This window comes from Lepidochelys kempii, chromosome 21 (genome assembly GCF_965140285.1).
Source record: "Lepidochelys kempii isolate rLepKem1 chromosome 21, rLepKem1.hap1, whole genome shotgun sequence".
Taxonomy (NCBI): domain Eukaryota; kingdom Metazoa; phylum Chordata; order Testudines; family Cheloniidae; genus Lepidochelys; species Lepidochelys kempii.
This window is the reverse complement of record NC_136400.1, coordinates 9,153,670-9,222,500: the sequence shown is the minus strand read 5'-3', so window position 1 is coordinate 9,222,500 and position 68,831 is coordinate 9,153,670. Positions and strand designations below refer to the sequence as shown.

The following is a 68,831-nucleotide window of genomic DNA, read 5'->3' as shown; positions in this document are numbered from 1 at the left end:
TTTCTTGTGTGGACTTAGGCAAGTCACTTATGCCAAAATTTGCAAACGTGTGTCTATAAAGTAGGCCTCCTAAATAAGGGGCCTAGTTTTCAGAGGTATGAGCACCTGCAGCTTCCACTGGCTTCAGTATGATTAATTGGTGCATTTTTGTGGGATCCGTCTTCACTGCAGACTTAACTCAGATCTTACTTAGGTGTTATCCTGAGCCCCCTTCTGATCCACCCACACAACCCTCTGATCTAAGTGGTGTTTTCTACCCCAGCTAGCTGGCCCGGCTGGGACTATAGATCTACCGTGCCAAGTGATCTCTCAGTCGGGCTGGTAACCCACCCAGGATGAAGGCTAAATCACTCAAGTACTCAGAAGGACAGAGAGTTTCTCCCACAATTCACTGGGAAAGAATCCTAAACCGGCTCAGCTTACTACAGCACAAAGGACCACGCGATGTGCCTCCAGAAATCCTAGCAACACACACTGCGGAGCATAGTATCAGGGAGGACAAACTAACTCAGGCCGGACTGTGCAGTGTGGCAGGCTAAGATCTGGATGATGGTCACCCCAAGTTAATTCTGAAGTGAAGACAAATCCCTGGAAAATCCCACTGCTTACGTAGGCATCCAAGTATGGATGTAGGTGTCTAACATTACTCACCCCAGATTGCAAATTTTCTTTCACATCTTTGCCCTTTAATTTCCCCACCTATAAAATGAGGATGATAATCACCTGCCTCAGTTGCCAACAGTCCCTTATTTCTTCATCTCTGTACAACAAGATCAGGTATTGCTGAGTGCCGCAAAAAGCAGCAACAGAAACTCCTGGCGAATGTAGGTGAGTGCTGCTTATTATTAATAATAATAATAAATAATATCAGGAGGAGGGGTGGGGCAGAGGTGCTAAGAAAACAGTCCTTTATTTTTGAAATACAATGTTGGCATCCCAACGTAGTAAGGCGTGGCAAGGTTTGGTTTGTTAATAGTTGGGAAAGTGCTTTGAGATCCTTGTGTAATATACTTGACAAGTGGGTTACCCATCCTGCTCTGTACCTGCTCCACACAGCATGGCCGCCTGCCACAATTGCCAGCTAATGCACTGAGGCCTTATTTCAACATGGCTGCAGCTACGTTCTGCTCCTAGAGGGACAGGCCCTCCAGAGTCTATGGAACGTGCAAAACTGCCATAAAGGAACGTCTCAAGTTTTCCTCTGTATTAAAGAGGCGCAGGACCAATATTCACCCTCTGTGGTGCCTGTCTCAAGTGTCTGGGACTTTTAAACCCCTCCCAGTAGTATCGGAACAGGTGTCCGTGTGGTTACCAGAGCCCTCCATGCCTGTACCGCTGTAAATAGCTCGTGCGTCGGACGTGCACCTGTCGATGGCGCTTGAGAACATGTGGCCTTGGCCCTGGATTTTGTAGGACCTGTAAAGTTTGTTGTTGCTGGTGCTGCAGATGGCTTCCTTTGTGGCGCCCGTAAGACTCCTCACAAAACCAGCAGGTGCATTGGCACTGATTCGCTCCGCTCCGCAGGCAGCGAAAAACACCCCAAGCAGCAAGTGCAAGCTCCATGTGGCAGTAGGTGCCTCTCTCTCTGAACAGGCCACCGCCGAAGAAGTTGTGTTAAGACCAAGAAGTGGGTGTCTGATCAAGTCGTTACTGACAGGTGTCCAACACACACACACACAATCCTCTCAGCTATCAGGGGGAGATGATTTAAATTAATCTACTCTGACTTCCATCTTTAAGGCCTTTATTTGTGGGTGTGTCATGTAATTGGCCGAATTAGTTTGTGGTTGACAGGTTTCAGAGTAGCAGCCGTGTTAGTCTGTATTGGCAAAAAGAAAAGGAGGACTTGTGGCCCCTTAGAGACTAACCAATTTATTTGAGCATGAGCTTTCGTGAGCTACAGCTCACTTCATCGGATGCATACTGTGGAAACTGCAGAAGATTTGTGCTGGAAATGGCCCAACTTGATGAATACTTTAGATAAGCTATTACCAGCAGGAGAGTGGGGTGGGAGGAGGTATTGTTTCATGGTCTCTGTGTATATAATGTCTTCTGCAGTTTCCACGGTATGCATCCGATGAAGTGAGCTGTAGCTCACGAAAGCTTATGCTCAAATAAATTGGTTAGTCTCTAAGGTGCCACAAGTCCTCCTTTTCTTTTTGTGGTTGATACTGTGTTTTATTTTAACTTTATTTTATTTTGAATAAGGGAAGATAGAACCATAGCCACTGAGAAGAGAAGATCCTGACCCTAGTCATGGGCTGTAACCCTAATCCATGCCAGGCGACTACAGCCAGGAAACCAAATGTAGGTTTCCAGCATTCCCGTGTGTCACTGCTTTGTTACAGGTTTTGGTGTTGAGAAGGAAACAACCTCAAAGTATCTACTTGGATTTCTTAAGAAAATTCTTAAATGTTAGCGATTAGAGCGGGTTTTCAAAAATGAAATTAGTTCTGTGAAAATTCTGGAGATCGTTTTAGTTCTCCATTTTCTATATGGAGCTGATTTTCTTTTTCTTTTTGTTATTGTTTAAGAAATTCTGTGACATGTTTTTAATGGATTTTGAAATCTAATTTTGTTTTTGTTTTGAAAATATTCAGTTCTGAGCCCACCCCTGCCCCATTTGACTAAATCTACCAATCAAAATGAATAGTTGAGTAGGGAGGAGGGATCTACCAAAAAAAAGGAGGGTAAAAAGAAGCCTGGTAAATTAAAACTGAAAATGACCAGCAGAAATTTTCATTGAATAACATCGAAAAGTTTTCAAGAAAATTTTCATTTTTGAAAAAAAAAAAAAACACCTTTTAATTAGAAAAATTTCAATCCACCTATTCGACGTAGGAAAGAAATGGTAACAAATGAGCCAGCTAAATTATCTAACTGGCTTCCATATGCTCTTTTTAGTTGCTCTTCTTAATCCAGATTCATCAGGTGCAGGCTAGAACATGGTTTGCAACAATGCTATTGCCTTTCCCTCTTCTCAGAAACTTCTAGCTTATACGAACAGACCAAACATCTGGTACTGTCATTAACACGCATGTAAGGTACTCAGATAATTAACCCTCTAGCTGCTGGGGTAAAACAGGAAGCCTGGGTCACACCATGTTGGCTGCACATGTTGCGGCAGGTAGTTTTGGGAAGTGATAGCCGCTTCCAGGGAATGATAATAATACAGGCATTCAAGTGTAGTCTACTAACGCTCGACTGTCACTTTTTGCTCTAATAGCCTGGCTTAGGGTGTTAACGAGAGGCCCCTGTTAAGCTGCATGTATGTGCTGGCTGTGTTTTCCCTCCTGCTGCTGATTGTAATGAAGATAGAGAAGAAAGCTTTGACTCCAGATGCCTGTGGGCAAATACTTGGAGAAGCGTGGGTGGGAGGAGGGCGTTAGGTAGGGTCTAAGACAGCGCAGAGGGTGCAGAGTGGGCTCTGGTGTGGACCATAGGAAACAAATCTGACTTTGGCGTTTACCAGCCCTGGCTCGCTCTGCTCCACCCCTAGAGCTGGGATCGTCCGCCTGAATGAGCAGTTTGTCTACGGAGGGGGGCGACTTGTACAGAGCAGAGCAGCTGGTGTGGGGAGCTCAACCCTGGCCGTGGTGTGAGGCAACTCCGGGCATTGCTGGGTGGCCTGTCTCATTCCTTGTGTGTCTTACTGTATCCACTATCCATCCCACCCTTATTATTTATTTCTATTACAGCAGCATCTAGAGGCCCCAGCTGAGATCAGGGCCCCATTGTGCTTGGGGCTGTACATTCATAGTGAGACAGCTCCTACCCTAAAGCGCTTACAGCCTAAATAAATAAGGCAGACAACGGGTGCGAGGGAAACTGTGGCACAGAGCAGGGAAGCCCAAATCTCTTGATTCCCTGTCCATAGCTCTATCCCCCGGACCACTCTCCCTGCCACAGCCCCAGCACTTTCCCACCCATATGCAGCCGTTTTCCTTTTGGTGACGGATTTATTCGTTTCCTCTCAATGAGTGCCTCTGCTTTGATGTGGCAGAATGATTTCCAGCCGCCTCGCAGGGACGTCTTTTACTCTGGGAAACCCCCTGAAAATGTCAGGGCTGGGGTGAGGTGGCTGCTTCCCGGGTTGGGTTTCCATTGCAGGTGGGGTGTAGGGGAGAAAAGCATCGCTTTCCAGAACCTTGCTCTGAGCCCCGGGCTCTACACACTGGAGCTGGGAAGCTGGGATGCCCTGAAAATTCCTCCCTGCCCTCCTTCCCACAAAGCCAGATCATCAGCTGTGTGAGGTTATGGGCCAGGCCATCCCTTTGTCTGTTCCTGCTCCAGTCCTTTTCTCTGTGCTTTCCCAAGCCTCTGTGACTTGTTCTGGATGTGCCCCTAGGGGCACAGGGAATGTGTTGGGCTTCCTGCTGGAGTTTAGAGCAGCCTTTAGATCAGATACCAGGATGACAGGTGTCTTTGATTAAGTTAGATGGAATGAGGGTGGAAAGGGGAAAGCTGCTTTAAACATGTTTCGTAGGAGCAAATCCTGCCCTAAACTACACCTTTGTATCCCCATTAAATCGAACCAGGATTGCTGGGAGAAAATCAGGAGAGAAATCATTTGGAGTCAGTGAGAAAAACCATCGGAAAATCAATGGAGAAATCATTTGAGATCAAGGGAGAGGAATCACTGGGAAACTGGGGGGTAGCTTAGATGTGGCCTGTGATGTTTTTTAAGCCCTAAGAAAATTAGTTTTAGTTCTTTTTCTCATGGCAGTGCAAACGGCAAAGGATCAATAGGGAGCTGCTATCCGCAGAGGGTAGGCCACTCGTGGGTTCAAGGCAGATGCTCAACAGAGTAGCTTTCAGGATAATATTTATTCCCCTAGTCTAACAAAGTTTCTGGTTCAGTTTTTGAAGAAAACATCTTTCTGATGGGTTTTTTTTTTTTTTTTTTTACCGCTCCTATGACCCCTCTGTAATACTGTCTTACATTTACATAGCACCTTTCATCCCAAAGGGTCCTGGAGCATTGGAGCTTATACACCGTGTTCGAGGATCACTTCACCACCGCTGCAGGCATGCAGGTAGCCTGGGTCCTGTGAGATAGGACAGGATATGAGAAATGCAGTTCCCATTGAACGGATGACCAAGGAGGAGATTTTCAAAGTCTCTGCAAGGTAAGTTCTAGATTGAACGATAATGAAATTGTGATTCCATTTCAATGTCCCCTCCAGTTATTCAGAGGGCTGCATCATGAGACTGAGCTTTCTGCTGGGAAGGAAATGCTGCTCTTAAAGAACTGAGAAATGGTTGGAATGGAGGACGTGGTGTCCGGACTCTCAGCGAGTGTTCCAGCAGGACGCCTGGGTTCTTTCCCCACCTTTTGGGGAAAGAGTGGGGTTCGCTAATTAAAGCAGAGACCTGGGAGTCAGGAGCTGGAGGTTCTGTTCCCAGTTCGGGAAGGTGTGTTGTCTGATGTTTGGAGCAAAAGAATAGGAGTCAGGTCTCCTGAGTCCTATTCCCAGCCCTGCCACTGATCTGCTGCGTGACCTTGGAGAGCCGGGTTAACCTGTCGGTGCTTCAGTTTATCCATCTGTGAAACAGGGATAATAACACTTACCCACCTCACAGGAGGGCTGTGTGGGCTTAATGAATGGTTATCAAGTGCTCAGATGAAAGGTGCTGGATAGCTGCAAGGTATCATTATAAAGACGCCGAGCGCACCCAGATTCGTCTTGGCAGAAATAAAGAACTGTCAGGGCCAAAGGAAAAAACCCAGTGGATTCGCCTGCTTGTCAGCATGAATCTTACAAGCGGACGAAAATGCAGCGCTGACGTTTCAACATCAAAGTGTCGGCCTTCGTTCTCATGGACCTGGGCCACTTCCTATCTGTAGCTACCAGGAAGCAGGAGGGTGGAGTGAGGGTCCCATATATCCCCCCAGGAATGGACGTGGTAAAGGGGGAGCTCGTGCTCTGATGTCGGTTATGAAGCCCCCTGCCCCAGCAGAAACAGGAGGAAAGCAGTGGATGTTAAGACATGGGGGCACAGATAAGCAAACAGGAATGTGCTCCTGCCAAAGCACAGGGCTGACCTGTACCTAGGGTGATTCAGAGGCATACTGCCTCCTAGTCAGGAAATCCAAGGCACACCCACTGAGACATGCTCAGACGTCCCAGCTCCCTGGGTGTCACAACTCACGAGCGAGGCCAGCTCCTCTGTTGTAGCTGTTTGAAACGAACCCTCGTGGAAAACTGGCTGGGTCTTTATGGTGAGTGCAGCGGCTGGCCGGAGTGGTGTCAGGTCAGAGGAATAACACGGCCACTGTTTCAAACACCAGGAGTTTCTTAGCTCGGATAATTATTTTTCTCTTATCAGGCTTGTCTGTTTAGATTGTAAACTCTTCAGGGCACGCTGTCTCCCACACTCTGTGTTTGTACAGCACCTCGCACAACGGGGCACAGCCCTAGCTGGTGTTTTGGGTGCTCCTGCAATACCAATGGTAAAGCAGTGCTCTCCATTTAGGATAGATCACTAAAGAGTGATCAACTTTTGCTAGGTTTTTTTATGCACCACCTTGTAGAATTGAATAGAGTATTCTAACGCCATGAAGGACCATTTAAAAAACCTCCATAGAGAGGGTTTCGTTCTCTATTAGATCCTGTTAGATTTTACAGCAATTTCATACCGCTGTTTAATTTCTATACATCTTGGCTGGAATTTTCACAGACGCCTCAGTGAATGAGTTGCCTTTCAAAACCCCAGCCTCCATCCTTGCTAACTTCTTTACTATTCTCGCCCTTTTTCCTTTAGATGCTTGCTTCCTCAAGGGCACCTCTGACTTTTCTTCCACCAGGATCGCTCTCCCGTGGATTGTGTGTCTGAATTAGATCTTATAAAGAGCTCCAATCCAAACACTCTGTGCTGGTTGCTCTTTGGGCAGGACCATAGCCTGTGTATATGGTACTGGGCACAGAAGATAGTAGCAGTCATATTTCAGCAATGGCTAGAGGTGCTAACAGCAACGGGACCCCCTTGTGCTAGGTGTGGTATATACACATAGAGAAACAGCCCTTGCCCCCAAAGAGCTTACAGACTAAATACACAAGAGAAAGGGTGGGAAGGGAAAGAGGGACATACAGAGGAGACATGACTCACCCATGGTAACAGCAGGGCAGTGGCTGAGGTCCTGAATCCAGGCCAGCACTTTATTCACTGAACCACACTGATGGCTCTCTCTAAATTATAAATCTATGCTAGCCACTACATGGAAATGACACCCACGCCTATTCACACTTACTGACACTGCATCAATTCTGATTTCATTGGCACTGGTTTAAATCCAGAATAACTCCACTGATGTCACGGGGGTTACTCCAGATTTACACCAGTGGAGAATCTGGCCTATTTAATAAACTTGGAAATATTGGATTGTCAGGTTCGAGGAAAAAGCCATCGGTGTAAAAAGCAGTCTTAAAAAAAAAGTGGCAGTAGATATTTTATCTAAAAATGTTACAAAGTCAGTTCCCCTAAAGCAAGATATAAAGTAATATCGCGAGTGAGTGTGGAAATAGTGACTCCAAATGTAAACTGCCCTTGTAATTAAAATATTACACTAGAAAAGAGAATTTGTGACTTGACTTCATTCTGTCACTTTAAACAGTAATACTGATAAGTCTAATCATATGTTGCCCTCCATCTGAGTATCTCAAAGTCAGTGAGTTAAACCACAAAACCCAATATTGTCCTCATTTTGTAGCTGGGGAAACTGAAGCACAAAGAGGGGAAAGTGACTTGTCCAAGGATGGACGGTGAGTTAGTAGCAGAGTCAGGAAGAAAATTGGTCTCTCCTAACTTCTGGCCATGTGTCCTAGTTCCATGACAATCCTTCACACAGGAATATGTAGTCGTACTGTAAGTATATTGGGCCACAACTACATCGGTATTTGGGAGCATTAGTGCTGGAGGAGACAGGCGTTCACGCAACGCAAGGGAGGTTTTGATGATTTCTCAGTTTTGGCTCGCTATCCCTTTTCGCTCCTTTGCTGCTGTTTGAAAATTGATCTTTTGAGTTTAAAGAAAAACAAATTTGGATTAAAAACGTGGAGCTCAAAGACTTGAGCATTGGCAGAGGGATATAGTAAGTCCATGCTTGTCCCACATATCCCTCTCCCCACACCATACTTTGACTGCTTAGCTCCACTCCCACAAAAAAGAAATCAACTTTTTTTTCATTCCTTTTTAAAGTGGCTTTGTGGATTGTTGTGTCTGTTTGTTTGTTCTCACTGCTTTTTATAAATCGTAGTGCCAACCAGCTTATTATAGGCTGCATGAACTCCAAATATCTCCAGCATGAAGGAAACTGGGTAATCAGCCCTGAATGCAATTTCCTGTGTGAGAGACGGGAGGCAGAGCTTACAGTCTGGAGATAGACTGCACAAACTTGTCCAGTTGTAACCTAACACTGCCCTGAAGAAAGAGCTGCACAGATAAAGAGAAGTGAAGTGTCTTCTTTATTTGAAATTGCAGGACATTCCTGGCAGGGACAAGGCACCAAGCAGGACACTTTGAAGGAATATGTAAAGACAAAGGAAGGAAGGAAGGAAGACAAGTTGAAGAAATCTAGCTGAAGAGGGCTGGAGGAGTAGGGTGTTTGGAGAAGGGAGCAGCTGCAGAGACCTGAAGGAGACCTTCACATGGAGAGGACAATAGGATGATACCCCACTTGTGGGAGTTCCATTAAAGTGTAAACAAAAAAAGTGAGTTTCTCCAATGTGTCTCTGTATTCTTGGGGGAGTGGGGGGGGAAATTGGCCGATCACAGGATTCCTCAATGCAGCTGGGACTGAAATGTGTCTGGAGGGAAGCTTATGCAGAGCTGGAGTTTCCTGCAGCTGAACAATCAAGCAAACTATTGTGCATGTGGATGCGGCAGTTGGGGAGAGGTGTCCTGCCGGGGTGAGTTAGAAATCCCTTCTTGGGGTTGTGTGGTTTCCTTCTTGTCTCTCCACCTAACGTCTTCATGCTGATTCATTCCATGTGAGAGTTCCTCATGGCTGGGTTGTTTAGCAATCTTCAGTGAGCTTCTCTCTCTCACTCTCTTTCTCTGCATGTGGTGTGTCTGGCAGGTCCCAGTCAGATGTCCCAGGTGAGAAGTGATCTCTCAAGCCGTTCTGACTCACTCAATGGAGACCCCGTGCCGGATCAGACACCCTTCCTGCCCACTAGTGCAGGTAAGCACAAGGGGCTTTTGTCTCTCTCACTTTAAATTTACAGGGACTTGTCTCTCTCTGGCCACTGGCAGGAGCCCTAGGCTTCCCTGTTCTTTTTATTTGTTAAGTATAAGTCTTTGTCCAACTTTCTGGATTAGAAAGAGAATGGTAGTTCTTTGTGGCTGAGCACAATGTGAGCTAGATCCGCAGCTGGTGGAAATCAGCATGGCTCCTCTGGGCTTAAAATAGCTAGGCTGCTTTACACCAGCCGCCGTGTGCATACGTCCACCACACAATGGGGATCATCAGAACCCCAGCTGGTGAAATCCATTAAGGCTAATGGAGCCACACCAGCTGATGATCTGTGGGTGTGTGGAGGGGGACGGTGCCACTCGGACAAGGAACGTTCCTGGAAAGTTTCTGCAACTTTCCCATTTCCAATGGGACTTCACCAAGAGCCAGGATCGGTGGGAGCAAGGGCGCTGGGAATTAAAGGTGCTTGCTGAGCTGTTTTCCCGGCGGGCTCGTGGAGGGGAGAGGATGTTGGCTCTGCTGGAGCCAAAAGGGTTAAAGAGCAGGCAGACTAAATGTTGCAGAGACTTATTGGCGAGGGGCTCACCGCCAGGCTTAAAGCCCACTACTTCCTTTCCCATTTTCTCTCTCTCTCTCTCCAAAGACACTATTGTGCTCTCGCACGGCTGGCTGTGTGGGATGGAACCTCTCCGGAGGGGGGAAAAGGGAGCTTGGGTTTCTTTCTGCTGCCTCCTGTCTGTGTTGCAGACCATGCAGCAGGAGCCCTGATGCAGCTGCACTGGGGCTTTGGCTTCTCACAAGAACTTTTGTGTCTATTCAGCCGCCGTGTATTCTTGGGCTCGGGCCAGCTCCTTGCGAGATGCGGCTTCCCCCCTCCCTCACTCTGGGCCCTGATCCTATTAAATTTAATAACATTCTCTCGCCCCTGCTCCCTACCCAGAGAAAGCTGTCTCCTTTATTCCTTCCCCAGATCGGGCGTCAAGCCCCACAATCGGAAGGTGGGGAGGCTCTGTGTTGCTGTATGTAGGGGGCTCCATCCAATACTCATGGACTGGCCAAAGATCAGAGAAGATCAGTGCTCCGGTGGCAAACCATTGGGAGACCATGGGGCGGATCAGAGCCTGATCCTGCCACCCTTGCTCATGGCACGTGGCGCTGAGTCCCATTGATGCCTGTAAGATCGCTCAGTAAATGCTACTCACAAGGGGCCAGGGCTGCAGAATCAGGCCCTAAATAAGTGGGTTCCCTGGATCCCCGATTGCCTCCATCTCCTCCTCCCACCTGGAGCAAATCCAGTGAAATTCCACTCCCCGTGAGAGCCCTGATCTGGTTCCATGCATCGTGCTGTGTTAGCTGCAATGTGCTGGCTCTGCGAAAGCCTCCTCTTGGAGCGTAGCTATTGTGTGTGCGGAGGGGAATCGATTGGACCAGACGAGCTTTCCAGGCTACTAAATGATGACTCTCCCCCAGCTGACTCTGAACGAGTTGTTGTAGACGTAATAAGCGTTCCTGCAATGCACTAAGACCGGCTCTAGATCTCGAACTCTACGGGAATGTTATCCTGTTGTCGTTATTATGGCAACACCGTAACGCCTTCATTTGCATTTGCCGTAATGAGAACGCTGATCGGGCCGGGGTCTTTGGCTTTTTCCGGGAGAGGGGGGTGTCACGCACAGTTGGAGGACCTCCATCGTCAGCGCAATCGGCTTCTGCAGATATTTACATGGAGAAACTAGACTGAAGGGCTGAGAGAGAGGAATGGATCAGAGCAGGAAACTGACCACTAAAGGTGAAACACAGCCTACCGTGTGTGCTGTCAGAATGAGACACAAAAGAGGCCAAATTTATTCCTGGTGTAACTCCACTGATGGACTTATCCTGCAATGTGCCAGGGCCCAGATTTCAGAGAATACATTCCCTTGTTATGTTCCCCCAACACTTCCAACCGGATACTGTGTTCCCCGCTTCCTGTCCCACACTCTTGTGTGCTGCCGCTGTTTGCTGTTCAGCGGCTGACATGTTCCACCCCAGAGGTGGCTTCATTTCAATGGTGGGTGAGCAGTCCATAACAACCGCTGCGGGGCTGGGTGGGTTTTACTTGGGAAGTTAGCCCGAGCCTCCGCTGGTACTTGAATCCAAGTCTTCAAAGTCCCATGCTAGCACCTTCACCACTGGGCTACATCTCTTCACAGCCTGCTCTTGGGGCATGGGACTTTGGCCTAGCTCTAGGTTGCTACATAGAAGAGGTTTGACAGGGCAAGAGTTCTCAGCTTTCAAAACACCAGAAGCTCCTACCCCTGTTTGCAAAGGCACCAAGTGCCATTGCTTACCAGGAGACGCTCACTGGTCCATGCAGACCCAGAGTTCCACCAAGAAGAGTCCATTCCTGCTCTTTGCTGAGGACTGAGGTGACATGTTTGTTGTTGTTTTTTATCCATCAGGGTAAGAACAGCTGCTCCTTGCGGCCTCTCACTCTGCAGGATTTTCATCCTTGTTTGCAGGGCACTCCGGGGATGGCATCCAGTTTGTCCACACAGTGTTATTTGCTGACAGTTCCGTGCAGAAGCCTTGTCTCTTGGGAAGTTTCATCCGGCGATTCTGCCTCCCTGTTCCTACATCTAGGATTTGGTCATGGGGATTTGAACCCAATAACCCTTTCAAATATAATTAAGGAAGCCAAATTAACTTGGTGAGATTGAGTTGATAAAATAGGTGGGGAAACTGAGGTGCAGGGAGGCTCAAGGCGAGCGAACACGTGGCAGAGCTGGGGACAGAATCCAGGTCTCCCCACTCTTAGTCCCATTCCTGACCACGGAACCATGTGGTTTCTACCTTGTGAAAAATGACGTGACCTGGATATTTCTTCTGGGATCTGTGTCCCCTCTCTTAGTGGCCGTCTCTGAAGATGGATCCCAGGTTATCACAACCTTCTTCTCACCGCAAGGAGAGCTGGACCAAGCTCCCTCTAGGTACCATCAAAGCAACCCCTTTGAATTACCAGAGGGCAGCTCTAGAGAAAGATGAGAATGCTCTGGTTTCATGTCCAGCAGTGAACGAGTGAACACAGGCAGCCCATACACAGTCAGATGCCACCTTCGTATGGCAGCATGTTGGCTCGTACGGGCCAGTCTTTCTATGACCTTACTTTACCATGAATACCATACAGACTTCTCTTTCTTCCTCACTTCCCTAGAGCTGGTTGGAAAACATCAATTATTTTCTCATGTGGCATTTAGGGGCAAAGAAAATCTGGGGTGGGTTAGGGTTTTCTTTTTGGTTTTTGAAGAGAACTTTAAAACAATGTATTGTTTCACCCCCAAAAAATCTCCAGTTTCTTGATTTTTCATTTCCCTCCCCCTTTTCCAAAATAGAACAAATGGAGGAGACAGCTGACACAAAGATTGGGAAGGGTTGAAGAAAAAATGAAAATTGTAGAAAAGAAACGAATATTTGAGCAGGGTTTTTTTTGGGGGGGAGGGGGAGCCATTTTCCATCAAAAAATTGGTTTTGATGGAAAAATTTCGACAAGTTCTACGCTCCTCCTCTCTCTCTTTCCCCTGCCCTCTTTCTCCTGGGTACACACAAAACCTTTCCTCCCCTCTTTGTCCTGTGCACCCCGGATAGTCTCTCTGGCCACTCCACACGCAGCATAATCATCTCAGACCCAGTGAGCTCGACTCTGCTCCTGTCAGAGGCATGCCCAGCTGCCGGTGACTCCCCAGCACAACTGGGAGCAGGTCTTGGCCCAGGGTGTTTCGTTTCTTGGCTCCCCTTTGACTTCCACTCCCCGGCTTGGCTACAGCAGCCAGCAATTCTGTGGCTTCTTCAGTCTGAGCTGGGGAAGGGGGAGTGTACTTACCATGCGAGTGTGCGCACACAGTGGTTTTTTTGATCATTCACAATGAGTTTGCCCTGAGGTATAACACGGGGCTGAAAGCAGTTCTGTCTCGAGGCCCCAGCCCAGCCCCCCTGTACTGCAGGCCCAGCCCCTGTGACAGGCCCAGACAATGCCTCTTTCATAGAGGGTGCAGCAGACGCCTCCCTCGGAGTGAAGCTTATCTGGAAATGGGAGCTCTGCTGAGCTGGGTTTGCTGGGGCGCAAACCACAGGTTGCCCTTCCCAGTCCGTTGTCCTGCCCATGCCACAGTCAGGATCAATGGAGGAGGCACTGGGACTGGAGGCCTTGTCCACACGGGGGAGTTTTTCCAGTATACGTTTTTCCACTACAGCTCTACTGGTGTAACTATGCCAAGAGACTGCGTCCACACTGCTTTGTGTACGCCGGCTTAAGCTGCTTCTCTTGTGAGTCATGCAGCTCTGTGCTTTTTCAAAATAACTGCACTCTTGGCAGGTCTCCCTTGGTGTCCTATTCCACCACTGCATTCTCTGCCTTCAGGGATTTTTCTCGTGTTCCACGGTCAGGTACCTTCTGGAACCTGCTGGCATCCTGGGACTTGGGGACAAACTAACAACTCCCATGATGCCTTTCCAGAATCATTTGGTTTTAGCAAGCCAGCACCACTTTCAAACTGCTGTCAGGCCGTATGGGGAAAGCCCTTCTGCTTGGCACGATCCTGACAGTCGGGGATACAAACAGTATTGGGGACTGAGGGGTGGGGACTTTTGTTGTTTTGGTGGTCTCAGTCCACCTACCCTTCTGTCAGATGGGCTGCCAACTTGTCCTCACTGCTAAATTCGTACTTAAGACTCACCTACCTGCTGAGTTGCACCAGTTTAACGCCAGGTGCTGCTTGAAACCAATTTAGGTTCTGTCTACACGGCGGTTGGCAGTGTAATTTCCAGATCGGGTAGCTATACCCACGCCCACATGGATTGAGCTCACGTGCTAGAAATAGCAGCATCACTGCAGCTGTACAGGTGGCGGGACAGCTAGCCACCCCAAGTACATCCCTGTCTGAAAGCTTAGGTACGTCTTCACACGGCTGGCCCATCGCACGGCCCATGCTGCCACGGCTACACTGCTATTGTGTACTAGCTTGATCAGAGCTAGCACTGGGCAGACTCATGGGTTCCAAGACCAGAAGGGGCAATTATGATCATCTTGTTTACCGTCCTGTATAACACAGGCCACAGAACTTCCCCGAAATATTTCCTAGAGCAGAGTTTTGAGAAAAACATCCAGTCTTGTCTTGATTTAGAAATTGCCAGTGATGGAGAATCCACCACAACACTTGGCAAATTGTTCCAGTGGTTAACTACACTAACCATTAGACATTTATGCCTTATTTCCAGTCTGAATTTGTCTAGCTTCAACTTTCAGCCATTGAATTGTGTTCGACCTTTCTCTGCTAGACTGAAGAGCATATAATTAAATCTGTGTTGCCCATGTAGATACTTACCGGCTATAATCAAGTCACCCCTTAACATTCTCTTTGTTAAGCCAAATAGATTGAGCTCTTTCAGTCTATCAGGCAGGTTTTCTAATCCTTTAATCAATCCTTGTGGCTGTTCTCTGACCCTCTCCAATTTATCAACCTCCTCCTTGAATTGTGGGCACCAGAACTGGACACACTATTCCAGCCCTGGTTGTACCAGTGCCAAATACAGAGGTCAAATAACCTCTGTACTCCTACTTGAGATTCCCATGGATACATCCCAAGATCACATTCGCTCTTTTGGCCACAGTGTCACACTGGCAGCTCATGGCCAGCTCATTATCCACCCTAACTCCCCACATCTTTTTTCAGAGTTGCTGCTTCCCAGGAGAGAGTCCCCTATTGTGTAAGTATGGCCGACGTTCTTTGTTCCTAGATGTACACATTTACATTTAGCTGTATTTCAGTTCATATTGTTAGCATGTGCCCAGTTTGCCGAACCATCCAGATCGCTCTGAATCAATGACCTGTTCTCTTCATCGTTTACCACTCCTCTGATTTTTGTTTCATGTGTAAACATCGTCAGTGATGATTTGATGTTTTCTTCCAGGTCATAGATAAAAATGTTAAAATGCGTAGGGCTAAGAACTGATCCCAGCAGGACCCACCTAGAAACACATCTGCTTGATGACGATTCCCCATTTACAATTCCACTTTGAGACCTATCAGTTAGCCAGTTTTTAATCCATTTAATGTGTGACTCATTAAATATATATCACTCTAGTTTTTTAATCAAAATGTTGTGCAATACCAAGTGACCTCCAGTTCTAGTGTAGACCTACCCTTAATTAAACTTGTGCAAGCCCATGTATGGATGCTCTTACTTTGATTTAGTTTAAATTGCTTATGTTGGAGGACTATGTAGGACTGTATATAAGGAGTGAAACTAGAGAAGGAGGGCCAGATTTCAGGCGGGACCTAGTTTTGTGTGACATTCGGAACTTAGGACTGCAAACCAGTGGCCAGTCCTCTCAGTATCCAGAGTAGCAGCCGTGTTAGTCTGTATTCGCAAAAAGAAAAGGAGGACTTGTGGCACCTTTGTTAGGCTCTAAGGTGCCACAAGTACTCCTTTTCTTTGTCCTCTCAGTGTGTAACCTTGGCCTCTCTGCATGCACAGTGAAGGTCTCTTTGTACAGCTCTGCCTGCCTGCCATGTTACTTATTGAACAGATCAGAAACAGGTTTAAACTAAATGAAAATAAATCTTTTTTAAACTGAATTAAGAGAGTTGGCACACTAGAGTTGGCAACAGTTTAAGTAACTTGATTGCAAAATGCATGTGTAAACAGCCTCTTTAAAAAAAAAAAATTAGAAACGACCAACCAGTTTTTTTTTTATTTTGCCCCCCCAAGAAACAACAAAAAGCTTTCCGCGCCAAACATCTATATTTTGTTTCTCCAAGTTTCGTTGCAATTAGTGAAACTGCTGCATTTGTTTAAAATTTCAAAAAAAACAAACAAACAAAAGATGCTTTTTGGCATTTTCAAAGATTACAGTTTCAAAACAAAACAATCCCTCAACTGGGATCTGCTGTTTGCCCCGAGAGTGCCACGTTCTTCCTCCAGCTTCTAATTGAATTTCCTTTGAAATCGCCTGCCGAGATTCCGAGAGTTGCAGAAACCGGATAACACCCCTTTTGCTTTTTCTGGAGTTTTTCATATTTTCCCAGTAGCGTAACAAGGTGTGCATGGCAGTTGTGATCTCTCCATCTGTGTGCCCCATAGCCTGATCCCTCCTTGGGGGATTTTGTGTCAGGGCCTGGGTTCAACATGGGCCCTATGTATGGGACATCGTTCGTCTCTTTCACCGGCTTTGTGCTTGGGTTGTCCTGTCCTTGGCTTCTCAATGCCAGGCTGCATGGGAGGGTGGTGGAGATGCCGTGATCAAACATGGTCTTCTGGTTGAAGTGCTACTGTGCAACTCGGTAGCTCTTGGTTCAGTAGCTCACATTGCCACACGGTGCCCCAAGGCAAGTCACAGCTGCCAACATTTTCCAAAAGTGGCTAGTCTTTTGGGGTGCCTCCATTTCTGGGGCGCCCTATTTAGAGACATCTTAAAGGGGCCTGATTCCTGGCTGAGCCAAGCACCCGATCTCTGAAAATCAGGTCCCTTTAAAGGTGTCTCTAGCTGGAAACCCAAAATCATTCATCATTTTTGCAAAGTCTTGGCCTACTTTAGTGTGTGTGTGTGTTCCCCGTCTGTAAAATGGGGGTGACAATACTCCCTTCTTCTCACTTTTTGCCTTTCTTATCTATTTAGATTGTGAGCATTTTGGGGTGGAGACTTTCCCTTACGTGTAGTCTACACTGCAAAACAAACAAGCAGGGCAGTGCAGATGTTCTTACTGAAACCTAGTAACGGGAAGGGTCTCGGAGCCTAGACTCTAGCCCAAGCCCAAACATCTACCCTGATATTTTTGGCCCTGCAGCGCAAGCCCCATGAGCCTGAGTCAATTCACCTGGGCTCTGAGACTTACTGCTGTGGGGTTAGTTTTTTGTGCAGTATAGATGTAGCCTGTGAATACAGATAGCACCTAGCACAGTGGGCCTTGTTCTTGGTTGGGGTAGGTCTAACACGAAGAAGAAGAAGAAGAAAAGGAGAAACACTCTCTCTCTCATCCTCCCCAAACCTTTGCTGGGGTTCTGAAATGTTCTGATACTTGTCAGTGTTTGTGGCTTTTTATGGTCACTTCTGATTTTCAGCGAGGTCTTGTGAAAGTCCTGAACCCAAGCCCTGAACCCAGGCTTCAAACTTGCAGAGCTCATGGCTAGTCAGATCTGTGGTTTGTTTCCATTTGGAGAGCTAGGGCCAGATCCTCAGCGGGTGGCAACCATCATAGTGCCACTGACTTCAACAGAGCTGTACTGATTGACACCCGCTGAGGCTCTGGATGATAGATGAATCCAGAAGGAGATGCAGATTCCAAACACCTTGAAGTCCAAACCCCGTGTTTTGGCTCAGGCCCATTTCAGGTGACAGGAAACATGCATGCCCAAAAGAACATGAGCAAAGCGTTCACTGGGATGTCTCCAACCAGCAGCAGAGAAATCTGGTGAGAACTAAGCTTCTCTCATCCCTACAAGGAAGGGAGAGATAAAGGGGCCTCTGCTTGACCTTTGGCCAGTGCTTTGTAGGTTTCATCTAATCCCTCAAACTCTGCATAAGGCATCTTAACACCCGATCATTTTGGAATGTTTATTGCCCTCTCACCCAGGAATACACTCTGTCTTGTACATTCCAAGTTTGGCTGTAATGTCTCCTTCCCTGGATAAGGAGGTTGAAGATTAAAGAGAACGCGGTATCTGTAGAGGTCACGGGCTGCAGCGTCTGATGTAGGACAATAGTTTCTTGTGCTGAGCTATGGACTTTTGTGCCCAAATTGACCACTGTTTACTGTTGGCTTTGCTGAGGGGCACTCTTGGACCAGCATGTTAGGTACTGTTTCAGCTGCAGGATAAATAATATGATTGAAAGAGGAATGCAGAGACCAGGACTGGGTGGATTAGGGAATTAGCAATGGGGGCTGGAACTTCTCACCTCTTGGGCTAACTCTAGCCCTGCTTGGGAATGACAGAAAGATGACTGTTTGGTGTTCTCTATGTATGGCTGGGCTCGGTTCCTAGTGGGCTGGGGCCCTCATCATGAAATAGCCGTCCCAAGTGGCACTGACAGGCATTGCTGGAGACTGAACTGCTCTTTCCTCACTATACGTGGCCGCTCCAGGTCAGGACTCAGGCATGTTGGCAGGGTGGGGAAATCTGGCCCTGTTGCTTCCCGTGCTGTACCTGTTTTGTGGATAAACAGGTGACTTCAGGCTGCACAGCTGTCAGTCCAGCCTGTCTCGCAACCGTTGTCAATTCAGATGCACCAAGCAGGATTGTGTTCACCCAGTCTGGCAACTCTCAATTCCAAGGCTAAGAACCCAGTGCAACGTGTTCTCAGGAGCCAATGCAAATTTGCATGGAAAGCAAGTTGGGCAATTTAAGGTCTTCATGAGAAATGACTTGCTCCACCCAAATGGCATAATCATTGGACTGCTTTGCAGTCATTAGATCAACAGCTATGTAATCTGTGGCCCGTAAAGCTTTGTGCTGCTTTTTTAAAAGGAGTTTATTTCCATATCGCCCTGACCCAGTTGAGGTAAGTGTTATGATCCCAGGCCCAGATTGGTCTGTCTATACTCAGTACCACCCCAGAAATTCTGGATTCTCTTCCCTCTTCTAGAAGGGGCGTGTTGTCTACTGCTTAGAGCAGAGGGGAAGCTGGGATTAAGGACTGCAAAATTCTGTTAGCTCTGCTGCTATGTTGCCTTGGATGGACACCTCTCTGGCTTCCCCTTCACCTCCTTGGTTGAGTGGGAGTAGTAATAACTCTCTGTTTCACAGGGTTGTTGAGGTGAGATTGTATGAATGTAAAATGCACTGAGATCAGGTACTGTAAAGATGGGCCCTTGTACAAAACCCTAAGATGGCTAGCTGCATCTTAGAATGAAAGGTGCTCGATAGGTGCAAATTATTGTTCTTGTTAATAATGATGTGCATTTTGGCCTGCCTGAGTTCAGGGAACTGGACTTGATGACCTCTTGAAGTCCCTTTCAGCCCTACATTTCTATGGTTCTATGATCTTGGGTCCCTTGGTTTTATCACAACCCTCAGTCTTGCTGACACATGTACTGATCCAGCAAAGCCCTTAGGGACCATTCACAAGCTGGACATGTGCACAAATGTTTTGCTGAATCGGAACCTTACTGCATTTCAGCATCTCAAGATGTTTTGTAAGCTCCTCCATGGAGAACCCCTCTCTTGTCTGTTTAGATTGTATGCTCGGCAGGGCTGGGACTGTCTCTTTGTGCATATACAGCAGTTAGCTTGCTGAAGTCTCTAAGCATTGCTCTCATACAAATAAATAGTAATAAGGCTGCATTCTGATCTCCTGTAAGAAATATTCTTTGAATAGGAATTTCCCCATGACTTTCCACAGTAAAAGAATTCAGCTCACTTCTCTGCTACTACATCATCCTCTCTAATTCCCCACCAAACCTTCTCGCCTTGGGGGCCCGGGTCTCCAGTCGTGCACAGGCGGCTTTGTTGCTTCAAATGTACATTGGGAAACTATTATTTTTGTTCATTTCTGGCTCGCTGTTCATCACAAGGAGACTTATTCTTGTATCAATGGCTGTCTTCATTGCAAATGAAGGTGTGTTTTTACCTCAAGAAAGGTAGGGGAGATAGGTTTGATCTCAACTAGCTAAATCAAGAGACAAACTACCTGTGCCTTGTTGCCAGGTGGATTTTGCACTAAGATAGCTCTCTCCATGTAAAGACACACTTTGTTTTCGAAGTGAAGACATAGCCACTGACAGTGTTGAAAACCAGGAGGAATTGCACTGAAGTCAATGGGGTTTTAGCTGTTGTAGATAGCGGAAGAATGAAGTGTCTCATACGGGAGTTTATTTCCAGTTTTTAACCTGTCCTGAAATATGTTGTATTGTGTTGTTCAAACAGCTGGTGTTTTAGCTATGTGCATCTGCATTTAGCTGTGCTGGTTTCACTTTACTTCTCTTTAATTTGAGGGGGGAGGTCTGCTCCGAGACACACAAATGTTCTCTCCCTCTAATACCGCTGCTGAGTCTTCTCCCTCTCCTACTTCTCCATGATGAGACTTCTGCCATGTCCCGAACTGTGAGCGCTTCCTTGGTAAAAGGGTTTCCTTGTACCATGCTGGGAGTGGGACATGGTTTGGGTCAAGTCACCTGAATGGTTTAACCTTGACTGTTTGTTTGTATCACAGCAGTGCCTAGAGGCTGCTACTCAGCTCAGGGCTTTATGGGTGCTCTGTATATAGCCAGTGAGAGACCCTCCCTGTTCCAAAAAGCATACAGTCTGAAGGTGGGATTTTCAAGGAGCCAAAGGGAGGAAAGTGGCCAGATTCTATTTTATACTTCATGGGAGTTGAATGCCCTTGAAAAGCCCAACCTCAGTTCACAAGGGGGTGGGATAGGTTGTTTTAATATCCCATTTCACAGATGGGGAGCTGCGGCCCATAACGGATTACAAAATTGTCCATGAGAGGAGTTCTTGCAGTGATTCTGAAGCAGCTGGCACTGGCCATTGTCAGAGAGGGGCCCGTGGGCCGACCAGTCTGGCTGTTCCTATGCCTTTATGTCTCTACCCACCAGAGCACTATAAATAACAAATAATAATAACCCTGGTGTGGAGCTGGCGAGTTATTTGTGTTTTTGCTGAGGAAGTAACTTTTCATAGAAACAAACATTTGTGACCAAACGCCTCGTGGTCCAGAAGGCAAAATGTTTTATAAACCATCACCCAAGCGTGCCGAGAAACACTAGGGCAAACGCCACCAGTGTAACCAGCGAGGTATGGAAATCAGTGAAAGCAAAGCTGTGTTTGAAGTGTCAGGAGCTCACTGATTAGCTTGCGCTGTGCTGAGGTTTTCTGGGCATTTCTCTTCCCCTCTCCCCCTCCTTTCTCTGAATATCTTTGAATCTGAAAGGCTTTAGTGCATTAATTTCAGACTGAATGTAAATAAGCCATTTGGATTTCTCCCAGTCGAGCAAACTTTCAAAACAGAGTTTTGTTTTCTCTCTCTCTCTCTCCCCCCCCCCGCTTCTCCAATCTGGCACATGGGATTGGAGGATTTTTCTCTGCACTCCCTCCACCATATTCTAAATCGCTTAATCAAGTTCTAAAATAGTCATTTGGGGAGGTCAGTAAACCACCTGGATGGATTAGGCAGTATACGTGGGAAAAGCAAGAGAGATCACTCAATCATTTTATCTGAAAAAAAAACAGATTAGAAAGCTCCCAAACCGTATATTGTTTCACAGTAGCATGTTGATAATGGCAAGTACCTCAGTAGAGTATATCTTTGTTTATCTCTCCACCCACCATCATCTTTCCTCTGACTAGTCATCCCTGAGAGATTAAAGGAAAGAGAAAGATGAAGACAAAAATGGCAAGAGAATCCATGCCTTCATTCATATGAAAAAGGGACTCTAGCCAACACGCCAGATACAGATGCTCTTCAAGTTTGGAAGGGCATAAGTCTGGATCAAACCATGGTAACTCCCCCTCCCTGTCCTCTTTGGAATGGGTCAAACCAATGTTCTAGGTCCAAACACCCCAAGTTTTGCAAAAAGAAGAGGTTTGCTTCTGACCTTGGCAATCAAAATACATCTCTAACTTCAGGGCACAAGGCAACCTCTAGCTCAGAGAATTAGGGAGAAACTTTCCCTCTTTAATTGTATATAGTTTCTTGTACCGCTCTCATCACCAAAGCCTGAGCACGTTCCGGTAACGTATAAACAGACATAACTAGCCTCTGACATGTCAGGAAGTTATTCTTGAATTGTCCACTAGGCAATTTCTTGCCCCTTCCTCTGTAGCAGGTGGTACCACTAGCCATTAGAGATGGGACATTGGTCTAGCTCCACCACAGCTGTGGTCTAGTAAGGTCGTTCCTATGTTGTATTTACGACATGCTTGGGGCAACTAAGTAATTAGCGATGGGAAGACCTCTAAAGGTTCAGCTAAGTACCCACAAGTTTTAGTACTCCAGGATTATGTATATGTACACCATTGCTGACAAACACCTGTCAGGGATGGTCTAGGTCTTGTTCCTGCCTCAGTGTGGGGAGATGGATTAGATGATCTCTTGAGGTATCTTATAGCTATACATTTCTGCGATTCCTCTAACCCTTAGCCAAACCTCTTAGAGCTTTTCAATTGGGGTGTTGGCAATAACAGTCTTTCTTGGACACTTCCTCTATTGTGGTCCACAAGAACAAAAGAAAATGAAGAGGAATCTAAGAAAGTATGCCAGTCGTCCTTGTGACCCTTGACTTGTATGAAATCTGAGGTCATTCTAACTTCCCTCTGAAGTCAGAGCAAGGTTTAACCTGGGTTAGCTGAACTTGTGCTGACTATAGCTTGTCCCTTGTTTATACTCGAAACTAAACTGAATTCCGTCCTGGTTCAACTAACCTTGACTACTGATCATCAATTGCTGACGGTGCAATTTCCAATTGTTTGCAAAAGAGTTTTATGACATGTTGACTAGATCATGATAGCTAAACATAATCTAACTCCCCCCACCCCCCCTACACACACACACACACCCCTTTTTATCCTACTCAAGAGCAGGCCCAAATGTTGGCCCATAAGTTTCAGAGCTCCACTGGGAATGTAGTACCACAAAAATAAATCCATCCAATGAATGGAATGCCCTTCTACTTGTAGCAGGTGTTATTTTTGCACACCTTATATTGAATGAATGGTACAAGGTGCCCAATTAAATAGGTGAAGATACATGGCTGACACATTACTCAGTGTCACCAACTCTGTTTTTCCTGCAAATCCTGGGTTTTTTCTTAAAGTCCCAGCTTCTGGAGTCTAATGATGCCATGAACATTTCAGCTTTCCTTTTTTCTTAAGTAAGTTTCTAGTCCTTGTGGTTGAAGGAAAAAAATCCTGAAAATAGGATCCAAATGCATCCTAAAGGCTCAGAAACCAGAAGGCAATTGAAAAGAACATTTTTTTAAAATAATCTCTCACTCTTTAAGCCAATCTCATGATTGATGCCTGATTCATGATTTTTGAATGCTTATTGCATCCTTTTGTTTCTGTGCTTATAAACAAAAATGGTTTCCTATGCCCAGTTGGCATTCATTTTCTTCCCCTCCAATATATTTTAAAAATATTATGCAGAAGTTATGTTGTTTGCTTCGTTAATGATGCACTACGGCTCCATTTTGTTATCTAAGCAGGACTCAGGCATGTACTTGTAAAATGGAAGGGGAAATCCATTAAACTGCATGAAGCCAATTGCCAGCGTGCTATCCTGGTTAAGCAACGGGCTCTCTGATCTTGGGCCTGATTGAGGCGCAGACGGTATCAGCGTTTGTATAAAAGTGTAATTGAGGAAGATGCAGAAATGAGATTTTAGTCAGCAGAGTAACCCAGTGATTAGGCCAAGGGGCTGGACCTCAGGACCCCTGGGTGCTATGCTCTGCCTCAGTTTCCCCACTTGTAAAATGAGGATAATAGTTGTCCTATTGGGTGCTGAGGCTTGAATGAAAGGTGATATCAAGATGCCCCATGTGGTAAAGGGAGGCTGGTGGGATGCAGCAGCTATATGGCATATACATATCAGTATGTAACTAGGAAATGAGAAAGGTTAGGATCAGGCAATCCCCAATCCCAAAATGCCTGATGTTTTGTTAGCACTTAATGCATCAACCCCTAGTTGCTAGCATCTAGTCAGTGTCTGCTCACAGCTGTTTGTCTGGGGTCAGGGGTGACTCTGGATTCTGCTACAGGGGCTCAGCAGCTTCCCGGGGAGATCACTCGGAACCCCAGAAGATTTCAGGGCAGCCTCAGTCTGGTGTCTGCTTCTAGTGCCATGAACAGCTCTCTCCCTGGAGGTCAATGGAATGTCTGGCTTTGCGTGAGAGGAAAACAACCAATTCCTGGCCAGGGGGTGTTGAGTGAAGGATAATGTGGCTGAGCGGACAGGGCTCTAGGCTGGGAGTCAGAAAAGCTGGCTTCTGTTCCTGGCTCTGTTGCTGAACCTTCTGAGTGGTCTTGGGCAAGTCCCACTCTGTGCCTCAGTTTCCCTTCCCAGCCTTTGTCTGTCGTGTCTACTTAGATTGTCAGGGTGGGATTTTTAAAGACATTAAGGCTCCTAACTCCCACTGATTTCAGTGGGAGTTCAGTGCCTAAATACTTTCAAAAAATCTGGCCCATCGCCCTTTGGGGCAGGGATGTTCTCTCACCATGTGTGCGTCCAGCCCTCAGCACACTGGGGCCCTGAGGTGCGGCCAATAATACAAATAATTACGACAGCAAAGAGGTAAATATGCATGGATTTCAGGGGTCATTGAGGGTTGCTCAATGCCTTGCAGCATCAGTCTCTCCAGGTGTGTTGTGCAAAGGATTATCAAGCAGATCAGAGTCCCCAGGGCTGAACAAGGCTAGGTAGAAGCCCCCTGCTCACAAACACTGTGTGGGAAAGCAAGTGCTGTACACATGTCTTTAGCTCCTTCTTCTCTTAGAGCATCTGATCCAGACAGACCCCCACTGGGCACCAAACCCACACGTTTGCAATACAATATTGGGCACCTTGTTATGCCAAGTATCTATTTCAGTGATGCAAGAAGTATGCGAGTTCTATTTAGTGTTATACCTGATGAGACTGAAATAATATGTAACATGTGGCTACTTCCTCCCAGAAGGCATATAACTCCTGGGGTACCTCGCCAAGGGATGATTAGGAGCCAGGACTCCTAGGTTCTACTCCCAACTCTGCAGATGGTTCGCCATGCAAACATAAGGAGGTTATGTCATCTCTCTGTGCCCACCTGTAAAATGGGGATAATAATTACCTGCCTGTCTGTTTCACAAGGCTTGTTTCTAAAGCGCTTTGAGATCCTGAGATGAAAGCTGCTGTATGAGTGTAGGGTGTTTAGTTAATAGTATTGTTTTCCCCTGGGCCTGACTGGGTCTGGAAAGCTCCCAGCAGGGAAGAAGATGCAGGAGGGACATCAAAGCAGGGGTTGATCTGCCTTTTTGCAGGGTCCCTCGAGCCTGTTTGAAGTGTGAGCATGTCTGGGCAGTCTCCCTGACACCACTGCAAGGAAATCTGTCTGAGCTCCGGCCAGCAAAGGTGCCCACGCCCATGGGGCACTGAGCTGTTAACGATGAGACACGCGCGTTGACGCCAGATCATGCCAATCACAGAACCACAGAGAGTAGGAGCAACTCCTGCCACTCGGTCTCAGTGCCAGGAGAGGTTTTGGCCTGCTTCGGCAGCTCACGTGCTCTGTGGAATGCTTGTGAAGCGCATCGCGGCGGGTCTCACGTGTGGGCATGCGGCTGAAGAGATGCCAGGGAGTGAGTCAGTGCATCTCACGCAGGGGAGAACCAACTTGTCCAAATTCTCTCCTGCTCTATATTTCTGCCTGTTGTCTGGCCTGTTTGTTCCAATGGAAATGAATCTAATTGCCAATTTCCTCCCTCCATCTCTCTGTTAGTATAGGAGACCTTGTGTTCGGTGTAATTAACCATGTATGAGCAGTGTGCCTCCCAGCCAGGTATCTGTTCGTCTGTCAGTATTACTTGTTTTGCATTAGCATCGACAGCCTCCATTGTACTGGGCACTGCAGGTACATCAGAAGAGACTGTCCCTGCCTCAAAGACCTTATATTCTAAATGGACAAAAAGGGGTGTTACAATCCCCGTTTTATATTTGCGGCACAGTGACTTGCTGTGGGGTCTATTACAGAGCTGGGGATTGAAACCAGATCTCCCAAGTCCTTGTTTAGGGTCTTAACCACAAAGTCATCCTTTCTCTCATCTTTTGGCAGGTGGTAGGCCCCAATTATCTGGAAGACTAATTTTTCAGATGTTGGGTCCCATCCTTTAGTCACTTGCATTGGGGTAAACCAGGAATGACTTTACTGAAGTCGGTGAAGTTACAGGGGGAGGAAACCTGTGTATGTGACCATCAAGCCCCTGATAATATATTACATTGTAGGCTTTTCTGAGTAGACAATCATGTCTTTTCTAATTTTTGAAGTATTATGTCTATTTAGGGCACCCCATCAAAGTGTGTGAATAATAACCTCTGGGCCAGATCCAGCTGTCCGATAGCACTAATGTATGACCGTGTAATTCCATTCATATCAGTTCTGGGTTTACACAAATGCAGTGGAGAACCTTATGATCACATGGCCTGAAAGGTAACCTCAGGATCACGTGTGACTAAGGGCTTGAACCAAAGCTCACTCAAGTCAATGGAATTTTTGCCATTGGCTTTAGATCAGGCCTATAGGGCAAATTTTGCATGTCCTACTCAGGCCAAACTCCCAATAGGAGCATGATTGAGACCAGACAAATGACTGCAGCATTTAGCTTTGTGTGGCCACTATTTTATTTACACCCAGGTATGCACCTCTTTCTCCTAGGACTTGGGTTTTCAAGGAAGCATTAGAACATTTCCTCCCCTTTGCCCTGCTTTGAGGAGTTCACACACTTCTATTTCCTGCCCCAGCTCACTCTGAGTGTTGGACCCAAATTCTCAATGCAAACCTTTCCTGAAGCTGCTGAATTTCTCCTGGTTTCACATCAAAACTAAGCAAAATCACATGCCTGTGGGAAAGTCCGATAGAATGGAAGAGGGCTGAAGCAACAGGGTTCTACAGAAATTACGCTAACAGACCTCAAAGATTTCATAGAGAATGAAGGTGGGAGAGAATTCTCTGCTGGATTCTACAGGGTGGTTTGAAAAACCTCTGGAAAGATCACTGTTTTCTATCGGCCTGTCCCATAAGGGGATTTAATCTTGATGTTCGTTTGAAATCATAAACCAGTCCAGATTTTCTGGTACGTAGAAAACAGCTGGGAAGCAGTGTCTCCAGGGTGCACATTCCACCTCCAAGCACTGGAGGGGTTAAATTCTGGGGAATCCTTCTGAATTTAAAAGTAGGGCTTAGCTAGGCTGAAAGGCTCAAGGATCTTCAGCTGCATTTTTCAGCCAGGATAGCATCACACATGTTTTTGCCTTTCCTACCAAAATCTCACGTGCCTCTGTTGACTGTCTGTCTAGGTGTTTATATTGCCCCCATCCATCTCCGAGCACCTCACCATCCTGAATGGATTTTATCCTCTCAACAGCCCAGTGAGGTGGGGAAGGGTTATCCCCATTCTACCAATGGGGAGCCGAGTTAACCATTCAGGAAGACTGTAGCAGAGCTGGGAGTCAAATCAAGGTCAAGTCAATCATTTCAAGCACCGAGCTCATGCCCTATCCAATGGGCCATCTTCCCCACTCTCTTTGTTGGATAGCTTTGTGTGTACGAGGTTGCACTCTTCCCCTGCTTTTCTCTCCATTAGCCTCTCGGAATCTGGTCCAGAGTCCCCGAGAGTCAGGGCAGCGTCCCGCTGACCCCAGCAAACTTTGGATCAGGCCCTCCTCCTTCGTGTCATTATGGCCACTATAATTATATGTGTGAGGTCTGCCTCCCTTCCTCCCCGTCTGCCTCCTGCCCTGTCTGCCTGCATGAAGGATCTCTTGTTATCTTGAGTATAATGAGGGCTCCAAGGCCTGCCGCTCTCTCCCCGCCCCCTGCCCGCGTGCGTGTAGGACCTCTTGCTATGGTCAGTGTAATTATGGGTGCTTGGTCTAGCTTTATCCTCTGAAGGTATAATTTAGCTTTATATAAAGTGCGGTTCCGCCCCGATGCTGCTGCACCTCCAGCCCGTTGTATAAACGGTTGCTATTCTGGGAACCAAGGGAGCATGGGGGAGGGTAAGAGGTGGGTAGGCCGACTGGGAGGCCAGTGGAAGAAAGTGAGGGGGGCTCGGCAGAAAGGGGCCAACTCCTCACGTTCGCTGGGTCTCCAGCAGCCTCGTCCGCACAAGAGGAATGACCCATGTCCAACATCACGCGATCCCTCTAACACGTCCTGCATCCAGACACCAAAGCCATCTCAGGGTGCTGCAAGCTGTGCCTGGCTGCTGTAGGGTTCCCGCCCACCCCCAGAGTTAACCAGGACTGAAGCTGAACGGTGCCCGATCCATCGTGTTTCGGCCCATGTGGCTGGAAATCCGTGTCATGTCACAATAGCAGAGCCGAATGAAGTCCGCATCGGGCTGTCCCACAGTGCCGCGCTAGCCATCAAGCTAACCCAACACTTCATTCGCAATGGGCCCCAGACAGGTGGTAAGGATGAGGCTGCACAGGGCTTGGATTCTGGGGGATCTGTCCGTCAACTCCATTGCATACCAACCGACACCCCTGTCTGATCTTGTTTCCCCCATCTGGAGAAAGGGACTTGGAGGCCTGCCTCACTGAGGCTAGCATCCTCATCCATACCTTCCACCAAGTGCCGAGGGCTGGATGTCTGGTCTGTCCATCTCCTGTGGGCCAGGCCCCTTTGACAGAGACCTGTCAGACAAAAGCCAAGGCAAGAGAATTTCAGGTGCCGGGCAATCCAGAGGATTCTGGCTGAAGCTGGGATGTGTGACAACTGGCTGCTCAGTCTGTGTGGGTGTGAAGGAGCTGTAACTTTCCAGCAGGCTTCGGGAGCAGATGGCGTGTGCCTGATGGCCACCTCCTCTTTCTCACTGGTCTTGCTGTGCCGCTGTTCTGTTGCGGTAACAGCTCTCCCCCATTTCTCGTGCAGCGGCGTCTCCTGGGTGCCAGCTGGGACTGCGGCAGCATGGGCTGCCTATCGCTCAGTGCCCTCTTCCTGCCATCTGGGATCGCCCTGGGCAGATCCTCCTCAGAGCAGTGCCCTGGCAGTGCCCCCTATGGTTCCTGGGCCTTTCTTTCTGGAAGTGCCCAAAGCCCATGCCGGCGAAGGCTCCCACAGCATGGGGCTTTTTATTCACCCTGTGATAGGATGCTGCTGTGAGAAAGCAGTGCTGTCTGCAGGAGTCCCAGGGAGCTTCCACACGGCAGTGCCCTATCCCTGCTGGATAGAACCCCTGGCAGTGTGAGCTTCCCCACAGCAGTGCCCTGAGGGTTGCTAACTGGGGCTCTGGTAGCGTGGGCTTTCTCCCAGCAGTACCCAGGCGAGACTCCAGGAGGGTCTGAGTAAAAATGTCAAATTTTTTTTCCACAAATTATCATGGGGAAAATACGGATGTTTCCAATTTCATACCAGGCCGCTATGTCTACCCTGTCTGCAGCAGGGAGCCTCCCAGCCCAGCTCAACAGATTCGGGCTCATGCTACCACACTAACAATAGCTGTGTTGGTGTCGCCTTTGGGGCCGGAGCTCGGGCTCTGGAGCCTGGGGCAGGAAATGGGCTTCAGGGCCGGAGCCATAACTTCCAAGTGCTGTCTGGCGGGTACTTTGAGAGCACCCGTGTGAGCTCTGCAAGGCCGAGGCTGGGAGCTCACTGCTGCGGGCTGCGTATGGGACAGAGCGGTTTTGCTTTTCACAGGGTAGCCAGTCGGACCTCAGACCTCATGACCGTTTCAAATTGCTGCATGTCTCCCAGGAGCAAACTTTCACATAGACACGACATCTTAACATTAGAAAATAAGCCGGGGGTGGATTTAAACAAAACCAAACGACACACCAGCCTGTTTCTGAGTAAAACACCGGAGACATTTTATATGATTTTTAAATTTGAATTGTGAAAACCTGGTGGGATTTTCAAAATGATGTTTATTGAAGTCTTTTAAATCATGATTTGAGGACTTCAGTATCTCAGTCAGAGGTTATGGGTCTATTCCGGGAGTAGTTGGGTGAGGTTCTGTGGCCTGTGATGTGCAGCAGGTCAGACTAGATGATCATGATGGTCTCTACTGCCCTTAAAGTCTAAGTGTCTTGTTTAATTGTTTGTACAGCGGTAGCGCCTAAGGGCCCCAGCCACAGACCAGGAGCCCATTGTGCTAGGTGCTGTACAAACACAGACCACGATAGTCCCTGCCCCTAGAGACTCAGCATTGGCCTGACTCTGTCCCAGCAAAGTCAAGGGGACTTTTACCATTAACTGCTTGAGGAGCAGAGTCGGACCGTGCCGAGAGCTTCTGAAAATGCCACCCAAAACGGCCAGATCCTCAACTGGTGTAAATTGATGTAGCTCCCTTGGCTTCAGTGGAGCTGTGCCTGTTTACGCTAGCTGAGAATCTGGCCCTAGGCTTCTTAACGTTCTTGTGAAGAGTGTGCCCATGCTAGAATCTGGGACGCCTGCTGCCTTCACACTGTTTAAGGGTTGTGAAGGTGGAACGGATGATGGAAGAGGTGCTCATTGTTTCCTGGGACTCCCCACTCAGTCTGTCTGACTCCCTCTGTTGTCTCTGGTCTTATATTGCAATTGTGAGCTCCTTGGGGGCAGGGACTGTCTAGGTTCTGTCTTTGTACCGCACCTAGCAAGGTGGGATCCTGGTCCGTGGTATGCCAGCACATATAATAATAATTAGAACCCTACTGTCTTCCTCAGATCAGGAGGAGATCTCGAGCGCTTCCTCCACGCAGAATCCAGCGGTAGCACCATCTGCTCTGTGCCACATCCAAGCTCCTCACCCTCAGGCCCCAGCAACGGAGGAGAAGGAGAAACTGCCAGAAGATGACAAGTCGCCGAACCTCCTGGCAAATGGAACACCACCTCCCAAAGGCGAGACCAAATCAGAGTCCATGGTCACTCCCGAAGCCGTGACACGTAAGTCTCTGCTTCTTTCCCATGGGTTCTGCTGGGGCGGGATCGGTGTCGTGGGCTCGGGTCCTTGAAATCACAATGGTCCCTCTCCCCTCACTCATGGGTTCAAAGAAACCCATAAACGATTTGGGGCGGGGACTGTCTTTTCATTTTCGGTATGTACAGCGCCTAGCACGATAGGCCTCGTCCCAGGTTGGGGCTTGTAGGAAATACCGTAATACAGACAAAAATAATGTCAGAGGCTCCTAGCAAGAGTGGGCACTATCCCTGTTCTTCCGTTATACTCCCACTCCCTGATAAAAGGAGGGAGCTGTATTTTTATCCCATACACTAGTATGTGGCACTAGTCCAGGTGGTGAAAGTAGGAGTAGCATCCAGTGAGGGGGTAATTGCTGCTGCTGTTGTCGGTAGTGTTAACCTTACCTGCCAAAGTTATACACAGGGACATGTGGGAAGAAGAATGCGGGACGTGCCTTCTAACTCCTGTGAAATGCACCAGACAGGGAGAGCTCCCCGGAGGGACAGAAGGAGGAAATGAGAGCGGTTTCGCTAACATTACAGACTGTCCCTCCTAAACCGGCATGTAGGCGAGTTAAGCAACTAGGGGTTGAAGACATGGCAGGACCAACCTGCAAGGATTGAGGGTTTAAGGCTACAGGGCATCTCTCTGACTGCCCCAAACACAGCTAAGGTCACAGTAGGGATGAAGATCTGCAGTTCCCACAGGAGAGATGGGTCATGTCCTTTGAGAGAGATCTGATACCAGCAGCTCTGCAGAGGGACAACACAAGGATCCTCTGCCTGGCACAAAGTGGGGGGTACAGCTCAGCTGGGGTAGCAATGATGAAAGCTGTGGCATAGGCAGGTCGAGAGCGTTTCTAGCACTGTGTGGTCTAAAGCTGGCTCTGTGAAGGGTCAGATGACACAGTGGGAAGATCGCCAGAGTTCTGTCTGTCTGTGGCCCTGCTATCGAACTACAATCGGAGGGTCACTGCAGCTCAGGCAGGCCTACCCATGCTAGCTTTAATCGAGCGAGCGTAGCTATGAATAGCCGTGATGGCCTGGCCACCAGACTGCATCCCTGGCCCTGAGCTTGGATTTAAGGATCTTGCCCTCAGTCTGGCCCTTATGCACACAACAGTAAATCCTTTTTTGTTGGATAGTTCAGGAGAGTCTGTACTTTTCCAGGGGCAAGAAATGGACTGAGGCTTCCCATTGGAAAGAGGGACGGTGGGGGCTGAGGCTCTCCGTGCGGTTGACAAATTACCTGTAGTGCTGACTAGCGGGTAGGCCGGAGGGCAGCCAGGGAAAGGATAGCGAAGTAGGGTTGATGCTGATGGATGGACAGGATGCAAGTATGTGGAGTGAAGAGATCGCATGCTTCCTGTACGGGAGCTCGGAACTCTTTCGGGCATCTGTGTCACTCGGCAGTCAGGCTGTGCCCTGCATGGGGAGCAGGCTCTCCGCCCTCCTCTCTTTGCCGTGGATTGGCCCACGTGTGCGGCCTCCGCATCAGCCCCTTGGTGGCTTACCTGGAAAGACAGCAAACTCCCTTTGGAGTGGATGAACAACAACAAGGCAGTGGACAGGTACGCAGGCTGGGGGTGGGAGGGGGGAATCCAGCCTCATGCTTCAGGGCATCATCAGATTGCAGCAGGAGTCAGGAAGAATTTTCCCCGCTAAATACAACATTGGTGAACTGCACTGAGATGAAGTTAAATCTTTCCTCTGACTCTCCAGCCATGCAGCTGGAAGGATGATATTGGACTGGACGGAACAATGATCTTAGGTACTTATCTGGCCCCCGTACCACAATATCTGAGCCCCTCATAATCTTTAACATATTGATCCTCCCAGCACCCGTGTGAGTACGGGACTGCTAGTATCCCCATCGCACAGGTGGGGAATTGAGGCTCAGAGGCAATTCCTAAGTGAGTTAGGTGCCTAGCCCACTGAGGTGGCTTTGGAAATCCCATATTAACTGATTTACCCAGGGTCACACAGAGAATCAGTGGCAGAGCAGGGAATTGACCCCTAGATTAGCACCCTGGCCCATTCTTCTTTTCTGATTTAATGGCGGGGTGGACAAGCAACCATGGAACTGGATTTGTTTGTGTAACTTCTCACCTAGCACCAGGAAACTTGAGCTCTGAGAGTGAGGCTCTCTCTCTGCCTTAAACCTCAATGAAGGGTCATTCAACTCTGGAAGAGGCTGTTGTGTCCCCATCGTTGGAGGTTTTTAAGAATTGGACAAACACCTGTCAGCAGGGACGGTCTGGGTTCACTTGGTCTTGCCTCGGTGCAGGGGGCTGGGCTGGATGCCTTCTCGAGGTCCCGTCCAGCCCTGCATTTCTTTGATGAATTTCTCTCCCAGCTGCTCTTTCCAACAGCCGCACCAACTCTGTCACTCTCCAGTTATGCTGTTTTATGGCGTAGTTACGCCGGCGTGTGTGACAACCGGACAGGGGGGACCTTTAAACAGACACTTCATGTTTCCCATGTGGGGATTAAACACAGTGAAACCTGTTCTACCAGAAGCTGCCATTAAAAAGTCATCATTTTCCAGCAGTTACTCCACGCTGCTATCTGAGGCACCCATGAAATTCACTGTGCTTTGAATGGGAAAAGTGGTATCTCAGTAAGGTGCTGAATGTTTTAATGATGACCTCCGCTAATGGCCAATCAAAAATCCCTTGTCTGGAAGGTGTGGGTCTCTCCCTAATGATGAAACAACAATGAGCTGCAAATATCTTCAGGCTTTCAAGACCTGGGTCAAATTTCAAAGAGCTCAGGTCTAATTTCCAAGTGCTCAGGACCCAGAATTGGGGCCAGATTTTTCCAAACAGTTCAGTTCCCTTTTAGGTACCTAAGTAAATAGCCGGAGTTTTCAGAATTGCTCAGCATCCAATGTGCTGAGTTATTGGGAAAGTCTGGCCATAAACATCGCAATGGAAGCGGCTGGGGACTGAGTTCCTGTGAAAATCTGATCTGTGGTGCAGGGCAAACAGATCTCGGGTGCATCTTGATGCATCTCCCTGTGGATAATACCAGAGGGAGGTGAAATGGTGCGTTGTGAAGTATAGGAATGGTTATAGCATTGGGATCCTGTAATTTATTATCCGAGAGTCAGCACTTATGGGGGAAGGCAGGGGGCTTTGGGAAGGGGGCTTTGGAATTGTTCCATGGTCCTGGTATTATCTCAGTATTGTGAGGGACTCCGAAAAATGACCTTCAGCAAAGTTGATCGTTGTTCCTAAAACCTGGTTTTAGCAGGAAGACACACCTCTGTGGTCAAATCCTCAATCCACTCAAAGTTCCTGGTGATGTGATTAGAGCCGAATCTACATAGTGCTAGGAGCTACTAAAGGACTATAGGAATTAAAATCAACGTCCTGGTCTCTTTAGGCCATTAAATATCCAATGACAATGTCCCCAAAATAGGGGCACTGGTCCTGGTTTCCTGGACCATTTCTAACTAGTTAATTGCATTCTAACTCTCTAAATTCTCCTTGAACTTGAAATTGGATACGAGACCCTCCTGGACTCACTTGTCGTGCAGTGTTTCACTGTGCTGTTAAACAACCGTTGCATTCCACCCCAGAGGCGGCTGCATGTCGGAGGTAGAATGAAGTCATTCCTCCATCTCCTTTTGAGTGTTTTGGGTTCCTTTGAGTAGAAAACCGCCCTATAATTGTAAGATATTATTACTAACTCTGATGGGAAATTCTGGCCTGGCTTCTCTGCTGCTCCGTGCTTGTTTGAATCAGGGAGTGATTTTGATTTACAAACAATTTAATCTGAGGAATGCAAAGAAACAGAGCAAGCCAAACCATGTACACCAGGCACTTTTGTAAACCCTGCCATTTTCAAAACCATTGAACGATTGAAGCTGTAGAATATTTGTGGGGAGTGGCATGTCTGAAATTCCTGACCTGTGCTTCTGGCTTTCTCTCTGTGGACTGTGTCAGACTCATGGGCCCCATGGGCCTTTCTTGCATCAGATTGAGCAGGATTTTTGAAGCCTAGCTTACTAAAATCATACTGGAACACGCACTGCTAGACTCTGTCTACATCAAATGAAGGCGGGGACCTGGTTCCAACTGGGCAATAGAGACTGTTTTCCCCATAACTGGGTGAAAAAGATTAGTGTATTAGAGGAGGGAGAGTAATCTAGTGGATGTGGTGCTTTGCTAGGAACTCAGAAGATGTAGGTTCAATTCCCAGGTCTGGCTTTAAGCTGCAGTCAATTCACTTCCCCTCTCTGTGTTTCTGTTTAGACTGTAAGCTCTTCAGGGCAGGGACTGTCTCTTACTTTGGGTATGTACAGCACCTACCACAATGGGGCCTGGATCTTGGCTGGTGGGGGGGGATCTCTCTGTGTGCTACCGTGTGTGTACGATAAATAATAGTTTAGTTACAAGTAGGCTAAAAGTTGCAAAAAGATCAGGGGACAATCATTGGTTGTAACTGTATTCCCTGACTCTGGGCTTGAAAGACTTCTGTTGGCCGCAGTGGGCTTTGGACAGGGTTGACCTGAAGATGGGGCCTTTTAGAGGGGCTGGGCCCCAGACATGAGTTAGGGTCGAGCAGGACTGCACCCTCTCTACCTCTCGAACACTAGTCTCATGACAGTCCTGAAACACACCCACCCGCCCCCTGGGCTATTGTATCTTCTCATCCCTTTAAGGACGGGAGAGATGCCATTCTAACAAATCATGCCTGTGAGCGGTGCGTCTGGGGGAAGAGCTGTGAGCCCGGCCTCCACATAGAGAGCGTGGTGGGAGAACTGGGGAAACGGTCATGAGCAGGTTTCAGAGTAACAGCCGTGTTAGTCTGTATTCGCAAAAAGAAAAGGAGTACTTGGGGCACCTTAGAGACTAACCAATTTATTTGAGCATGAGCTTTCGTGAGCTACAGCTGAGCAGTTTCACTCCTGCCACAGGGGTTAAGGTCCTGTCAGCGCAAACCCATGTTCTCAGGGGCGGATTTAAACTCCACTGTTGAAGTACACTTGGAGCTTAGCCGAGGATATAAATGTATGTCCATGTGTGGCTATTTTATTATTATGCTAGCACTGAGACACCCCCCTGAGACAGGGGCCCTATTGTATGTAATAGGTGCTGGACAGACACAGTACTAGATAGATCGTCCTTGTTCCAAAGAGCTGACAGTCTAACTAGACAAGGTAGAAAGGAAGTGGTATTATTCCTAGTCCCTATACAGATGGGGCAGGAGTTAAGGGTCTGCTTATCTGAAGTGCTGAGAATTCCCTCCTTTAAATGACCGATCTAAGATGACACAGGGAGCCTGCGGCAGAAATGGGTATTGAATCCAGCCCAATGCTTTCACCACAAGACCATCCTTCCCCTCAACACAGGCCTTCATTGTGGCAATGGGAGAGCATCTAAAGGTTTCCTGGTTTGGAGAATCAGCTGAAAGTTCAGATCCTGCTCCTCTCTGTTGGTGTGTACGATCAGGCTGGGGATCTCACAAGGACAGGTGCTCACGTGCTCTCTGGCGCTTCTCCTCCTAGCTGGAAACTGAAAGTGAAAATCACCAAGCACCGCAAAGAGAAAAAGTTTGCAGGACGGGAGTCTGATTTAATCCAAGCTCAGTTTGTTCTTTCTTTCATCCCCTCCCCTTCCTTCCTATCCCCCCTCACCCCTCCTCTATCTATCCCCCTCCTTCTGGATCACTTTGCCCGGTTGTTTTCACCTCCGTTTTCAGTCCCGCTTTTCCCAGCATGCTCTGCCATGGAGCTTCTCACACCATCACCCTCCTTTAGGATCTAGTTGCTTAAACTCCCCCCCCCCCCCCGGCCTCGTTCATGCTCTTAAACCAGGCTTAAGCACTAGTGACTGCCTGGGACCCCCCGCACCCCCACTATTCTGTGGGGGACGAACCTGCTTTGCAAGGCCTGCTACTTCCCTGCCAGCCATTTCCCCATTTCTGCTAGCCGGACCGAGTGTAGCGCTCGCAGCCCTGCTAGGATACCCAGGCTAGGAAAACAAGATGCTGTTTTCTTACCTCCATCGATTTTATTTTTGCCTGCGAGTGGCCTGGCATCCCCGCCAACGCGAGACAGAAGCACCTTGTGTTTGGAGGTCTTGCTCAATGCAGTCCCGGCCCTTCTCGTCCCTGCAGTTCAGGCTCCCTGTCCCACTGACGCCCCGAACAGAATGCGGCTACTGTTCCCCAGCTTGGCTCTAGGTGCCTTTGCCCTCAAGCCTTTCTCCTGAATCATCCCTTGTTTACTGACGAAAGAGAGAGAGAGAGATTCAAGGTTTGGCACAGACAAGGGCAGGCAAAGTTCTATTTATCTGGTTATGTTGCGGGCTGGTGAGATTGATGTTTAACCCTTCCTGATCTGGATTCCAAATCCTGTCTGTGGTCGATAATCAGGCCGACTAACCAGGCACGGGGGGGGGGGAAAGGCAGGATTAAACTATTCTCCAGCTCCTCCCCCCCACCCCCCCGCAATGCCTTGTTTGGCCACGGCAAAGTACAGCCCTTTGGCCCCAGCTAGGGAGATTCGCAATCCTGCCTTGTTTCTGCAGAATGCGAGGACAAGAGGGAGTCGCCGCTAAAGCAGATGTTTGTTTTCCTCCCCTTTAACGGCCAGCCATAGGTTGTGGATCCCTTTAATTACGGCATTGGTTTGTTTGGAGAGAGATCCATAGCCCAGCTTCCTTTTGGGGCATCGTCTTCTCAAGCTCCCTCCTGACTTTCAGCCCCTGGGGTCAGGGTAGGGGGAAGCAAGCTGGGATCCACCCTGGGTTTTCCAATGTGAACACACAACTCCTTCTTGAGGTCAGCAGCCCACTTGTGGCCCTCAGACAGCGGATCAGCCTGGGCTGTGTCTGGGCTAGCCTGGTTTGGGAAATCACCCCGTGCTCTGAGGGTCATACTCGCATAGTTCAGTCCAGAGGAGTTTTTATCCAGGGCGTCATTTAGACCCTCTCTGAGCAGTGGTGGCAGCCCAAGTCCGGCCACGTTACCGCCAGCAGTGGAGCTGAACCGGTGGTGGACAGCGCCTCCACCAAAGGAGTAACTTCATTATTTGGTAGCAGCAGTAGGCTTTTATCCTTTTATATGGACCAGGTTTTCAGAAGAGCTCTGCCTCTTTGGTGATGAGCGCTCTTAAAACCCTGCTTTCTGGGCTCCCTTCTTTCCCGTCCTGTTGGTATGAATATCTTAAGTGACCCCGTCACCATAGCAATTGAATGCATTGCAATCTGGATTGCGTTTATCCTCACAGCCCCCTTCTGAGGGGGGGCAGGACTATCACTGAAGCAGAGACACTAAGTGACTTGCCCAAGGTCACACAGAGCAGGGTCTGAAACCCAGGTCTCCTACGTACCAGGTCAGTGTTCTAACCTCTGGGCCATTCTTCCACCAAAGGACTCCACTTGCTTGTCCCTTTATTTTCCATCCCTTCTCCTCCCTCCTCCTCCTGTCCCCCTTGCTCTACTATGTCATCTTCTTCCTCATCTCTCCCTTTCTCCCACTCCCCCCTTTGTGCTTCCCTTTCCCCCTCCCTGATGCATCAGGCCAGATCAGTGTAGCTAAGCCAACGGGGCTGCACCAGTGACACCAGCTGAGGATCTAGTTTCCAGCAGCCTCACATCTCCCTGTTTGAAGTTGGGGCAGATTGGAGGCCGAGGATTGCCTGGTTAGGCCGAGAAGGGAGAGAGCCTCACAATCTGGAGATGGCCCTTGCTCACAGCCCTCCACAAAGGGTGATAAGGAATAACCAGCATGGATTTGTCAAGTACAAATAATGCCAAACCAAGCTAATTTTCTCCTTTGATGGGGTTACAGGCCAAGTGGATAGGGGGAAGCAGTAGGTCTCACGTGCCACAGTCTCACGTGACATTTTCATAAGCAAACCAGGGAAGTGCAGTCTAGAAGAAATTACTATTATGTGGGTGTGTGAGTGGTTGAAAGACCGTACTCACCGAGTAGTTCTCCATCGTTCGCCCTCAAACTGGGAGGGGTTATCTAATGAAGTCTCATGGGGGTCAGTCCTGGGTCTGGTACTATTCAGTATTTTCATCAATGGCTTGGATAATGGAGTGAAGAGTGCGCTTATAAAATTTGTGGATGGCACCAAGCTGGGACAGGGTTGCCAGCACTTGGGAGCACAGCGTGAGAGTTCAAAATGACCTTAAGTATCAAGGGGTAGCCGTGTTAGTCTGTAGCCACAAAAACAACAAGGAGTCCGGTGGCTCCTTAAAGACTAACAGATTTATTTGGGCATAAGCTTTCATGGGTAAAAAAACCCACTTCTTCAGATGCATGGAGTGAAAATTACAGATGCAGGCATTATATAATGACACATGAAGGGAAAGGAGTTACCTCACAAGTGGAGAAGCAGTGTTGACAGGGTCAATTCGATCAGGGTGGATGTAGTCCACTCCCAGTGATAGATGAGGAAGTGTCAATTCCAGGAGAGACAAAGCTGCTTCTGTAATGAGCCAGCCACTCCCAGTCCCTATTCAACACAATGGTGTTAAATTTGCAAATGAATTTTAGTTCTGCTGTTTCTCTTTGAAATCTGTTTCTGAAGTTTTTTTGTTCAAGGATAGCTACTTTTAAATCTGTTATCAAATGTCCAGGAAGATTGAAGTGTTCTCCTACTTGCTTTTGTATGTTACCATTCCTGATGTCCGATTTGTGTCCATTTCTTCCTTTACGTAAGGACTGTCTGGTTTGGCCAATGTACATGGCAGAGGGGCATTGCTGGCACATGATGGCATATATCACATTGGTGGATGTGCAGGTGAATGAGCCCCTGATGGTGTGGCTGATGTGGTTGGGTCCTACAATGGTGTCGCTAGAGTAGATATGGGGACAGAGCAGGCAACGAGGTTTGCTAATTACCTTGACGTATTGGAGAATTGGTCTGAAATCAACAAGATGAATAAAGACAAGTGCCAAGTACTTCATTTAGAAAGGAAAAATCCAATGCACAACTACAAAATGGAGCATAACTGGCTAGGGGGTCGTACTGCTGAAAAGGATCTGGGGGTCATAGTGGATTACAAATTGAATGTGAGTCAACAAAGTGATACAGTTGCGAAAAAGGCTAGTATCAGTCTAGGGTGTATTAACAGGCATGTTGTAAGTAAGACACAGGAGGTAATTGTCCTGCTCTGTTGGCACTGTTGAGGCCTTAGCTGGAGTATTGTGTCCAATTCTGGGTGCCAAATGTTAGGAAATATGTGGCTAAATTGGGAGAGAGCCCAGAGGACAGCAACACACACGATCAGAGGTTTAGAAAACCTGAAGAAAGCTTAATAAAAGTGGGCGTGTTTAGTTTGAAAAAAGACAAATGAGGGGAAACCGGATAAGTCTTCCAGTATCTTAAGGGCTGTTACAAAGAAGATGGTGATCAATTGTTCTCCATGTCCACTGAAGGTGGGACAAGAAGTAATGGGCTTACTCTCCAGCAAGGGAGGTTAAGGTTAGATATTAGGGAAAACCTTCTAACCCTCAGGGTAGTTAAGCTCTGGACCATGGTCCCAAGGGAGGTTGTGGAATCTCTGTCACTGGAGGTTTTTAAGAACAGGTTGGATGAACACCTGTCAGGGATGGTCTAGATTTACTTGGTCCTGCCTAAGCGCTGAAGGCTGGATTTGGTGACTTCTCGAGGTCCCTTCCAGCCCTACATTTCTGTGATTCTGTGAAAGGCCTTTAAGCCCAGTAGAAATGGCCTTTCCAGATACCTTCCACGAAGAACAAAAAATGGCGTCAGGGCTCTCCCGTGTCTCCGCAGTTCAAGTAAAATGTTCCCAGATGGTTCCATTGGACCAGGGCTGTTTAACGTTCTCTTTATAAATCTTCCCCCTAGATGTGCGGAGCCTTAAGCCAGCCTAGCTGGGTTGTACTTTCCACTCAAACATGTCTTTGATTATCTTAGTCTTGTCTACACACAGGCTTAACTGCATTTCGACAGGGGGAAATTTCCCCTGTCCATTCCTCCCCCACTTTAGAATTTATTTATTTTTCTACCAGCTCCAATTATGAGCTTTGTAAAGAAGTCACCTTATTTATAGTGTTTGCTGTCCATGTTTGCCAAGAGATTGGCAAACCTTGCAGAGGCTGTCAAGCACAAAGCCTTAGATGCTGTATGAGGAACAAAAAAGCCTCCTCTGGCCCAACTCTGAGCACACAGGGTTGGGCTGTAGCTACATGCAGAGTTGCACCCATTTAATTCAAGGTGTGATTTTAAACCGATTTATTTAAACCCACACAAACCACTAATATTTGGGTCTGAGTGGTTTATTTCAATGTAGCTTAAACATGTTCCTAATCGATTTAAACTAAATAGAAATAACCCTGGTCCGAGGACAGGGTGAGGGGTGTGGGTCAGAGCCTGAGTCCCGCTGTGACTCGAGTCCAAGCCCTGTCATTTAGCAGCGTGGACGCAGCTCAAGCCATAGACCCAAGTCCGAAGGTCTGCGTGGTGCAGTGTAGACGTGTTAGTGTGGATGCTCAAGCCTGGCTTGGAAACACATCCACACACCCGGGTTCAGAGTGCAGCCTAGAAACCCCCTCTGTGTCCAGCAGCATCAGTAAGAATCCCCTTTATATGCATTAGAGCCAGGACCGGTCTTTTCTCTGCCACGCGGGATTCTCCTCTGAGTGCAGCTTTCTCCAACACACTGCTGTCTCTTGCCCGCAGGCCAGCCCCAGGTCCGAACACCCCTGCGGGGTCTCCAGCCGTCCAGCCCCATGGACTGCACCCCTCTGCTGCAGAACGGTGCCAGGTGTGTCCCAGACCTGGGCGGCGCAAACCGAGATGCAGGGAACGGCGTCCTCGGCTCGCTGCCCAGCTCTCAGAAGCCTCATCGGAAGCTGCAGTCGCACTATTCCATCAACAGCCAGGGCAGCAAGAAGAGCAAAGGCAGCTCCAAATCTGCCTCCTCGCAGATCCCTGTGGAGGCCCAGCAAGGTACCAGCTGTCCCTGCCCACCCTCCACCCCCAGCTCCCCAAACCTCCATGTCCACTAATGGGAACAAGAGCTACAGTGCTCGAGAGAGAGATGGGAGCCCCCAGGATGAAAGGGGTGACGCCCACAGTTACTGCTTTGTGCCGACTGCCCCATGCTACCGTTCAAGCCAGGGAGCTGTGTGGATCCTGGTCCAATTCCCCCCACATTCTCTCTATTTGCTCTGGGCTGGCCTCCCATGTCCCTGCCAGGTTCTTTGCCCCACCTCCTCGAGCCTCATGCTGGTCCTGTTAGTTCTGGGATCCCTGCCCCCTAATCTCATGACCCTCACATAGTTTCTGGATCCTCTTCAGTCTCAGTAATGTCCCTCCCAGCCCTCCACTAAGAGATCCCTTCACTAAGGGAGAACTAAGCCTCGCACCTGCCCCATAGATTCCGGGATGCGCTCTTCCCCCTCACACTGGCCTTACATCTGCCCCATAGATTCCGGGACGCGCTCTTCCCCCTCACACTGGCCTTACATCTGCCCCATAGATTCCGGGACGCGCTCTTTCCCCTCACACTGGCCTCACACCTGCCCCATAGATTCTGGGACGCGCTCTTCCCCCTCACACTGGCCTCACACCTGCCCCATAGATTCTGGGACGCGCTCTTCCCCCTCACACTGGCCTCACACCTGCCCCATAGATTCTGGGACGCGCTCTTCCCCCTCACACTGGCCTCACACCTGCCCCATAGATTTTGGGACGCGCTCTTCCCCCTCACACTGGCCTCACACCTGCCCCATAGATTCTGGGACGCGCTCTTCCCCCTCACACTGGCCTCACACCTGCCCCATAGATTCTGGGACGCGCTCTTCCCCCTCACACTGGCCTCACACCTGCCCCATAGATTCTGGGACGCGCTCTTCCCCCTCACACTGGCCTCACACCTGCCCCATAGATTCTGGGACGCGCTCTTCCCCCTCACACTGGCCTCACACCTGCCCCATAGATTCTGGGACGCGCTCTTCCCCCTCACACTGGCCTCACACCTGCCCCATAGATTCTGGGACGCGCTCTTCCCCCTCACACTGGCCTCACACCTGCCCCATAGATTCCGGGACGCGCTCTTCCCCCTCACACTGGCCTCACACCTGCCCCATAGATTCCGGGACGCGCTCTTTCCCCTCACACTGGCCTCACACCTGCCCCATAGATTCTGGGACGCGCTCTTCCCCCTCACACTGGCCTCACACCTGCCCCATAGATTCTGGGACGCGCTCTTCCCCCTCACACTGGCCTCACACCTGCCCCATAGATTCTGGGACGCGCTCTTCCCCCTCACACTGGCCTCACACCTGCCCCATAGATTCTGGGACGCGCTCTTCCCCATCCCTGCATCCCCACCCCCATTTTAAATGAAACAGCCCATTCTGGTAACGCTCCGTCCGTTTCTCACGGCTGACCTTTGGGGAGTTTTTTGTTTGCCTTCAGGTTTTGGTCTGCCTACCTCAGGGTTTTATTCTGCTGCCCATCACCGTAGTATCTGGGCACCTTCCACACACAATCATCAGCAATGGCCAAGACCCGAGAGGATTCCATGGAGTCTCTAAGCTCCCCGGGCAGCCCTGCTCAGCCCTCTCGTGCCTTTCGTGGGCCCCACCCCTGCCTGTGCGTCTGCAGAAGCCAAAGGCCCAAATAACCAACCACCCTGAGCCCAGCAGCCCCGGGCTCGTCTCAGCTCTCTGCCCTGAGTGTAAGCGATTGTTTGGGGTGGTCTCTGTGGGAGCTGGGGGGGTTAAACCCTAAAACACCTGTTGGGAACGTTCCCATCCAAGCCCTGGGACGGTGCTGTGCCGGGCAGTGTCCGTGAATAATGGTATCATTCATTTCTCTCCTCTCCTCCCCCCCCCCCCCCACGCTCCCTCCCCGCCTCTCCCGTCCCCCTTCTCAGATTGCTGCGTCCACTGCATCCTCTCCTGCCTCTTCTGCGAGTTCCTGACCCTCTGCAACATTGTGCTGGACTGCGCCACTTGCGGCTCCTGCAGCTCCGAGGACTCCTGCATCTGCTGCTGCTGCTGCGGCTCCGGGGAGTGCGCCGACTGCGACCTGCCCTGCGACATGGACTGCGGCATCGTGGACGCCTGCTGCGAGTCCGCGGACTGCCTGGAGATCTGCATGGAGTGCTGCGGCCTGTGCTTCTCCTCCTGAAGCGGGGCCGGGGGCAAGGAACCCAGAGCCAAATCCCTCGCCCAGGCATAAACTGGAGGGGGCAGGGGCGGGGCAGGAGGGCCTGGGATTGGGGATCCCTTCTCCCCGCCCCGCCACTCCTTGGGCTCTCATTTTTCTTGACCTGCCCCGTGTCATGTGTTCGGAGGATCCTGCCGGTTTCCTGAGCCAACATTTGAGAGGGAGATGGAAAGGGGAGGAGTCCAGAGACCCCATCAGAGCCGGTACCCTGTGGCTGGAAAGCACCCGGGGATGGGAGTTGCCGCCTTAGAGCCATGGGACAGCGGACGATTCATTGGATACCTGCAGGACCCAAACACACTCTCTCTACCTCCCCCGGTGCTGTCCGGCTCGGTAATCCCAAGCGGTGGCTGCTCCCTGCCGCCTGAGCCAAGAGCAGGAGAGCAAGTCGTACAGAGACCCGTCTCTCCCGTCTGGCAGAGACCCTGAGCTGCCTTGTTGGGCCAAAGATCGGACGTGCACTGAGCCACCGGCTGTCTGAGGAATCGGTGAACGGGGCCCCCCCAACTGGCTGGCTGCTGGAGGGCTGTAGCAGCACGAGTACCCCGTGGCTGGCAAAGAAAAGTGTCCCAGGTGCACGGGTGCCAGCTGCTTGGCAGCTATCGCAGGCGCACCCAGGCTGCTGGTTCACAACTATGGCAAGGGCTTGGTGCCCGCTCGCTGGTATTCTAGGCTAGTTTGCAACTCGAAGGAATAGGCTGGTGTCCCCTGGTCAGCAGCTGGGTGTCGTGAGCCCACAGGGGTTTTGCAGCTGGCCTGCCAGCACCCAGAGTACAAAGACAGGACTTTTTCACAGGGTTCCCACAGGCCCGTCTAACCTGACGCCCTGCAGACTCGGGCGACGGGGCCCAAGGCATGGCACAAAACGCACGCATCGGCCTCATCCTCCCGCCCCAGGCAGGAAGCGGTGGCGCTGGGTAGCAAGGCACCGTGAACTTCAGGGGGCCGGCTGGGGTGGGAAGTTGGAGCTCGGATGCCTCCGCCTCCCTTTGCGGTTGGAAGTGGCTTCCCCGCCCCCTTCTCAGTGCTGAGGAAGACAGGCAAGTGCAATGAACACAGCCAGCTGCTCCCTTGTGGCCCCAGCACTTGAGCTCTCGCACGCGTGTGTGCAGGGGCACACACACACACACTTTTGCACAGAGCCTCTTCCTTAACTGCCCCTGTGATGGTTGACAAAGGATGCCCTGAAGAGCCTTCCCTGCAGAGAAGCTGCGTGTCCGTGCACAAATTGGTGGGGAGAGGAGATTCCAGATTCTCCCTGCTGCGAAACGTCTTCTCTCCTGGCCGCCTAGTTACAGGGGAAGGACAGACCACTCTGGGTGCAAGCCATGCAGCAGCGGCTGTTGGACACTGCACCTGCCGGGAGGGCCAGTGGCTCCGGCTCTCTCTCCCGCTGGGAGCACAGGCTATGCCGGCCCACCCTGCTTGGGCCTTCAGCTGCAGGGCTGAAAGGAAATGCGCCCTGCAAAGGCTGGGGGGTTGTGCGGTTTTGACTGTTTGATTTGTTACTGTAAATAAAGATCTTCCTGCATTTCTGACCCCCGACGTCTCCTGTGTCGTGTGCTCGGCCTGGGGCAGCATCGGGGGACCAAGGCCTAGAGCCCGGCAAACGTCCCCTAGGACAACTTTCCCCCCACCGTCCTCAGTGCCATTGAGCAGTGGTTCTGTCCCTGCTTAGGACGGGGTCAGGGATTGAGTGGGGCCTCAGTAGCAGTCTGGAGTGTATCCTCCTTGTTCTCTCTTCAGGGACACGAGGGAGGCTGGACAGAGAAGCCCGCTGGGATTTATTCCTCTGAGTATCATGCTAGGGGTGTTAAGGGAGAGCCCCCAGGGCACAGAACTGCTGGTATTTTGTCCCCCACTTTGAGACAGGGTACTGGGATGGATGTCTGCTTAGATATCTCCTGGGGTTCCTCCCCATGGTTCTATCTAGACACTTGCATGGGTTGTTCCACTGGATCTGCCTTTGTTAGAGTTTGGAAACAGCCACACAGAAAGGTGAACTGGTTTTAAGGAAGTCAGGGAATAAGCCTCTATTTCCAGGCTCTGTACCTGTGCCACTTCACCCACCTCTGGGGCTGGAACGCAACAGCTGCTCTGTGCGATGACGCTGAACGCAGTGTTTTCTGAAGGAGGGGAAGCCACGAACAGCGGCTGCAATTAAAACAGCTGCCAAGGGAACTTGGGGAGGCAGGAGATAACATGACTGCTAACCCTGAGTGTTCAAAAAGCATGAGTCAGTCCCCCAAAATCATGAGATTAGCTTAAAAATCGTGAATTTTCAATTATACATTTTGCGTTTGATTTGTTTGCCGTCTGGGGTTCGAGCCTGTTTTCCAGCTTTTCTCTGCCATCACAAAGGCTAGAACGTTTCTTTTAAAAAATGCGAGCTGAATGTCTCACAAAATCACAGGACTCCAGGATCTGGGGCTTTAAGGAAAACAGCAAATATTGCAAGACTTGCCATGAAATTGCAAGAGTTGGCAACACTGACCAGGACACTGAGGTTAAGACCCTGAATTCTTGAGAAAGGGGCCAGGGGATAAAGAACATGAGCATGCTGGAAGACAGTCCCTCCAGCAGCCCCTAGTACCTTGGTAGGGACTTTGGATCATTCAGAGGGGAGAGTTCTCCCTAGTGAATCCTCCACACCACTGCCTGCCTGGATATTCCTTGGAGATCTCTGCATATAGCGAAGTCAAAGCCTAAGGGTGGCCTGGTTTCAAGCTCATCTTAGGGGTGGGGGGAACCAGGCCAAATGGGTCAGTTGGCCAGAGTGACACATGTTGGTTTTGCGCTCTGGGCTGCTTGCCCTCTGGGGATAAAGTTTCAGTGAACTAACTTATTTTTAGTGCTGACCGAATGCAGCACTGAGCCCGAGCCTCACAAAGTGAAAGGCTACAAGTGCACCGAGGGCCTGATCCAAATCCCACTGAAGCTAATGGAAAGACACCCCTTGATTTCGGTGGGCTTTGCGGCAGGCACAGCCCCTGAGTCTAGGCAGAACAGTTCTGCAAGCCTTCTGAGCTGACCCCCAGGCTCGGCCTGGCACCCTGATCCAATCCCATCTCCGGCGTAGCAGACAGAAGCTGGGTACAGTCTGTGGCTGGGCTAGAGAGCCCTCCTCAGCCCCACAGTACAGGGCCGGGGTAGAGCCTAGACGGGGAGAGGTGGGGATGGAACTGAAGAGCCGAAGGCAGTTCTTGCTCCTGGATTCGGTGACCAGATGTCCCATTTTTAAAGGGACAGTCCCGTTTTGGGGACTTTTTCTTATATAGGTGCCTATTACCCCCCCACCCTCAGTCCCATCTTTTCACAGTTGCTATCTGGTCACCCTACTCCTGGAGGGCCTCCTCCAAAGTCCATTGACGTAAATAGGAGCCTGTCCACTGGGTCCTGGATCAGGCCCTAAGCTCTGAAACTGCATCCTTGGCAAGGGGGGCCGGGACAAGGCCTTTCCCCAGCCCCCCAATCCCCGGCCTCACTTGTGGTGCTAATTAGTGACTGCTGGCAGCTCCCGCGCTCTCCCCTCGGCCGGCCGGCGTGCCAGCTGAGGTAACGAACTCTGCCAGAGACGCTAATGGAGAACAGATTTCTCCAGCTGAACCGGGGTCTGCTGTCAGAAGCACAGTGCATGCTTTTGTCTGACGGACGGACAAGAGGAGAGTGGGAATGAGCACATACCACGCTCTCCCCCCGCACCCCCCCTCACTCATCCCCACCCTCCTGTGCCTCTCCCGAGCTCTGCACATCTGCATCGCTTGCCGCCATATGCGGAGAGAGGCATTTACGTGCTGGCCAGCCCCGAGGTGGTGTAGTTGTCCGGTCTCAGATGGGAGCTTAGCCTGACCGCCCTTGCGTCAAGACTGCCTCTTCTTGTGTGCAGGATTAAAAACCCTGAGTCTAATTTTGTAAAAACAGTATGCACGCCAGCCACACACCCTGACACGCATGTCAACGAGAAAGAGGCCAGATTTTCAGAAGAGCTCAACACGCTGGGTGCTGCGCTCTCTGCCAAGTACATCACCAATTATGGGTGATGAGCCCTTGAAATCTTGTCCCCCTAAATACCTCTGATGTTCCTGTGTTCATGAGCAAATGGGATCTTCTGGCAAACACATACACGGCCACCTTGATTTATCTGCCCCTTAAATAAGTGGCTTAAAATTCGTGAGTAAGGAAGGGGAGTTTGGGTTCTCTGCATGGTGGGGAATGATGTATTTCTAAATGTATGTGACATTAACGCCTACATACAGAGGCATCCGATGAAGTGAGCTGTAGCTCATGAAAGCTTATGCTCAAATAAATTTGTTAGTCTCTAAGGCGCCACAAGTCCTCCTTTTCTTTTTACATACTGACGGCTGCACTAGAAAATGCAAATAAAAATCACTGCTCACTGGAGCTGGGCCTAACCGAAAGTGAGGCTAAATGCTGAAAAGTGACACTGTAAAAATGCTCTCAGGAGCACAGCTGGGCAAACAACGCATTTTTTGGTTCATTGGCAATTTGGAAAAGTGGAAGAAAAAAATCATTTCAGGGCTAAGGCGGTGTTTCGGTTTGACAAAAGGTTTCCTATCGATTTTGCCCATCGTTTTAACGTTCTTGGGTGTTTCTTTAATAACCTTAAAGGATGTTTTGAAACAAAAAGTTTTTTCAGAACCAAAATAACCCAAATGTTTCATTCTGAAAACGTTGAACGTTTTGATGGTTTTTTTCCTGATTGTTGTTGTGTTGTTTTGTTTTGGTGTCAAACAAATAATTCCATGAAACTGACACGAATTTGTGACACGTTGCAGTGTTGTGATAGCTGCCTTTTTTGCTGAAAAAAGTTTCGTGTGAAAGATTTTCTCCCGGCTCTAATCAGAAGGCTCCAAATTTACTGTGTCTCTGTGACTCCAGATCAAATCTACTTGGCTTACAAAGAAAAATGATGTTTGTTTCCTACCAGCCAGCCCTGCACAGAGGCAGGCTGGCCTCTTTCCTTCTCGCTCCAATCCAGCAATCAGAACTGCTGACAGTGCACGAACCATGCTAGACTCCGGCTCACACCCACCCAAAGCCGAGCCGGCTCTGCGGAGTTCACAGGAGTAAAGAGCAGTCAGCAGATCTGATTGTGAATACATACAGGTTCACTACTGCAGTGCAACCGGTGTCATCATTTACACGTGTGCAAAGTGGGTGTTAAATGCTGCTGCTCTCCTTTGGTGGCATTTAAAACTTATAGGTTTAAATGATGACACAAAGCACAGAACAATGCTGAATTAACACCCCAGGGCAGCATTTCTGAGTCAGGAGGTTTTCTTTTTAGAGAGCCAGGGTATAAAACCTGAGAGGACATGCCTCTCCCCAGCTTGTGTGCCATTGCAAGCTCAGCGTGATTTCTCCCTCTTATCCCAACTCTCTCCCGCTTGATCTGTGTTATACTCTCTCTGCTCTTCTCTTTCTAGCTCCCGTCTTGGGTTTTCTTGCTCCTTTCTGGGCTCACTTTCAGCTGTTTCCCTTTCTCCTCCTCCTCCTCCTTTTGAGTAACAAGTTGCACCCACATAGCACTTTTCATGAAAAAATGTCAAATCTCTCAATGAAACAGGGTAATGCGACTGTTTTACAGATGGGGAAACTGAGGCACAGAACAGTGAGCCAAAGTCACACCAAGTAACTTGGCCGAAGTCACCCAGTGAAACAGTGGTGGAGTCAGAAATCCAGTCTCCCAGTTTCCCCTGCTCTAACTACCAGACTCTATTCCCAATCCCTCATTTCCTTTCTCTTTTCACCATCTCCCTAATTTCTCATCCTTTCTCAGAGCAAGTTTGGATACAGAATTGCCCCTCCCACTAATTAAACTGGTTATCCTTCCTGGTCTTTCAGCAAGCCTATCCCCATGCCTTTCCCTAATAACCCAGCAGGAAGTGAATTCCTGCTTGGGATGGGGCTTGAGTCTCCAGAGCTCACAGAGGAAATTTGGCTCATGAATATTAAACAGAAAGCTACAGGGGCCTCATTCTTGTTTCTGGCATCAGGTCACCAGCTGGGTTCTGGTGTAACTCTCACCTCGCTTGCCTGCTTCAGCCCTGATGGACTATCCCCGAAATCTAACAGGATTTTGAGAGGAACTATGGGCCGGTCGCTCACCACAGCTTCCCAGGTCCTTCTGGGAAGGCAAGGCTTAAAAATGGAGTCTGCTGCAATTGCAGATCTGGCGGGCTCCTTTCCTGCACAGCAAAGCTGTAGCCTGTTATCTCCAGGGGGCTGCAGCTGACACTCATCACACACCTCTGTTTCTCCCTGCCAGTCTTAGCTTCAACCCTGTGATTTCTCCTTTGGAAGCTGAGGAACCCTGCACTGGCCCGTGGAATAGAATCCAGGAGGGAAGCCACAGGGCCTGAACAGAGCGGACGTGGGGATAAGCGCTCCTGGGATTCATATGGGATTTACTCTTTCCCAAGCGCCGCCTGTCCTGGAGCCCCCCGGGAGCTGGCTTTCCAGCCGAGGAAGCAGAAGGTGAGAAATGTTGACTTCGACACCAAACCTGTGCATCTTCCAAATGGTTCTGCAGGAAGGAGCCCTCAGCCGAAGCCTTGGCCCTCGAGTTCTCTCTCCTGCGACCCGCTGGTTGTGGCGGAAGGCTGGGAGCTGTGGGGCCAGATTTGCAAGGGCTCAGCACCCAAAATGGGGGCTAGTTTTTCAGAAGAGTTCCTCTCTGTGTGCTGGGCTCCACTGCAGATCTGGACACTTCTTTAAGCACTTGGATGGGAGCAGAAGCTCTCTGGAAGTTCTGGCCACCTTCTAGGGGCGTTGGACGGGGTCAGAGGGTCTGTTTGAAGAGGGCACAGAATGAAAATGATCTTCCTCCAGCAAATAAGGGGCTGGAGAGTGGAAAGACTCTCTTGGGGTTTGAGAAGTAAATTGTAGCCAGGTGGGTTGAGCAGCAGCCAGGAGGCTTGCCAGGAGCAAGAGCTCCAAGCTGGCTATTGAGTAGAGGCTAACATCAGCATATGAGCGGGGGAGCAAAGCAAGGGCAAGGAAATGCCAGGTGCATTCTGCTCGCCAGTGGGGAAGCAGGAGGGCCTCACCAAAGGGTGAGCAGGGGAGGTTGGGATGGTTGGACAGCGGAGCTAGACTTCCCATGCGGTGATTGACGCTCGGCTGAGACCACTTTCGAGGTCCCACCAGGACCGTTCCAGATGTTCTGAACCATCTCCCATGTGCAGATCAGGCTCCACTCTCACCGCAAGACTCGCTCACATCCCCCGTGTGTCCCTCCTATGTTCCAAACTAGCTTTGGGGTGGGAAGAGACGAGTTTCCTCCACCCCCATGACTCCCCGGTCAGCTCCCTACTTTCAGCCCAGCTGCCCCCACCCCCACCCCGCGTTTTGCTTTTCCCTAAAACACCGTGGGGGCAGAAATCTCCCCTTTGTGCTTGGAAAAGGGCACAAGGCTTTGAGACTAGCTGGAGCAGGAGAGGAAGGAGTTAACCCTGCTGCTTGGGAATTAATTAACAACAGATGTGTTCGGTTTCAATTAATTAATCTCCTGCCGACACTTGGTTTTTACAGTTCCCTCGGAAGCCTCTCCAAGTCAAGGAGCTGTCCGGATGCCAAAGCTAGCTCTGTGGCTGCAGGTCTGGTAGGTCACAGACTGCCAGGGCTGCCTGCATGGGCCGCAATGGCAATGCAAGGGGTTTGTTATTCTCCTGTTTGCCATAGGCTCCAGCTGGCCAGGGCACACACCCAGCCTCTGACACTGGAAGTAGTGAGCTGTGACACTTCTTGGACCATTTCCCAAGGGCATGTAGGCTATCGGCTGAGAATTGCTCCCGGCTGGGAGTGTATGCACATGGAGGCTAAATGCCCTGCCAGATCTGGGGCAGAGTTAAGGTTGGCATTGGTACAGCAAGTGGGGTGGCTGGGTCTCCTGCTTTTCTGCTAGCCCCTGTTTGCATCGTTACCCCATTCCGTGCGTCTGTTTTGCTCTCTTGTTGCACGTTGATATGTAAGCACCAAGGTCTTATGCACAGGGACGGCTAATCTATAACCTGGGGACAATTACTACTTCCCTACCCCACGGCAGGGAGACGCAAGGATGAATTAGTCACTCTCCAGTGGGGCCCAGCTCTCATTTAAAACCAGCATGCGTTCAATTCCCAAACTCAAGGCCCATTCTGAAACTGGCTGCGGTCAGTGGAAAGACTCCCAGGGCAGGCAGTAGACATAGGATCAGTGTCCGGCTGTAGAGAGAACCTGGATGAAATCGCCTTTGTGAGGTGCCTTGCAGATAGCAGCGGTTCTCTCCAGGTCTCAGTGAGATGGGCCAGCCTGGGCCGTAAGCCATCCCGAGCCAAGGGTTCACTGGCTCAGGCGGGGTGTTCTGCTCCCTGTGGACTGGGCTGGCCTGGATCTGAATGTATCTTCTGGAACTCGAGCCAGGCCTATTAATGTATGGAAAGCAAAAGAGACGGTGGGCTCCCAAAGACTTCCTTAGCCTGGCTGTCTCAGCTGGAGGGACCCTCTTTGACTGATTATATTTAATTTGTGTCAGGCTCGCTGCTGGTGATTTGTTAGGAGCGAGACACAGGGCATATGAATAATGAAAGTTCATTGTCTAATTGCTGATTGACCGCAAGGGAACTGCACTCCCAAGCTCGTAGGAAGGCATTAAGGCACCATTCACTCGACCTGCCTGGATCTCACTTTGCCTGGATGTTGCTTTTCGCAATGTCCTCCGCTGTAGGAATGGCTGAGTTGGGAAGAAGACCCAAACGGAGAGGTGGTCAGGCCAGATGGAGGTTAGGGCCAAGGGCATGGGATGTCTGGAAGGGAGTGGCGGGGACCTCATTTGTGTGGCCTGGACGATATTATTACGCTGTCCTGCCATTGCTGTTCGTGAGCAAGAGCCTTCCCCTCTGCAGTCCCTACCACCTGTAACAGTCTCTGTGTGTCATTCGGCCTCATCAGCTCTCCGCCTCGCTCTCCATCTCTTCTTCCTCCTCCCCGGCAGGTTATTACTGAACACTTATGGCTACACTGCCATCAGGAGGTGTGATTGCATACAGCTCTTATCTTGCTCGATCTAAGCTAGCTCAAATGACTACAGCAGTGAAGCTGCACGGGGGGAGGGGGGTGGCATGGGCTAACCCTGCCCACACAGGATGTGGGGTACGTACACAGGGGCTAGCCCATGGCGACCGGGCTTTGCTGCTATTGTTATAGGGCAAAGCTAATTCACCTTTGCGATCATGCCTCTTAATAGCAACATAGACGTGCCTGCTTTGTAAAGTGTTCTGGGACATGTAGGAGACACCCTTGCTCTGCAAAATAACCATACTGGGTGGGGATTGAACCCCACAGTTTGGCCAGTTCTGAACAGTGACAGAGTCCAGGGGTTGGGGGATCTATGGCCCCATCTTAGAGAGAGAGAGAGAGGCCAGCCATGAAAATTAGCTCTAGGCCTGATCTTTCCAAATGGTCAGGGATGAATATGACCCCTTGCAAATCCCCATTGTGACAGGAGCCTCCTTGGCAGGTGGAGAGATGGACTAAGGGCTCTCCAGCAGCCCTGCTTCCAACCCCCGGCAAGGGGGCATGGCTGTAACATACTACACTATGGTGAGTCTCTGCTTCCCAGGGGCCTTGGGATGCAGAGTGAGAGTTAAGAGCAGCCTCAGGGCTGCTGTAACTAAGATTACAGAATACAGCAAGTACAAAGAGGCCTTTTCCCCTACATCCACCCCAGATCTTGCCACTCCTGCCGCCCCCTCAAGCACAGGACTGGAATAATTGGGAATCGGTCCCCTTATTCCTATTACCAACACCAAAGAACTCAGAGAGGAAGGACAGTATGTCCTGTCCACCCTTCTTCAGGCAGTGTAGTACTGTTCCACGCAGTCGGCACACCATGGCATCCTTTGCACCGGCTAGTATTAAAACCCAGCATGAGCAACGTTCGCTTTGGACTCATCTTGCTTTCTTGACGCTGCTCTTTAGCTTGCTGTGAAGGGCTCAGAACAACATGAAGCTGCCCCCAGCCTAGATGTGTGTTTAGCAGCACCGCATGTGGCCTTAGACATTCAGCTAGATGAGAGGCAACATTTCCAGAAGTGCTGAGATTATGTCCCATTTTTAAAGATGACTTGGGCACTTAAGATTCTAAATCCCATTGACTTGACTTGGACTCCTGAGCGCGTAAGTCACGTGTCAAAAATGTCTTGAGTGACTTAGAAGCCTACGTTACTTTTGACAACGGGCCTATGGGTTCTAAGTCACTTTGACGCTTTTGAAAATTGTACCCTACCAAAATATCCAGGTTATTTGAGAGACATGGTGGGTGAGGGAATATCTTTTATTGGACCAACTTCTGTTGGTGAGAGAGAGAGAAGCTTTCCTTTCCCAGACCAGAAGAAGAACTCTGTGAAACTTGAAAGCTTGTTTCTCTCTCCCACAGAAGTTGGTCCAATAAAAGATATTCCCTCACCCACCTTGTCTCACTGTGTTATAATAGAAAAGATTCAAAAATAACCAGGAGTTTTGGAAGGGGTGTAATAAATAGAGCGGGTCAGAAAATGAATTTTGCATCCTGTGGGGGAAAAATGAGATTTCCATTTTATTTTTTAATCTCAAATCAGGATGAAAACCCAACATTTTGACATTTTTGGCAAAGCATGAAAAGATTTATGTTGGGTCCACCAAAATGTTTCCATTTTGATAAATGTGGAATGGTTCATTTTGATTTCAACCCCTTTTAATGTTTATTTCTCTATATAAAATAAGTTTTGAAATGAAAAGTCAGTCTAAAATTTAAAAAAATCAAAACTCTTCATTCTGGACATGTCCATATGTCCCATTTTGACATTTTTAAACTCAGGGTTTTTTTCATTTTTTCTCCTTAAACAATCAATACAATTTCACAAAAAATTCACTTTAGTCAGAAGGAAACTTTCCAATAACAAACTGTTTTAGATGAAGATTTTTTGACCTGCTCTAATAACAAGTCCATCTCCTCCAGGGCATCAGCCAACCTCTAACTGGCTGGAAAGAAACTACCCCATCTTTTCATGTGCTGTATATTTATACCTGCCTACTGTATTTCCACTCCATGCATCTGATGAAGTGGGTTTTAGCCCACGAAAGCTTATGCCCAAATAAATTTGTCAGTCTCTAAGGTGCCACAAGGACCCCTTGTTGTTTTTACCCCACTAGGCTATGTTATCCTATCACTTCCTTGGACACAGACGCTGGTCAGAGATAGGATACGGGACTAGAGAGGTCCCATGTCTGATCAAGCCTAGAAGTTCCTTGCTTTCAACAGCGTGCCCTACTTGCGACTTGAATCAAAACCACTCAAATGCAAGTCAAAGGATTTTTCTTTTTCAACTACAAAGACCTTTTTGATCCTGTTTCCTGTCTGGCCACACACCGAAGTGGCTCAGTCTCAGAGATGGTTCACGAACCCATTGCCTTTCTTCTCGCTAACACGAGCTGCCCTTAGTTGGGTCCCACTTGCTCCTTATTTGCAGTCCTGACCCTGCCTAATTGGCCTCCTCCCCTTTAATTAATGGGGATTTTAAAGGGCTGGGGGATGGGGAAATAAACAAACACATTGCACAAAAATCTTTCAAGCCAAAGAGAAAACAAATCATTGGAAGGCAAGGACGTTTGTTTAATCATCTAGGTTCTGGGAGGCTGCCTCTGCTAAGCAGAGCCAGTGGAAGGATGGGGGCAAGCAGAGAAGCCTGTAGTCTATTAAACTTCCTTTGAGAGCCTGCCAGACTGACAACAGCTGGAAGAAATTAACATTTCAGGTCTGTCAGCCGGTTCGCTGGGTCTTTTTTCCCCCAGAAAACAAACAGCTTGATGACTGTGGTCTCGGCAGCTTCACCTTCTCACTCTCTGAGGTCCCTCGCTGCAGACAATAGCTGGCTTCATCAGATTTGATGAAAAAAAAAAAACCTGCAAAGAGAATAGAGTGGATCACACTCTAAAGCAGGGCTACCACTGGGAGTGAGGGTAGAAATGCCACCTTCTTCTGCAGCATCTTCTGTGTGACATTTACTGGACCACAGATGTGCATTGGTTCCCTTTAGGCCTGTCGATTTGGTACCTCTAGGGAGCACTCTGCCTTACGCCACACAGCACCATGCTGAACAAAGAGCACTGCCGGTTAAAAATCTGACCTCCGATCATTAGCGGGATGTGTCCCCCCTACACATGTGCCCTGAAAGGGTTAATGGAGGCCAGAGGAGCCAATTAACCTATTAGGCTGAAGGCGGAGAAGAAAGCCCTAATTAGGGGAAGCTCACCTGTGCGGGAACAGATGGGACTTCTATAAAGCCAGGGAGCTGAGAGCAGGCAGGGGGCTCCAGGGAGTCTCCGCAGTCACTCCCTGGGAGAAGGGAGGTGTGTTTGGGGGCTGTAGCCCATGGTCACTCCCTGGGAGAAGGGAATAGAGAGGCTGGCAAACCCCACGAGTGCTGGGGTAGGAAGTAGTCCAGGGAATAAGCAGCAAGGTTGGGGACTGAACAGACCTTGGCTGCGTGTTGTAGGGTCCCTGGGCTGGAACCTGGAGTAGAGGGCAGGCCTGGGTTCCCCGACCCACCACTGGGGAAGCGGCACCAGCGGGGCAGTAAACTGGAAGACTTCCTGGGTCTCTGTGGGAATGCCACACACTTGGAAGGACTGTGCCCCTGAAGGGGGGACGCTGAGCGATCTGGCCAGAGGGCCGAGTCACGGAAAGGACGCTGCGGTTCCTGGAGTGAGAGTAGGGCTGCAGACCAGAGAGAGACGGAGTGACGGCGTGCGACCGCGGGAAGAGGCGTTGACCTCACGAGCTAATCCCTGGAGCGACCAGGAGGAGGCGCCAGCCAAGCAGTGAGTGAAGCTCCCTGCCACAAGGGGGCTAAAGCATTCAGTTACCAGTGTGCCTAGAGGCGGCTGTGTGTGAGTAGTGGGGAGAGCCTTGCAGTGTATGCAACACCCTTGAAAACGTTCATCCTCTCTCGGTCATTGCTAGGTGAGCGTCCTACCTTCAGGATCGCTCATTGGCCGATGGCGGCTGGTTCTTATGACATCATGCTTCTCTTTCGTGTTTGATTGGCAGAGTATGCTGCCACTTAATATCCTGCTGGGGGAGTTATTTGAAAACTGGTCCGAGCTGGAACGGCCTCTCACCTGCTGATATAGCTGAATTAAGCTGCCTTATGATGCTCGTTGTTTTATGTAACAATCCTCCCGAGACTGCTTAGACTCTTGATCACGCTCCATATGCAGCAGCCCTTTGGCTCGCCATTGTTTCGTGTGGGGGTGGGGTCTCAGTCAGCTTGGCATTGTGTTGGCCTCTAAAGAATACTGAGAAAATTATCTCGTGGGGTCAGAAGCTGTCTGAACTCTACTACATTTGAAGCGTGTAGAACTGGCAAACTCCAGCTGATTTCTGTGCCAAACTACAATCCACCTGACTTCTTCAGCCAGCCTGTGTATGCCGGGGCCTGAGCATAGACCATATATCTCCAGGTTCTGCATTGCTACCAAGTTGGAGAAGAAAAATACATCACGGTTTGAGTTTACCCTCCACTGCGTATGGTGAGTAAAGGGACCAAAGACCACATGGAAGGCAGCTCAGAATATTCTATTCTGTGCAGTTTTTTATACGATGCTCCTCACAGATCTGAGCTTCTGACTGGGATCTGATCAAGATCTACCAGCCCAGAAGTGTTGAGCACTGGGTTCCAAGGTGCTGTGTCACACAGGAGAGCTCACATTTGCTCCAGCATTGCCAGAGAGCAGCACAATCCCCACAGATGTTTGCTTGAGTCTTGGAAGAGCCCGGAGAGATCAGGGCAGACAAAGAAGAGCAGTACTACCTTGAGTCCTCAGTTAGTCTTCCACCACCAGCAAGCCCATTCTCCTTGTACATTGCTCTCTGGTGATTGATCCAGTGATGCCAAGGAAGAGAATTTCCCATTCACTACAGTAGACATAGGCTAGCCCCTTAAATCTCCTTCTGTTCTCTATAGATCCCCTTCTGACCTAAGCTTGTGTCCCCCCCCCCCATCCCAGTCTGTCCATTGCTGGTTTATACAGCTCCAGATTCCTCTCCAAAGTGTCCTTAATCAATGAGAATTATAGAAACCTTGTTCCACCTTTCGTCTCCAAATCATTTGATCATGGTTCTGAAATGTAACAAACCAACCAAAAAAAGACTCCATTCAATAATGGCAAAAGACAGACGGAGATGGCAATCTAACTGCTTTGAAAAAACTAGGCCCAGATCCACAACTGGTGGAACTCAGCGTAGTTCCATTGAAGTTGATCGAGCCACACCAGCTGAGGAGATCATCTGTGGCATGGATTGCTCTAAGGAGGTGCCTACCAGCTTAGTGGGATCTGGGCAAGTCTTTCTTCTTCAGCCTTGCTCAGTTGCAGTTTGCTGATATGTAAGTTGGCCTCGGTAGAGTGTCGTACTTGCAGGGGTTCCCCACTTTGTAGGTACTCATCCCTGAAAAGCCAGGTGAGGTCTGCTCACACCTCCGAGAGAGCTGTAACCATCCCCTGGATGTTGACTTCATTTAACACCATTCTTCTTCCCAACCCCAGTAACTAAGCCTTGACTGAAGGCCAACTGTAGGGCTACGAGTGAACATGCAGGCCCTGCTTTCATACAGACATACCAGGCCTGATGAGACAATAGATCAACACAGTGCTGGTGTCGTCCCTTCTGGCTCGGCTTTCTGATCTGGATTGGATGCTTAGGTGCCCTTCTCAAAAGATCCAGGGCCTGATCCTGATCTCAGCTACACCAGTGCAAACGCAGTTCACGTATACAGGTGTATCACTGACATCTCACTCCCGAGATTTTGTCCTGTGTATTGTCTCTCATTAAAAAGACATTGTCGTTGGAATGAGATCTGTGCTTTTGGTTGCCCTTGGAGCAGGAGTTCAGATGAATTTTTTCCAGCATTGGAGAGGTTAGTAAAACAATTGGGAGAAGCAATTGCTACCAAATGAGTTGACGCTTGGCCTAGGTTTTGTGTAGTGGCTGTGTGTGTGGTCTAGGCCTGTTCCACCATCTGCCAGCAGGAGTCACTGTAGGGAATGGCTTAAGTGGACTATTCTGGGTGAAACTCACAAGCTATTCCTGCAACCCAGCCTATCCCATGCATGCGGGAGGGGATGACAATGGTGAGTTGTCTGGAAGCAGGCTCACAGCTCCCCATGTCTTACCTACCCCAGCAAGAATAGCTGTAGGGAGTGGAATATTATTATTATTCATTATGTGTATTGCAGGAACACCTATGAGCCCAGTCATGGACCAGGACGCCATTGTGTTAGGTGCTGTACAAACACAGAACAAGTAATGGTGCTGAGGCCAGGTCTACTCTAAAAACTTTTGCCAGTGTAGCAATGTGATGTAAGAGTGTAACGTTTTTTTGTAATGAAATTTTTATACTGGCAAAAACAGTAGCAAACGCCCAGTTATACCAGCAAATTTCAGTGCTTCTTTCGTTCAGCGAACTGATACAAGCAATACCAGCAAAAACACACTTTTGACGGTAGACCCTGCATCTGCCGTAGGAGATGGCTTACCCTACTTTGCTGATACTAGTGTAGCAACATTGGCAAACCTTTTCTAGAGTAGAGTAGACTAGACTAGTGGCTCTCAACCTTTCCAGATGACTTTCAGGAGTCTGCTTGGTCTTGCGTACTCCCAAGTTTCACCTCACTTCAAAACTACTTGCTTACAAAACCAGCCATAAAAATACAAAAAGGGTCACAGCACAATATTACTGAGAAATTGCTGATGTTCTCATTCTTACCATATAAATTATAAAATAAATCGACTGGAATATAAATATTGTACTTACATTGCAGTGTATAGTATACAGAGCAGGATAAATAAGTCATTGTCTGAAATGTTAGTTTGTACCGACTTTGCCAGGGCTTTTTCTGCAGCCTGTTGTAAAACTAGGCAAATCTCTGGATGAGTTGATGTCCCCCCTGGAAGAGCTCTGAGTAGCCTCAGCTGTACGCGTGCCCCTGGTTGAGAACCACTGGCCTACACCTTATTCTCCAAGCTCCCGTTGTCCAGATTCTCCCAGCAGGAGTCAGGAAGGGAGCAGCCATGTCGATCTAGCAAAGGCTTTTCCAGAGAGGATGGTCAGGAAAAGGTGCCTCATAAATCCAAACAGTGATTTCCTGCTGTAGGCGAGGGGAGTTGTTTTCTTTAAAAACGCAGCTGAAATCGGAGAGGGGCTGGTGTTAGTTTAAATCTCTCAGAGCTGGGGAGTTTGCTGTATGATCAAGACAGAGCCAGCAGCCAAGGCGTGTACACCCCCCATTTGAAAGCCATTAACAGGAATATTTCTGGAGGAGAATTAGGCACATATTTTTAACCCACATTGAAATGCACTGAATGGGCTTAAGCCTCTTTGGGTTATCGAGTGAAAATATGGCAAAGACTCTGTTTTAAAGCAAGAGGGACAGGGAAAGCTGGCACACGTTTCGCACACATCCATTTTCAGCGTGCACACGTGCCCATCTGTGTACAGCCCCACATGCATTCTCGCACATATGCGCCCAGCCTCATGTGGATTCTCACGCCCGCACACATTTCCACACGTGCAGCGTCATGTGAACGTGACCGTCACAGGGTTATTGTTTCTATTAGAGAAAAACAGAGAGACCCCACTGAGATCAGGGCCCCACTGTGCTAGGCACTGTATGTATACACACACACACACAGAGGAAGCGATGGCTTCAACCTTGACAAGCTTACAGTCTAGACAAGACCGACCAGAGGTGGGAGGGGAACCAGATTGACACAAGGTCACACAGCAGGTCAATGGCAGAACTGGGAATTGAGCCTGGGGTTGCCTCTTCTACCACACCGTGCTTCCTGCCTGCTCATCATCCCTGGCATTCGCACTCCTACCTGGTCTCACCGGCAGTGCTGCATGTTTTCGAATGTTCTCCCACACAGGCATGCAGTCCCGCACGCTTTCTCTCACTTGGTCTTGTACGTTGCCACGCTCACGTGTGCTATCCTGAGTCCTCACGCATGGACAACCAGCACCCTGCTGTCACACACACAGCCCACCATCCCCAGCTGCTTGCTCCCTAACTCACGTTGCCTCATACACATTGTCACACCCATTTATAACCACAGTTGCAGAAGACATGACAGCTATCTATCATGCTGAACTGAGCCCCATTACCATAGCACTGAGCACCTCACTGTATTTATCCTTCCAACCCTCCCCCCATGAGGTAGGGCAGGGCTATTATCTCTGTTTTACAGATGGAGAAACTGAGGTACAGAGAGGTGGAGTGACTTGCTCAAGGTCATGCAGGGAATCTCTGGCTAAGCAGGGAACTGGACCCCAGTCTTCCTAGTCCCAAGCTAGCACCCTAACCACTGAGCCAGACTTCCTCTTAAGTTAAAGTCAATAAAAAAAAATATACAAGGTCTAAAAGGTTACATGCCTTTCACTGGGAAGTGTTCCCGGGCCAGATTTTCAAATGTTCCGCACCCACAGTCGGGGCAGATCTTCCCAAAAGAACTCTGCTCCCATTCAGCCTAAATGAGGCCGGATTTTCAGAGGAGCCCAGAACACTGGCCGTGCATTGGGTGCTGAGCACTTTGAAAATCTGGCTGTTCGTTAGGTGTCTGACTGGGAGTGGTGCGCTTTTGAAAAATCTGTTTTCTCTTAAAGGCACAATGGCAGTGGAGGGGGGGAACCAGGCACTGATACAGGAGAGTAATAGTTTGCTTCTAGCTGACCTAACACATTCTCCTTACAGAAGCTGTTTTTTTTGTTTTGTTTTTTTCCCCCTAAATAACTGATTGCTCTTATCTCTTCAGGTAACGTTTGTCATCAGCATTTTTTTCGAAGAAGCTGTATTATTTACAAGTGCTCCCGCCCTGATTTTAAACACTACCCGGATGCACACATGATCCTAGTGCAAACACATGGTCTGATTAGCTTCAAATCCCAGGCAGGCCTTGCCTCCGGTGATGGGTGAGTTTCAGTGCTGCAGAAAAATTTAATATGTAGTTTTATAACAGACCCGGTCCTGTGTGTCATGGCCACCCCATTGGGCTGGGGTCTGAGCCTAGTTACCCTGGAGCAGTTCGGCTGATGTCAATTTTACAGTGGTGTGAGTTAGCGTAAAACGGAGCCATACTACGGGATTTGCTTTACCCACCACTCAGCTGCAACCCCTCTGGTTGAAACGCAGCTGTTTATTGGTATGAAGAAGTTTACAAAGGTAAGGAAGGAAGTATTAATAGCCCTGTTTTATAGATGCAGCAACTGGGGCACAGAGAGATCAAGAGTTTGGTTTTTAGAAGTCCTGAGCTCTCTTTGACCTCTGAAAATCAGCCCTTGAAGACCTGCCCAATGTCAGAGAGAGAGTCAGTGGAAGAGCATTCTGGTTTCCTCGCTTCCCGTCCGCTGCTTTAGTAGAAGTTGCTGCCTCTTTGTTTAATCGTTCACCACCGAGCAGCTGAAGTAAGTTGTTTTTGGAGGAAGAGTCGGATTCTCTACTGCTCTTGGGTCCCCGCAGAACAGCAAGTGGGGTGGAAGGCATCAGAGCACCAGTTACAGCTGCCTGATTCTCTGGCCAGTTCAGTCCCAGAAATGGGCCTGGTGGAGTTTAGAGGAACCTGGGGGTCGCTCTAAACTCCACCAGTTCCTAACAATCCAGCTCAGAGATGGCTGGTGTACAGTGTACTTTGGCCACTGCCCTGCAACATCCGCCTCCCCCGCATATCCCCTGCATCAGTTTCAGGAAGGGGAGGTGATGTAAGAGGCTGCTGAGAATGCCCATGTGCGGGGAGAATTTTCTGGGCCCTCCCCCCCGTTTTAGCCCCTGGAGCGCAAGCTCTGTATGCACTGTTAACTCTTTTGTGTGTGTGCCCTTGAGCATTATGGGGAGAATGTTTTCCTTCTCCTGTGAATTGATGGTTGTGAATTGCTTCACGCTGATTGCAGCGTATCTCAAAACACTCACTGACAGTGGGACTGTTTGAGCGAGAGAGATTTCAAGTGCCTCACTGAACTGCACTGCTGACTCCACCCTGCTTTATAAAGAGCCCCTCAAAGTGAATTGGAGAGTAAATGCAGAGTGGAAGGAGCCTGAGGAGTGTGTATTCAGCTGTCTTTGAGGTTTGGATAGGTGCAGTCATTAGCTGGAGCTGTATCTTGCTTATTCAAGGCAGCAAGCCAACTCCTGCCCTCAATTACACCCGTGCAACCACACTGACTTAAATGGCTTGTATGGGTATAACTAAGGGCAGAATTTGGCCTACTGTGATATTTATACCTGGAGCCAGCTTGGTTGGGAGGTTCTTTTAATAATGTTTTCATTTGACTTGCGGGTCTGCTTTTTGATACTGCAGTGAACTAGCTTTTGTGTGTGTGTCTATTTTGGAGTGAGAGAGAGAGAAAGAGGGATCACTGCCCACTACTGGATGGAATAAGAACTGCTCAACTGTGTGTCAGAGGCCCCAGGCTGTTAATGGAGATTGTCCATTGGCTTAAATGCTAGTGATAATAGTAACAATTAATATCTAGCTCTTATCTAGCACTTTGCTACAGCAGATCTCAAAGTGCTTTACAAAGAAGGTCAGTGTCATTATTAATTACTATTATTATTTATTAGTAGAGGCTGTGTTTTCCTTGTGCGGCAGGAAGACCAGAGTTCTACCCCAGAGTTCTGCATGGTCCTGGTGAGTCCCAATGTGCTGTGGCATCCTCTCTTCTCCCTGTTTAAGTGCCTTTAGTGTCATTTTTTGCTCTTCACCCCAGGCAGTGCTTGACATTATCTTGATACTGCAGTTTTTGGTCTGAGAATATCTGGCTTCCAGTTGCCAGGCACCGCATTTATTCATTTTGCTGTTTGTTTGTTTCTTCTCGTGACAGAGTGGGATTGAAAAATGTTTCACCCTAGGGGTGGATGCATAGATTCCAAGGCCAGAAGGGACCCTTGTGATCATCTAGTCTGAGCTCCTGCGCAGCCCAAGCTAGAGAACTGCCCCAGAATAATTCCTAGAGCAGATCTTTTAGAAAAACACCCAGTCTTGATTTTGAAATGGCCAGTGCTGGAGAATCCCCCACGACACTTGGTAAATTGTTCCAATGGTTAATTACCCTCCCTGTTAAAAATTCCCTGTGGAAAGGAGAGACTAGTGGTTTCAAGAGTGCAAGACATCTCCTTCAGCTGGTTGGGATGTGTCCATATAACTTCCATTTGTGGTTAATTTTTTGACAGTGGGGCCTCATGCAATGTGACGAATGGCAACATTTTCAAAAGCATCTAAGACCCATTTTCAAGAGACTTAGCCCTATGCCCTTTCAGGTATTTTGGTGCCTAAGTCCAATCCTTAACTCTATGGCGTGCCTAGTGAAAGCAGTGGCCCTCTTACAAAACCGGTCTAGCTGCTACACCAGTTCTGCACATCGCTAAGGTAGTGAATATACTTCATAAATGGCTTCCAGATGTTCTCAAATAATCATCTCTCTCCTGCAGTCTGTGTTGTGCTTTCATATACTGCCATGTGGGTCAGAGCATCTCTCCAGTCCTCCAGCCTTTAAAAGGTGACCTGGGTTGCTGCTGATCATGAACTCAATCTCTTTCTCAGTTTGTCATGTGAACGACTGACCCTTGCATTTTAAAAGGGATATTTGGTTGCCAGCAATGTGCTCAGCCTGTAGCTCTGACAGCATCACGGCAATCTGTACCCATCTCTCTCTATGCAACTGTGCTTGGATTTTGGGCCAGAACTTCAGCTAGTGTAAAAGGATGTAGCTAGGGAGCGGAGGATCTGACCCATTATACACAATCCTTGGCATCTCAATAAACCGCAGTTACTAAGGTGTGCAGTTTTTCTTCTGGGAGCCTCATAGCTTGGGTCATTTCAAACCAGGCTGCACAAAGCCCTGTAGAACAATCTATAGGGAACAAACGACACTGACCTCTATGGGATGGACTAGAGCAGTGCTTCTCAAGCTATCGGATGTGGGGGACTGGCAATTTTTTTCCCCCTGTTGTGCGCGCAGACTGGCAGCCGATGGCTCGTGGACCGGCACCACTCCGCAGACCACCACTTTGAGTAGCACTGGACTAGAGGACCAGGCAGGTCCAAATTTTTCCAAGGGTTCTATATTAGCAGGGACAATTTCCCGGCCAACAGAGCAATGCTGCTGCTGTGTGATCTTCTTCTCGGTCAATATATTTGAGGGTGTGTGGAGGAGGGGTGTAAAATCAGGACACTAGGACTCCAGTGGGAGCAAGTGAGAACTTCAGAGGTGCTGAGCATCCACAGCGCCCAGGGACTTCAGTCAGTCATGGTAGGGAGAGTTTATGGAATTTGATCTGAAGTGATGTCTAGTCTGGAAGCACAGAGACGTCTCCCCAGGAAAAGAATAATTACAACAGTGATTAGAAGAGGTGTCGGAGACAGAGTAACCAATGGATTTAGACTCCTTGAGTTCTACCATGTCAGGAGGAGGAGGAGAGCAAGCGAGACATGGAAGAGACAAGGGCTGAGTCTGAGATGGATATTCTACAGGTCCATTCCGATTCTGGGGAGTGATGTGTTATGGCCTTTTGACCATGGAATAAGTCCCCTCATGTAGAGGGAGGCACTGATCAAACCCGATGACGTTCTGTGCCTCTTTGGCGTAGCTGAGCCCAAATCAAAGCCTCAGGTCGAAAATCTGGACCCAGATCTTGCAGATGGCACCCATTTTTATAAAAATCCTGGATCTGAGTGGCGCTGATTTTTGGGGTGTTGGACATTTGAACTTTGCAGCTTGGTTCCCGTCTCTGCTGCTCAGGTCTCTTGTGGCTGTCCAGGCTGTTCATGGGTCACAGACATGTTTCAGTCCAGCACAGGTTGAGTTAGGGAAGTTTTACCTTCAACTCGCTGAACAAGTGACCTGAGCAAGAACCCGGGATGCCTGACTTCCGATCCCTGATGAAGGGACACTGAGAGTTTGGAGCTGCACGGCCCCAATTTGAATCCCAGTCCCTCCTCCTGGTATCTCAGATCATAATGGCCTGAGCACCAGTAAACCTATGAGACTCAGAAGTTCCTGAAAAGTCCACATATACCAGGGGTGTCCAGAGTTTGTCCAGCCAATGGGGTTGCACTGGAAACTTACCAGCAGCCAAAGGGGTTGCCCTTAGATTGCATTAATGGAACTCCTCTACTCATGTGAAACAGCCGGGTTCGAATGACTCCAATGGAGTGATGACAAATTTACACCAGTTGAGGAGCTGAGTCATAGACTGCAACAGCTCCCATCTTTAATGAGGGGATGCCACCCATGGAAGCTACAGGTCCAGTGTGTAATGCCTGACATTGATCTTCTGCTGGCTGCTTGGATTGAAGCAGAGCAGTGTATGCTGGGAGATGTCTCCGCAGGCCACAGCTCCATACTGAAAATGAGCATCTGTGAACCTCACTGGAAAGTTTCTGTTATGTGCAATTCCCAGAGGAGGCACTGTGGGGGCATTTCTGCTCTCATCGGACTATTATTACTGTTGGTTAGGCTTTCTGTAGTGGTAGCACCTTGAGGCTCCCATCAGGGTCCCATTGTGCCAGGTGCTGGGCACACCTGCACTCCAAAGTCCGTGTCCCAAGGAGTATACGATGGAAAAGAATTAGGTCTAATCCAGACTTGCGACTTGAGAAGGCAGAAAGAAGTCCAGCAGTGGGCTCTCAGCCCGTTCAGAATACTGGATGAAAATGAAATTCTCTGTAGGACCAGGAGGAGGTTCCACACTCATGTTAATGCCTTTCCCCCGTTTGCTATCTGTGTAGCCACAGCATCTTCCTGCTCTGCGCACGTATCCTTAAACACCAGTTCATGTCTGTCATTCAGCAGTAGCATCTTCTTGCCATGGCTTCAGATCTTCCCTCCCAAACATGCAACCCTCTCCCCCGGCTTTAATGAGCAGCTTCGATAGATTTCACTCTGCACGGGGGTTTTATTCTTCCCTGTTTTCTGGTTCCTCCAGCTATTGTTTCACACAGCAGATATTTGTTTTCTAGGAGCCCTGGTGGGGATGGTGGGAGGGGATCCAGTCACAATTAATTTCCTTAACGAGCCAGACAAATCTCTGCTCTGCCCCTAAATCTTTTGTGCACGGGCAAGATGAAGAGCAATCCCTGGGGTGCTTCTTTCGATCCTGGCCCATGGGCTGTTTTGTTGAACTTGTTTGATCCCAGGGTACTTTCCATGAGAGCTGAGATTTTCTTGCTTTGGTCTTCTGGCCAGATTCCAGTTCGAATGATTACATTCAGGCTCAGTCAATTCTCCACAGCATTCTCCTTAACATCACTCTCCCAAACCGCTGTGCAGAGGAGCTGTTCACGGCACACAGCTGCTATTCTACGTTCCACCCCAGAGGTGACATCATTCCAGGGGCAGGCAATTCCTGTGTTTGTCGAGTGCCTCGCATCCAACACGCTGAGCTCTCCTGGAAACTCAGCCGCTTATTTAGGTGGCTGTGTGGGAGCTGAGTCCTCCTAAAAAGTCTGTCCTAGGCAATTTGCCCAGGGTCCCATTGGAACTCTGTGGGTGAGGTAGGAACTGAACCCAGATCTCCTGAGTCCCAGCCAAGTGCCCCACTATTTTTCATCCACAGAGGTCAGCACATGCTAGATAGGGGTGTAAAGCATGATTACCCCCACTTTACAGATGGGCAACTGTGACACAGAGAGGTTGACTGACTTTCCCGAGGTCGCACCGATACAGAGGGGCAGAGCTGGAAATGGAACCCAGGAGTCTTGACTCCCAGTCCCCTGCAGCAAACCTATCCTACTGAGGCAAGCAGCTTGACTTTTCAATTCCCTTTCCTTCAGGATGGGTTTTAGTGATCGCGCAATGCAGTGCATCTTGGTTGACTCTTGCCGGGAACCATGCAAAATAGAAGACAGAAAACCCCAAGTGGAAGATGCTCTCTCTCTCAAAAAAAATAACCCCCCAATGAATTGTTACGCGACTTCGCACTCACCTTTCCCAATCACTGTTTCAGAATGTTTACCACCTTGCATGCAACATTAAGAGGCGTCTGGCAGCAGAAATCCCATCATCCTCTACTTGACTTTCACAAGCAGCTAATGACCAAACTCCAGGAAGAGAGCGGCTGAAACTTCACTTTGGTACGGTGACAATCTGACACAAAATTGTTGTGGAAACCATCTCCGTGCTTGGAGACAAGGGAAGGCCACATCTTCAGTGGGTGTAAATCAGCATAGCTCCATCAGTTTATTACCAGCTGAGGATCTGACCCTAAACATGAGCACTTCTATCCTATCGGTGACCATGACAACTATGACAGCTGGAATAAGAGTGGTGTATCTTGGGGTTTTGTGCCTTCCCATTTATCTTTCCTCATAATATAAGGACAAAGGGGCATCCAATGAAACTGACAGACATGATGTAGAAAATTGATCAAAACTGATGCTTTAAAACACACACAAAATGCACACAACCTGTGGGACTCTGCCCCGTGATATTATCAAGGGCAAGTGCTTCACAGAATTTAGATTGGAGCTGGGTAATAAGAATATTCATAGAGAACATGGAATTGCCTTCCCAGATCAGACCTGAGGGCCATCAATCCATTGTCCTGACTCCAACAGTGGCCAACGCCAGATGCTTCAGTGGACAGCGCAAGAAACCCCAAAGTAGCCAGGTGTAGAATAGTCTGCCTCTGACAAAGGCCCCATCCTAATCCCGGACAGCCTTAAGCCTTGGAGCATGAGGGTTTTTTTTCCCTTCCAAAACTCTATTAACAGTAACTATGATAACTCTGGATACTCTTGCGATTCATATAAACATCCAATCCCTCTTTGAATCTT

General features: G+C 49.0%; 1 protein-coding gene across 1 annotated transcript; it reads left to right on the top strand.

Annotated features, from left to right (window-relative positions):
- The first annotated feature begins 9,090 nt into the window (after positions 1–9,090).
- On the top strand, positions 9,091–43,927 carry MDFI (MyoD family inhibitor). The gene is made up of 4 exons (XM_073320295.1): positions 9,091–9,184; positions 30,565–30,783; positions 41,468–41,737; positions 43,671–43,927. Exons 1-4 carry the CDS (start codon positions 9,091–9,093, stop codon positions 43,925–43,927), a joined length of 840 nt encoding a protein of 279 aa, XP_073176396.1.
- The last annotated feature ends 24,904 nt before the right edge of the window (positions 43,928–68,831 follow it).

Bases quoted from the DNA above. Each gene is read 5' to 3' on its own strand.
- MDFI (XM_073320295.1), top strand. From the start codon at position 9,091: ATGTCCCAGGTGAGAAGTGATCTCTCAAGCCGTTCTGACTCACTCAAT. The intron at 30,784-41,467 runs GTAAGTCTCTGC...TCTTGCCCGCAG, and splicing joins CACTCCCGAAGCCGTGACAC to GCCAGCCCCAGGTCCGAACA. The intron at 41,738-43,670 runs GTACCAGCTGTC...CCCCCTTCTCAG, and splicing joins CCCTGTGGAGGCCCAGCAAG to ATTGCTGCGTCCACTGCATC.